We start from the raw sequence: 72,089 nt of genomic DNA, 5'->3' as shown, positions 1-72,089 counted from the left end.
CGTCCGCAAAAAGACAAATCCTATGATGAGACCCATTTATAAGGGGGCCATGAAGGAGAGAGGAGGTACGAATATGTTCTGCTAAAGGTTCTATTGCTAGCACAAAAATTAAGGGTGATAGGGGGCAGCCCTGTCTGGTACCATTAGTTATAGGGAACAAAGGAGACAGGAAACCATTGCCAAATACACGTGCTCCAGGTGAACTATAGAGAGCAAGAATGGCATCTAGGAACCGACCTCTAAAACCAAAAATTTGAGTACGGCTCTCACATAACCCCAGTGTAGCCTGTCGAAGGCCTTTTCAGCATCTAGTGAGAGTGCCAGAAGCTGGTCTCCTATCTGTGTGAAATGCTCAATAATGTTAAGGGCTCTTCGTGTGTTGTCTGGAGCTTGTCGACCCATTACAAAGCCTACCTGATCTGGATTGATTAGACTAGGGAGCAGCGGATTCAATCTATTAGCTACCAATTTTGCATATAATTTGATATCCGTGATATTCTGATTTTTTCAAGTGATCTCCATACCCACCAACAACGTGTCAAATAAGTTTTGCTCCATTTGCGTGTCAATCACCTCTTTGAAAAATTGTCAAAATGTGTTTTTGAGGTTCCCACCATAGCATTTCTTGGATATGTGATCTCAGGTTCAGAGTTGCGCATGGATCCCGAGAAACTCAAGGCTATCCAGGATTGGGTAATGCCCACCTCGTTGAAGGCTATTCAGAGATTCCTGGGTTTTGCAAATTATTACAGGAAGTTCATCAAGTCTTTCTCCACCATTGTGGCGCCTATCACGTCTATGACCCGAAAGGGAGCAAAACCAGCTGATTGGTCTCCGGAAGCCCTCCTAGCTTTTCGGACTCTCAAGCAAGCTTTTTCCTCTGCACCAATTCTTTTACAGCCTGAGAGACCCTTTTTCCTGGAGGTGGATGCATCAATTTACGGAGTGGGAGCAGTCTTGTCTCAGACATCTCCAGATGGGAAGCTCGTGTCCTGTGGGTTCTTTTCCCATAGATTCTCCCCAGCTGAGAAAAACTATTTCATCGGAGACCAGGAACTGTTGGCCATTAAATTAGCTCTAGAAGAATGGAGATATTTGTTAGAAGGCGCAAACATACAATTACCAGTTATAAAGACTGAAAAAATCTCCTGTATCTGAAATCGTCTCATTGCGTGAATCCTCGCCAGGCCTGCTGGGTGCACTTTTTCTCTCATTTTGACTTTGTTTTGAAATACCGCCCAGGATCTTTAAATGTCAAAGCCGATGCCATTTCCAGGTCTATGTTAGAAGAGGATGAGCAAACCTCCATGCAGGAGTATCCTATTGTCAATCCCTTGGCCTTCGCAACCACTGATGTTTCTCCTACTCTTCCTCAAGGAAGAACTTTTGTTACTCCAGAATTACGGAACAAATTGCTATCCTGAGCTCATGACTCTCTCTTTTCCGGACATTCAGCAGTACGTAAAACGTATTCTTTTCTGCAACAAAAGTATTGGTGGCCCTCCATGAAAATCAATGTATAAGAATTTATACGATCTTGTTCTAAATGTGTTTTGCATAAAAGTTCACGACAATCTCCTGCAGGGTTACTCCACCCCCTATCGATTCCAGTCAAACCCTGGTCACATCTGTCGATGGACTTTATTACTGACCTACCAGAGTCCAAGGGATTTACTGTCATCTGGGTGATAGTGGACCGTTTCACTAAAATGGCCCACTTTGTCCCTCTGCCACGTCTTCCTACTGCTGCAACATTGGCATGACTCTTCATTAAAGAAATCTTTCGTTTACATGGACTGCCTCAGGAAATAGTGTCAGATCATAGAATTCAATTCGTGGCCCGTTTCTGGAGAGCTCTGTACTATACAGATTAAGTTACAGTTTTCCTCTGCCTACCACACACAGTCGAATGTTCAAACTGAGAGGGTAAATCAAGACCTGGAAACTTTCCTCAGAATATATTTATCCTTTTTCAAGATGACTGGGCAGACTTGATACCATGGGTGGAGTTCGCCCACAATTTCCATTACCATTCATCTACAGGGGTGAGTCCTTTCTTCACCAACTACAGGTTACATCCATGCATCCCTGAGTTCTAGTCTTCACCCACTGTGGAATTTCCCGCTGCCAGTTCTGCATTATGACATTTTGTGCAGATTTTGAGACAAGTTCAGCTGTCCCTTACGAAAGCATAGTAAGAAATAGTTTCACAGTAACTACTGGAGACTGGTGTCCTGGTGCTAATTGGGTAGAAGCTATAATGTACTTATATACTAGTAAACCTAATATTACTGCTAGTTCATACAGCCAGTTACTCCTCTGGCAAAAAAACTACTTATAGATCGACGCGTTTCGCTCTTATCCAAGAGCTTTTTCAAGAAGAAAAAAAGCTCTTGGAAAAGAGCGAAACATGTCAATCAGGGATATTGCCCACCTACTCCTTGTTGTAGATAGAGATGGATCTCCCAACCACTGTGTTCCTTTACCACACACCGGGAATTGGATTTAGCGTTGGGCACTTGGGCTCCCTTGCTACACACCAGGTTTCTGATCTTACATCCAGACTCAGCAGCCAGAGCAATTACCATGTACCCTAATCAGCACAGCGTGCTGCACACACACAGGAGGCAGGCTAGACGCACGGTCAGCCGGAGGAAGGATCGGAGACATGAGCTGACACAAACCCAGTGTGCCCGCTCCTTTTGTGGTGGACAGAGATAGAAGGGCTATGGGCAGTGTGAGTTCTGGACTTATGGATATATTTGTACAGTGTGCCGCAAACCCCGTCATTGCCAATTGGAAGTATAGAGGTGAGAGGCACTGCAGGCCTCCTACAAAATGGCACGCAAAGAACATAACACAGTTGTTAGCACCCTAAGATAATAGGTTGCTATTGGGAACTCCGTGTACTAACAAAGATCCAACCGGTGAGCAAATAAAAGTCAAGAATTTTTACTATTGAAAGATCAGTACATAAAGAGACATTGTTATTAATTGAATTGCAACAACCAGCTGGTGAGCATATAAGTATCAATTTTGTATCTACTAGATTAACCACATTCACACTATCAGATGTTACTGGTTAGATGTTGAGCTATCCAAGAATATTAGTATTTTAGAGAATTGTATTGTTATATGTATTAATTAGAAAATATGTATTAAATCTATTTTATAAGGAAGCCTTTGTGTCAATCGAACATATTATATAAGGTTACTTAATATCTGACATTTGCGCAGTTCACTAGAAGGTTTTTTCCTTGAGAAAGCATCACAGAACTACAAAGTCTTTGCAGATAGAAAACGTTCCGCTCTAGAAGCTTGATTGCTCATAATTGGAAAAACCCTCTTCCACCAACCTCTCTGCCCTAAAATCACAAATCCGACATATAGCGGAAATGGAAAATATTACCTACTATCTTCATGATAGAGGCTATATATTTTCTCAAATATGGGCTCCATGGCTCTCATACGACAGCGCTTCACTGCTTCTGCTCCCTGCGCTCACTACCCATATGTGATTCATGCGCGGTGGTTGTGTCTGTTCCCCCCAATCCGACTTCTCTATGCAAACCTCCCTAATTAACTAAATATTCTCCTCTCCTGCTCTCCAAATAGCACGTTTATCTTTCTACCTTCTAATACTTGTTGCCCAACATTTGGCATTTCCTATGATATTTTGCTTCTCTTGATAGTCCTGTTCCCAACCCTCCATTACCCTCCGAACCGCTCTGCTGACCCCTCCCCCCTATATGCTTATTATTTACTTTATTGAAACAATGGCTCATGTATACTGGGGCTGATTCAGACCCGCTCGCAAGCGGGTCGATGTTTGCTCCCTGCGCATGCTCCGCCTCCATCACCAGTGATGTCAGTGGTGCGCTTCCTGCTCTGTTTAGAGCAGGAAGCTCACTGGGGCTTGCGGGAATGAGACCCTACCACAAGGGTCTCGTCGTAAGCCCTGATGGTTGCGACCATCGTGACCATCACCTGGCCGCTCGCAAAAGCTGTGGGTGGTCACCCACAGCTTAGCAAGCAGCCAGGAGGCCAGCTCCATAAAAAAAAAAAAAAAACGCCCTGATTCAGAGCGAGCACTGTTCACTATATTTGTGTTTTTCTATGTTACTTCTCTGTGAGCTTTCTAAAAAAAGAATTAAAAAAAAAAAAGAATGAAAACATTCCACTGTGCCCCAGTTTTCCCCTGGTGATCGTGTGTGGCCTTCAGCTAAGAATTGGAGACTCAGGGTGACCACCATGAAATTCGCCCCTTGGTTCATTAGGCCATTCCAGATTGAACGGGTCCTTAACCCTGTGGTGTGTAAATTACACCTTCCTTCTAATCTGCGAATTCCCAACACTTTTCATGTTTCTTTACTCAAGCCATTAATACTGATTTGTTTCCATGCCAAGATTCCCACGACACCACCAGTGCAGACTGTTCGAGGAGTGGAGTTTGAGGTCATGAAGATCTTGGATTCCCATTGGTACCAAGGACGTTTACAATATCTTGTGGATTGGAAAGGGTATGGCCCGGAAAAAAGGTCCTGGATCAAGGCTACAGATGTACATGCTCCTAGGTTGGTGCACAACTTCCATTTGAGATTTCCACAGAAACCTAAGGGGCGTCCGGAGTCCGCCCTTAAAAGGGGGGTACTGTCTGGAACTCCTTTACCGGGTCCCGAAGCAGAGCCCAGCCAGCAGCGTTACTTACCTCCAGTGTCCGGTTTGTGGGGCTGGGCAGCTGCCGGTCATCTTCGCGACAACGCTCCAGCCGCAAGGCGCGGGTCTTCCCCTCCACGCTGACTGGCGTCCCTCGTACAGTATGATGTCATCCTCCATGGTTGCTGGTGGAGTCTTCGGTTCATGGGCACGGCCATTTTGCTATAGCTGTGACGGTCAACCAGTGATTCCTGGTTCTCTAGTCAGCTGGGAGTCAGCCACCAATCAGCAACAGGCACTGCATATACAGGGGTGTAGAGAGCCCTGCCGAGCCCAGGTGAATATGGGGGTGTGGCCTAAACGTGGGAGGCGTGGCCACGCCCCCTAGAGCAAAAATAAACAACCACACTTCTGCAGTGCCACGAAGGGGGGCGCTGTGAGCCCCTCAGCCCGGCGCAAAGTAGTATATGTGCCTGTATTACACCGGGAGAGAACAGTAGTATATGCGCCTGGTTACACCAGGAGAGAACAGTAGTATATGTGCCTGGGTTACACCAGGAGAGAACAGTAGTATATGTGCCTGGCTTACACCAGGAGAGAACAGTAGTATATGTGCCTGGCTTACACCAGGAGAGAACAGTAGTATATGCACCTGGGTTACACCAAGAGAGAACAGTACTGTATGTGCCTGGGTTACACCAAGAGAGAACAGTAGTATATGCGCCTGGGTTACACCAGGAGAGAACAGTAGTATATGAGCCTGGGTTACACCAGGAGAGAACAGTAGTATATGCGCCTGGGTTACACCAGGAGAGATCAGCAGTATATGTGCCTGGGTTACACCGGGAGAGAACAGTAGTATATGTGCCTGGCTTACACCAGGAGAGAACAGTAGTATATGTGCCTGGCTTACACCAGGAGAGAACAGTAGTATATGCACCTGGGTTACACCAAGAGAGAACAGTACTGTATGTGCCTGGGGTACACCAGGAGAGAACAGTAGTATATGTGCCTGGGTTACACCAGGAGAGAACAGTAGTATATGTGCCTGGGTTACACAGGAGAGAACAGTAGTATATGTGCCTGGCTTACACCAGGAGAGAACAGTAGTATATGTGCCTGGCTTACACCAGGAGAGAACAGTAGTATATGCACCTGGGTTACACCAAGAGAGAACAGTACTGTATGTGCCTGGGGTACACCAGGAGAGAACAGTAGTATATGTGCCTGGGTTACACCAGGAGAGAACAGTAGTATATGCGCCTGGGTTACACAGGAGAGAACAGTAGTATATGTGCCTGGGTTACACCAAGAGAGAACAGTAGTATATGTGCCTGGGTTACACCAGGAGAGAACAGTAGTATATGAGCCTGGGTTACACCAGGAGAGAACAGTAGTATATGTGCCTGGGTTACACCAGGAGAGATCAGTAGTATATGTGCCTGGGTTACACCGGGAGAGAACAGTAGTATATGTGCCTGGGTTACACCAGGAGAACAGTAGTATATGTGCCTGGGTTACACCGGGAGAGAACAGTAGTATATGTGCCTGGGTTACACCGGGAGAGAACAGTAGTATATGTGCCTGGGTTACACCAGGAGAGAACAGTAGTATATGTGCCAGGGTTACACCAGAAGAGAACAGTAGTATATGTGCCTGGGTTACATCAGGAGACATCAGTAGTATATGTGCCAGGGTTACACCAGAAGAGAACAGCAGTATATGTGCCTGGGTTACATCGGGAGACATCAGTAGTATATGTGCCTGGGTTACACCGGGAGAGAACAGTAGTATATGTGCCTGGGTTACACGGGGAGAGAACAGTAGTATATGTGCCTGGGTTACACCAGGAGAGAACAGTAGTATATGTGCCTGGGTTACACCAGGAGAGAACAGTAGTATATGTGCCTGGGTTACACCAGGAGAGAACAGTAGTATATGTGCCTGGGTTACACCAGGAGAGAGAACAGTAGTATATGTGCCTGGGTTACACCAGGAGAGAGAACCGTAGTATATGTGCCTGGGTTACACCTTGAGAGAACCGTAGTATATGCGCCTGGGTTGTACATGTCTAGACATTGTTATTAACAACTAAAAAAAGTTGCATTTACCATGTAAAAGGAAATGTATAAACAAGATGCAAAGATAACATTAAAGTGACCCCACGTGTACAGATGCCATTATGGGGGTTATAGTGCACATATAGATAGGCTTACCATACTATCCCTTTAAACCGGGACACTCATGAATTACACAGGTTCTGTGGCTGATTAGTACCAGGTGAAATGCAGGCTTGGAGTCAGCCAGCCACAGAATCTGTGTAATTCATGAGTGTCTCGGTTTAAAGGGAGTGTATGGTAAGCCTACATACTGTATAGTCCACAGGTTCCCAAACTCGGTCCCCAGGACCCCAAACAGTGCATGTTTTTCAGATCTCCTCACAGAATCACAAGATAAATAATTAGCTCTAACCTGTGGATCTTTTAAAATAGGTTAGTAAGTCATGAATGCACCTGTGCACCTGCTAGGTAACCTGGAAATCGTGAACTGTATGGGGTCCTGAGGACCGTGGTTGAGAACCACTGTTCTAGAGGATAATAGCTCTGATTGGTTGCTATGGGCAACAACTCCACTTCTAAAAACCCGCACTTTAGTAAATATGCCCCTTACACTCATTATTTGTAAAGCAATTTTTTTTTTTTTATTGCTGCCCATCGCAGCGATGGGCCCCAATAAAAATAAAAAAATTGCTTTACAAGCAGCGGGCAACAATGTGGACTCATTCTCCACAGTTTTAAGGTATGTGCTGATTTTGAGTCCTGCAGCGAAGGGACTAGATCAGTTCACATACGCGTCATCTTTCACTTTCAAAAGACGAAACGGAAATAAGCAGTTCTGCTACGGACCGATTCCTGCTATCGCCGTAATAATGTGACTATGGAGCAGCAGTCAGTCCTGTGACCACAGGCCGGCCATTGCTGGACTGTGGTGAGCAGGAAGGTTAGGTACCCGGTGACAGAGCTTTGTAGTGCACCTGGCCTCCATTTTACGGCCCAGTGGTCGTGGCTGATGCTAATCACTTCTGCTTAATTTAAAAAAACCAGATCTTAAAATTGCCAATTGTAAAGTGCAACAGAATACGCTGGTCCTATATACATAACTAGTAGCCGGCCCCCTCCCCTTAGCACCTGGCATAAGGGGAGACTGAGGGGGACTCTGTCACTTTAAGCTCCCCCCTCCCTCCTCACTTTGTCTCTGCTCTCACTAGCTGTGTGCAGAACAATGAGGAAATGATGGACTGAACCACTGTGTGAATATAGGGGGATCAGACAGGTGGAGGCGTTCTCCCCCCCTGTCATAGCTTGTGTAAGTGAGAGGACACCGTGCTGCTGCGTCCCTAGTATCCCCATTGCCGGGGGCCCTGAAGAGGTAGTCAGGCCGGGGATGGGGGTACAATGAGGGGTGACCTCTGCTCAGGGCTGCAGGTGCTGCTGTGGTTTGTCCCATGTTCCCAGGGGTGGGATTGCATTTGCTTTCTGACCTGGAGCAGGATAGCAGCAGCTGAACCTGTGAGCTGCAGGGGAGGGGGCATGCTGCTGTCAGCCTAGGACGGGTCTGCACCACCCGGCTCTGCATCTCAGGTTTGTCTGGATTTCATTAGCTGCTATAGGGGCTGATAGCAAGGAGGAAAGGTAGAGACAGGTACAGTGGTAGCCCCCCTCCCATACAGGCTGATAGCAAGGAGGAGAGGTAGAGACAGGTACAGTGGTGGTAGCCCCCTCCTATAGAGGCTGATTGCAAGGAGGAAGGATAAGGTCAGGTACAGTCCTAGCCCCCCACCCCCATACATACTGATTGCATGGAGGACAGGTAGTGACAGGTACAGTGGTAGCCATTCCCCTAAAAAAAGGGCTGATTTGCATGTTGCATAGGCCGGGACAGGTACAGTGGTAGCCCCCCAGCCCACCATAGAGGCTGATTGCATGGAGGAAAGGCAGAGACAGGTACATTGGGAGGCCACCCATAGTAACTGATTGCATGGCGGAAAGGTAGGGACAGGTACAGTCATAGCCCCATAGAGGCCGACTGCATGGGGGGAGAGATGGGGCAGGTACAGTGACAGCCCCATAGAGGCCGACTGCATGGGGGGAGAGATGGGGGCAGGTACAGTGATAGCCCCATAGAGGCCGACTGCATGGGGGGAGAGATGGGGGCAGGTACAGTGATGGCTCCATAGAGGCCGACTGCATGGGGGGAGAGTTGGGGGCAGGTACAGTGATGGCCCCATAGAGGCCGACTGCATGGGGGGAGAGATTGGGGCAGGTACAGTGATAGCCCCATAGAGGCCGACTGCATGAGGTGAGAGAGAGCCCCATAGAGGCCGACTGCATGGGGTGAGAGATTGGGGCAGGTACAGTGATAACCCCATAGAGGCCAACTGCATGGGGGGAGAGATGGGGCAGGTACAGTGATAGCCCCATAGAGGCCGACTGCATGAGGTGAGAGATGGGGGCAGGTACAGCGATAGCCCCATAGAGGCCGACTGCATAGGGGGAGAGATGGGGCAGGTACAGCGATAGCCCCATAGAGGCCGACTGCATAGGGGGAGAGATAGGGCAGGTACAGTGATAGCCCCATAGAGGCCGACTGCATGGGGGTTGAGATGGGGCAGGTACAGTTATAGCCCCATAGAGGCCGACTGCATGGGGGGAGAGATGGGGGCAGGTTAAGTGATAGCCCCATAGAGGCCGACTGCATGGGGGTTGAGATGGGGCAGGTACAGTTATAGCCCCATAGAGGCCGACTGCATGGGGGGAGAGATGGGGGCAGGTACAGTTATAGCCCCATAGAGGCCGACTGCATGGGGGGGGAGATGGGGGCAGGTACAGTGATTGCCTCCATGGCGGCTGACTGCATGGGAGAAATGATGAGGGCAGATATTGTGATAGCCCCCATAGAGACAGACGGCATGGGGGATAGATGAGAACAGTACAGTGATAGCCCCCCCATAGAGGCAGACTGCATGGGGATAGATGAGGACAGGTAGTGATAGCCTCATAGAGGCAGACTGCGGGGGGAGGGGGGGGGAGTGATGAGGGCAGGTACAGTGATAGCCCCCACAGAGGCAGACTGCATGGGGAGAGATGAGGACAAGTAGTGATAGCCTCACAGAGGCTGACTGCGTGGGGGGAGATGGGGATAGGTACAATGTTATCTTCTAGCTCCATTAGCTTTATGATAAGCTGTGATGTCTCTGTCATTGTATTACTGTATGTGCTGTGCTATAGGGTGATTTCTAGAACTGCTCAGTGATCAGGACAAGAGAGATGTAAATCGGTGGAGAGAGATCCCCGGCCAATCTACCACATTCTCCAGGCCCGGAAGCAGCTGAGTGTATATTAAGGGCCCCATACATCTGCGATGGATTGCCGCCATCCTGCGATGCTGCAACCCGGCATCGCAGAAATCCAACATGTTGGATTTTCCCGATTTGACGATCACGATCAAAAAATTATCGTGATTGTCTAATCGGTGACATTTAACATGTAAAATTTCAGCGATCCTGCGACTGATCGCTGAACATCGATGGTGGGCGGTCGGCGTTTCCACCCAGAAGATTGGCATTGCTACATCGCAACAATCCGTCGCAGATGTATGGGCACCTTAATATGTCAGAGAAGAGAGTAAAAGCCCCCATACATCAGCAATCTGAAAACCACAATTGAACAATTTGAAGATTTATTGCCCGATTTTGGGATTTCTCAATCTTTCAATCTGCGCCCATACACTACAGATCTTTTTCATTGATTTGCAGATCGATTGCAGTAAACACAGATCTGCCAAAATCTCGAAAGGCTCCATCATTTTACTAGTAACTGTCTGCAAATCATGTCCATACACCATCAATCTACAGCCCCAAGCCATCTGTGAAGGCCCCCATACATCAGAGATTGATTGTAGCAATCGTGCAATTTGCAATCGATTGTGTATAAAAATCTTTCCCTTTTTCAATCGTTTGTAGCAATTCTGCAATCTGCAATCGATTGAAAAAGGGAAAGATTTTTATACACAATCGATTGCAAATTGCACGATTGCTGCAATCAATCTCTGATGTATGGGGGCCTTGACATCCAACATGTTGGACAATCTGATTTAACAATTCCAATCACTTTTTGGTTGCAATCTGCGATCTGTGAAGCCTCATACATTGCAGATTTTTATACACAATCCATTGCAAATTGCAGAATTGCCACAATCCATTGCTGATATATAGGCCCCCTTAATGTGTGCCCTTATACTAGAGGGAAGGGGGGGGGTGCAGTGTGCCCTTATACTAGAGGGAAGGGGGAAGTGCAGTGTGCCCTTATACTAGAGGGAAGGGGGGAGTGCAGTGTGCCCTTATACTAGAGGGAAGGGGGGGTGCAGTGTGCCCTTATACTAGAGGGAAGGGGGGAGTGCAGTGTGCCCTTATACTAGAGGGAAGGGGGGAGTGCAGTGTGCCCTTATACTAGAGGGAAGGGGGGAGTGCAGTGTGCCCTTATACGAGAGGGAAGGGGGGAGTGCAGTGTGCCCTTATACGAGAGGGAAGGGGGGAGTGCAGTGTGCCCTTATACGAGAGGGAAGGGGGGAGTGCAGTGTGCCCTTATACGAGAGGGAAGGGGGGAGTGCAGTGTGCCCTTATACTAGAGGGAAGGGGGGAGTGCAGTGTGCCCTTATACTAGAGGGAAGGGGGAAGTGCAGTGTGCCCTTATACTAGAGGGAAGGGGGAAGTGCAGTGTGTCCTTATACTAGAGGGAAGGGGGAAGTGCAGTGTGTCCTTATACTAGAGGGAAGGGGGAAGTGCAGTGGGTCCTTATACTAGAGGGAAGGGGGGAGTGCAGTGTATCCTTATACTGAGAGGGGAGGAGTGCAGTGTATCATTATACTGAGAAGGGGGAAGTGCAGTGTGTCCTAATACTAGAGGGAAGGGGGGAGTGCAGTGTATCATTATACTGAGAGGGGAGGAGTGCAGTGTATCATTATACTGAGAGGGGGGGGTGCAGTGTACCATTATACTGAGAGGGGGGGGGTGCAGTGTACCATTATACTGAGAGGGGGGAGTGCAGTGTATCATTATACTGAGAAGGGGGAAGTGCAGTGTGTCCTAATACTAGAGGGAAGGGGGGAGTGCAGTGTATCATTATACTGAGAGGGGAGGAGTGCAGTGTATCATTATACTGAGAGGGGGGGGTGCAGTGTACCATTATACTGAGAGGGGGGAGTGCAGTGTATCATTATACTGAGAGGGGAAAGTGCAGTGTACAGATGTCTACACCATGCTGAGGTTTCTCCTCCGCTCTAGAATGTCTCCATCATGCTGAGTTCTCTCCTCCTTTCTAGTATGGCTTCTTCATGCTGATGTCTCTTCTCCCCTCTAGGTTGGTTCCTTCTCGCTGATGCCTCTTTTCCCCTCTAGTATGGCTCCTTCATGTTGATGCCTCTTTTCCCCTCTAGTATGGCTCCTTCATGTTGATGCCTCTTTTCCCCTCTAGTATGGCTCCTTCATGTTGATGCCTCTTTTCCCTCTAGTATGGCTCCTTCATGTTGATGCCTCTTTTCCCCTTTAGCATGGCTCCTTCATGTTGATGCCTCTTTTCCCCTCTAGCATGGCTCCTTCATGTTGATGCCTTTTTTCCCCTCTAGTATGGCTCCTTCATGTTGATGCCTCTTTTCCCCTCTAGTATGGCTCCTTCATGTTAATGCCTCTTTTCCCCTCAAGTATGGCTCCTTCATGCTGATGCCTCTTTTCCCCGCATGTATGGCTCCTTCATGTTGATGCCTCTTTTCCCCTCTAGTATGGCTTCTTCATGCTGATGCCTCTTTTCCCCTCTAGTATGGCTCCTTCATGTTGATGTCTCTTCTCCCCTCTAGGTTGGCTCCTTCATGCTGATGTCTCTTCTCCCCTCTAGGTTGGCTCCTTCATGCTGATGTCTCTTCTCCCCTCTAGGTTGGCTCCTTCATGCTGATGTCTCTTCTCCCCTCTAGGTTGGCTCCTTCATGCTGATGTCTCTTCTCCCCTCTAGGTTGGCTCCTTCATGCTGATGTCTCTTCTCCCCTCTAGGTTGGCTCCTTCATGCTGATGTCTCTTCTCCCCTCTAGGTTGGCTCCTTCATGCTGATGTCTCTTCTCCCCTCTAGGTTGGCTCCTTCATGCTGATGTCTCTTCTCCCCTCTAGGTTGGCTTCTTCATGCTGATGTCTCTCTTGTTTCCCCCTGTAGAATGGCTCCTTCATGCTGATGTCTCTCTTGTTTCCCTCTGTAGAATGGCTTGCTGTCTGAAAGATGAGCTGCTCTGCTCCATCTGTCTGAGCATTTACCAGGACCCGGTGAGCTTTGGGTGTGAGCACTACTTTTGTCGTAAATGTATCACTGAGCACTGGAATCGCCAAAAGCATGGAGGTCCCTTGGATTGTCCAGAGTGCCGGAGAAGCTTTGCGGAGCCCACTCTGTCCCCCAGCCTCAAGCTCTCTAACATTGTTGAAAGATACTCAGCCTTTCCACTCGATGCCATCCTCAGTGCTCAGAGGAGCTCGTTCCCCTGCAAGGACCATGACAAGGTCAAGCTGTTCTGTCTGACGGACCGCGCCGTGGTGTGTTTCTTCTGTGATGAGCCCTCGTTGCATGAGCAGCATCAGGTGACCAATGTGGATGAAGCTTTCGAGGAGTTACAGGTGAGCATCCGGGACAGGAGGCCAGACCGACCTAGATGTTATTTGTTCTTTATGATACATTCACAAAATCCTAGGGCCAAGATTATCCCCAATGTGCACATTGTCAGACGGAGGAGTTGTATTACACAGAATCCAGGCATGTCGTTAGAGATGTACGAATATAGGTATCGCTGCTAAGGGAGTACAGCAAGTAAGCATTACGTTGATGTAGCTGTAATTGATGAAATTGAGGACATGTACTATTTTTAATACACTTTTAGGGAACGCAGCATTAGTATATAGACGTTCAGTTGTGAGGTGCCGTTCTGTCATTATAAAGGTGGCGTCTGTGTACATCTTCCCCAACTTCCATCCCAGAACCTTCTATGTTGGAAACAATTGCATTTAAACCCTCGGTTTTTTTAATATGATTATTAATTGGCGCTCACCAGTGTTCAGACATTGATACACTGCACCCCTGCTCAGTATAATAATGATACACTGCACTCCCCTTCTCAGTATAATAATGATACACTGCACTCCGCTTCTCAGTATAATAATGATACACTGCACTCCCCTTCTCAGTATAATAATGATACACTGCACTCCCCTTCTCAGTATAATAATGATACACTGCACTCCCCTTCTCAGTATAATAATGATACACTGCCTCCCCTTCTCAGTATAATAATGATACACTGCACTCCTGCTCAGTATAATAATGATACACTGCACTCCCCTTCTCAGTATAATAATGATACATTGCACCCCTGCTCAGTATAATAATGATACACTGCACTCCTCAGTATAATAATGATACACTGCACTCCTCAGTATAATAATGATACACTGTACTCCCCTGCTCAGTATAATAATTATACACTACACCCCTTCTCAGTATAATAATGATACATTGCACCCCTGCTCAGTATAATAATGATACACTGCACTCCCCTTCTCAGTATAATAATGATACACTGCACTCCCCTTCTCAGTATAATAATGATACACTGCACTCCCCTTCTCAGTATAATAATGATACACTACACCCCATCTCAGTATAATAATGATACACTACACTGCACTCCCCTTCTCAGTATAATAATGATACACTGCACCCATTCTCAGTATAATAATGATACACTGCACTACTCAGTATAATGATGCACTGGGAACGCCTACCATCTGGGGCCGGCCCCACTGACATCACAAGTGATGTCAGTGGGAGTGCTCTCGGCTCTGATAGAGCCAAAATCACTCCAGGGCTTGCGGCAACGAGACCCTACCACAAGGGTCTCGTCGCAAGCCCGATGGTCGCGATGGTCTTGACCATCGCGACCATCTTTTTGGCCGCTCGCTATAGCTGTGGGTGGTCACCCACAGCTATGCGAGCGGCCAGGAGGCCGCTCTAAAATTAGGAAGGACGGCCCTGATTCAGAGCAAGCGCTCTGTCAGAGCGTCCGGCTCTGAATCAGGGCCCAAGTACGGACGAAGGGGCTGAGTGTGGAGGAAGGGGCTGAGTGTGGAGGAAGGGTCTGGGGGCAGAGGAAGGGGCTGAGTGCAGATGAAGGGGGTGGGGGTTGAGGAACGTGAAGGGAGATGAAGGCTGGGGAAGGTGATCTACTAAGGGCTGAGGATGGTGGTGAGGGTCTGAGGCTGACAGTGTGGTAAGCCATAGTGTATTTTACTTTATTAAAAGGCCGGCATAGCTTTCAGTTAACATTATCAATCTTCACATATCATACATGCAGGGGATTTGTGTGTAGGTGCGAGGTCGGGGCTGGTGGTGAGAAGGTGGGGCCCCCAGAGACATCAGTGTACCGGGCCCCGAGATTTCTGTTGCCGGCCCTGTAGGCTGTGTTTGAAAAATGACAGTTAGGAGCTGGTTGGCTGGTACCTTATCTCCGTTCACTTTATCTGCACCCAAAGCTTAGTAAATAGACCCTCAGTATCAGGAGACTGCGTACGTCATACATCACAGAACCTCTGCTGTTGGAAGCGATGGCGCTTAGACCATTGTTTCTATGATTACTAATTGGTGCTCAGACGTTCTTGTGCCAGTTCCATGACAACGCCAGCTCTCATACATGTGTGTGTTACACATCCTTCCATTTCCCCTCTCTACTTACAGATACACGTCAGTAATCTGCTGCTCCCATAGGGGCCCGTTTATCATTTCAGATTTCCCCCGAAAGCACCCTCAAATATTCAGTATCCCCCCAGATGTGTTATGGAGAGATCACAGCAGATTTCACCGATATCTGCTCCTGTCCCTTCATGTCCACCAGCACCACAACCCCCATAGGTTTCTGCCTACCTTCTCCATCACTCTATGCAGGGGCCAGTACTTGTGCACTTCCGGTGGTATCGCGGATCCGAGGTCTGTGCCCGCAGACGCGGTATATCGGCTCAACGATGGCTTCAGACAGTGCGACGGAGCTCCTCTGCCAGAGCCAGGAAATCGCAGGTCCTGGCCCCGGCACGCCTCGGTTTTGGAGAATGGTTCCCGCCCGTCATCGCCCATTTCCCGTCCTCGAGGCCTCAGTCTGAGAATCAGGCTGCGGCGTCCAAGGCACTGCGACTGGGGTCACAGTGGCTTCCCATCACTTGCGCACTGGGGACCCCGGTGCCTGCGCAGCCCACCCTCCATCGGACTTATACGCAAACTATTAAGTTTGCAACACTTGGGGGGGTTATCGCACCCTGCCCTGACGGCACCTATCGGCCTAACACTCCCGCCTCTCCACAGTATCACCCATCTCTCTGATGTCCTGCTGGGACAGAGTTGGTCTTTGCTTTCAGCCGATTGACTTGTCTTGCATCTGTGGGTTTTATGTCTGCGACACCTCCCCTTAATCAGTGACATCACCTTGGTAGAGCCGCCATTGGCGCATTCACCAGACACAGGCGCCATAGGATAGAGCCCACCGTCTGCTCTGCTCTTTACTCCCCAAACTCAGGGATTCTGTCCCATCTCTTATTCAGAGGTCAGGCAGCCCTGGACGTCTACATCTACATCAACCCGGGGCATTGTACAGGAGACCAACATACAAACTCCACACAGATGGGGAACCAGGGCATGCACAGGAAACCAACATACAAACTCCACACAGATGGGGCCCAGGTCACATTACATGTGCCACTATATTAGAATTTCCTCATCACCCCCCAGGGCTGCCCATAAGGAATGTCAGCTGAGTAGGGACAGGATAGAGAGACCCCTGGGAAGGTATGTCCTGCCTCCCCTGGTGTCTGATACCTAGTGCAGCTTCCTCTCAACGCGCCCCAGGAATTCCTTTCTCCCACAACTATACTGGGAGCGGATCATGTAGGCCAGGGCCTGCCCGTCTGGGAATGAGTTTGGTGCCCTCTGCTGGTCACAGATGTAATAGTAGTGATGTAACCCCTTGTAGAGAAGATTCTCCTTACATTGGAACTTATTTTCTGTGCTGGGGCTGATGTGTAACGTTATACTGTGCTGTAGTGTTTGGGCCTCGCCCCATCTCTAATGTCTGAGTAACTTTATTCTTGGGGAAAAGCCAGTGAAACAAAAGCCTGTCAGAGGCTGCTGCAACAATGATGGATGGGGCGGCCCTCACACCGCCTGGAAGCCCTCACACCGCCTGGAACTATAGCTTAGTGTGGGAAGGGACCTGCACACTTCAGCTGGGTACACACTGTGCCGATTAGACCCGCGGACGCAGCGGCCGATCAGGTGAGCTATACAGACTTACTGATTGGCTGCTAAATATGTATTCTCTGACGTCACAACTGGGCAGGCATTTGGATTTGCCGGCCCAGCTGAGATGTCAATCACCGGCGTTCCCTGCAGCGAGTGTACGGGCGCTCGGCTAACAGCCCATACATACAGCCTGATATATATCTCGCTGTATGTATGGGCCGCAGAGCAAATGCACTATGTCTGTGAATAACGTCGTTCATAGACATACCGGGGGTACACACCCGCCGACGCGCTCGCGATATATATCGCCCAGTGTGTACCCAGCTTTATATATGGAACACTTTTTTTTTGCCACGCGCTGGGATTATTTATTTACCATTATCCGCATCTCTGCCGTGTCACATAGCTTACAACACGCCCTCCGGGCACGGATATGGCATAGCCAGGAGAAACGTGCCAGTAACGTGAGGTATGCAGTATTGATGCCTGCATATAATGTCATCATTCACATGGTTAAAATGTCTACATCATTAATATCTACACCTGCAGAATGCCGACATCTCCAGGAGGGTTAGGGTCAGAATCAGAAGTAATCTACGGTGTCGACATACTGACTGTTGTCATACAGGCAATGTGCGACCATATTGATTTTCACATGGCAACCTGATGAATGTAGGAAATACATATTTTTATTTTTTTTTAAATATCTTTGAGTTTTTCGCGGAAATACATTTTTTTTATATATATATATATATATATATATATATATATATATATACAGTGTAATAAATAAGAGCTGGGAGCAGTGTGCAGGCGGGTGTGCACATGCTGCAGTGTCTCCATAGGTCACGGCCAGGGCGCGCCTGAGCCTCCCTGTAGAGCCAAGCACTGCCCGGGCCAGCAGTACAGGTAAAGTCAGCTCTGACTGCATTGACATCGCGGCACACTTGACAACCTCTCGCGGCACACTAGTGTGCCACGGCACAGTGGTTGAAAAATGGGCCTAGCAGTGTGCCCCGCCGCGATTACTCCCTCTAGCTGTCGTCCCTGTAGATTCTACACTGTAAAGCCCCTCCCCTCTCTCCAGACCACGTAGCTGTAACCAAACCATTCATGTGCGAGCTATCGCCTACATAGGCATTTAATGGGTGCAGGGTGTGCGGTACACACGGGCACCTGGGTCCAGGGGGCCTCACACCGCACACTCTGCACCCATACATTATACTTGCCTCTCTGGAGTCTGATGCCAGCGCTGCATAAATCACTGGGAACGTGGCGAGGGCTCCATGTTCCCGGAGACCTGTGCATGCTCAGTATAGCTATCACCAGGAATGTGGGGTGTGGGCTCCATGTTCCTGGAGACCTGTGCATGCGCAGTATAGCTATCACCAGGAACGTGGCGTGGGCTCCATGTTCCCGGAGACCTGTGCTTGCTCAGTATAGCTATAACCAGGAATGTGGCGTGGGTTCCATGTTCCCGGAGACCTGTGTATGCTCAGTATAGCTATAACCAGGAATGTGGTGTGGGCTCCATGTTCCCGGAGACCTGTGCATGCTCAGTATAGCTATAACCAGGAATGTGGCGTGGGCTCCATGTTCCCGGAGACCTGTGCATGCGCAGTATAGCTATAACCAGGAATGTGGCGTGGACTCCATGTTCCCGTAGACCTGTGCATGCTCAGTATAGCTATAACCAGGAATGTGGCGTGGGCTCCATGTTCCCGGAGACCTGTGCATGCGCAGTATAGCTATCACCAGGAATGAGGGGTGGGGTGGAGCCACTATGAGGTAATTGCGGTGACTCACACACACACACACACACACACGTCGGACATGGCTGCACCCTCCAGGGCTCTCCCGGAGGGGGGCTTTTGAGAAGTTTGCAAGTATGTCCCTACTCTGGGCCTCTGTGTTCTCGCCCATCTTCCACTGGGAGTTACTGCTCCCTATTTCTATTGTTGCACTAGCTTTGCCCGTGGTAGCAGCAGCGCCTTCACCCACCACTCACACCAATATCACTGTGTGCCCTGGGCACAGACTGCTATGTAGCCTATCCTATGCAAGTGACCGCGGGCCCAAAGCACCTCACCCCCCCAAGAGAATAATTTGCCTTTCCCATACAGCACAATACGCTTACTGGCCTGTAGATGTCGCCAGAACTCCTGCATGGATAGTAAAGACTTATCTAATGAGTAAAAGTGCCCTTGTAATGTAGGGGTAATTTTACTCATTAGATAAGTGCTTACTATCCATGCAGGAGTCCTGGCGACATCTACAGGCCAGTAAGCGTATTGTGCTGTATGGGAAAGGCAAATTATTCTCTCTCTTTTTCTTTCCGCCTAGTGGGTCACAGTGTAATATGTGTTCTTGAAGAATCTTCTGGGTGGCACTGCAATGTGTGATCTGACATTATAGTGAGTGGCAATGTAATATGTCTTCTCTAAGGATCTAGTGGGTGGCAGTGTAATGTGTGATCTCTAAGGATCTAGTGGGTGGCAGTGTAATAGGTCTTCTCTAAGGATCTAGTGGGTGGCAGTGTAATAGGTATTTTCCAAGAATCTAGTGGGTGGCAGTGTAATAGGTCTTCTCTAAGGATCTAGTGGGTGGCAGCGTAATGTGTGATCTCTAAGGATCTAGTGGGTGGCAGTGTAATAGGTCTTTTCCAAGAATCTAGTGGGTGGCAGTGTAATAGGTCTTCTCTAAGGATCTAGTGGGTGGCAGTGTAATGTGTGATCTCTAAGGATCTAGTGGGTGGCAGTGTAATAGGTCTTCTCTAAGGATCTAGTGGGTGGCAGTGTAATAGGTATTTTCCAAGAATCTAGTGGGTGGCAGTGTAATAGGTCTTCTCTAAGGATCTAGTGGGTGGCAGCGTAATGTGTGATCTCTAAGGATCTAGTGGGTGGCAGTGTAATAGGTCTTTTCCAAGAATCTAGTGGGTGGCAGTGTAATAGGTCTTCTCTAAGGATCTAGTGGGTGGCAGTGTAATGTGTGATCTCTAAGGATCTAGTGGGTGGCAGTGTAATAGGTCTTTTCTAAGGATCTAGTGGGTGGCAGTATAATATGTCTTCTCTAAGGATCTAGTGGGTGGCAGTATAATATGTCTTCTCTAAGGATCTAGTGGGTGGCAGTGTAATTTGTGATCACTAAGGATCTAGTGGATGGCACTATAGAACCAGTTGATTACCTGACAGATCTCTTTTCACCTTAGAGGGAACTGAAGGATCAGCTGCAGGCGTTGCAGGAGAGCGCGCAGGGGCATACAGAAGCTCTGCAGTTGCTGAAGCGCCAGTTGGCAGAGACCAAGGTGAGAAAACTCTGCTCATTTAAAGCCATGAATAAAGTCCAGGTGTTAGAGTTTGTTTGTACAGATCGTGACCATAGTTAGAGGGTGGAAGGGGTAGTATGGGGTGCTGGCATTCATCCATCGGCTGTGTAATGCAGGGCAGATAAGTGAAAGAGGGAGACGGCTTTTGGTCACCAGGATTAGGGTAGGAAGGCGAAATGGGTCACCATTCTAGTTCCATACGCCCCAATGTAATCCATGGCACTTTATCAATAAACATTACAGTAAGGGCAGTTTCCATTTCTGTACCGTACTCTGTCCCTTTAAATAGTTTGACTATTTATTCGGTATAGTGATAGCATGAAGGGGCGCTTGCTCTTCTGTATAGTGATAGCATGAAGGGGCGCTTGCTCTTCTGTATAGTGACAGCATGAAGGGGTGCTTGCTCTTCTGTATAGTGACAGCATGAAGGGGCGCTTGCTCTTCTGTATAGTGACAGCATGAAGGGGCGCTTGCTCTTCTGTATAGTGACAGCATGAAGGGGCGCTTGCTCTTCCGTATAGTGACAGCATGAAGGGGCGCTTGCTCTTCCGTATAGTGACAGCATGAAGGGGCGCTTGCTCTTCTGTATAGTGATAGCATGAAGGGGCGCTTGCTCTTCTGTATAGTGACAGCATGAAGGGGCGCTTGCTCTTCTGTATAGTGACAGCATGAAGGGGCGCTTGCTCTTCCGTATAGTGACAGCATGAAGGGGCGCTTGCTCTTCTGTATAGTGATAGCATGAAGGGGCGCTTGCTCTTCTGTATAGTGACAGCATGAAGGGGCGCTTGCTCTTCTGTATAGTGACAGCATGAAGGGGCGCTTGCTCTTCTGTATAGTGACAGCATGAAGGGGCGCTTGCTCTTCTGTATAGTGACAGCATGAAGGGGCGCTTGCTCTTCTGTATAGTGACAGCATGAAGGGGCGCTTGCTCTTCTGTATAGTGACAGCATGAAGGGGCGCTTGCTCTTCTGTATAGTGACAGCATGAAGGGGCGCTTGCTCTTCTGTATAGTGACAGCATGAAGGGGCGCTTGCTCTTCTGTATAGTGACAGCATGAAGGGGCGCTTGCTCTTCTGTATAGTGACAGCATGAAGGGGCGCTTGCTCTTCTGTATAGTGACAGCATGAAGGGGCGCTTGCTCTTCTGTATAGTGACAGCATGAAGGGGCGCTTGCTCTTCTGTATAGTGACAGCATGAAGGGGCGCTTGCTCTTCTGTATAGTGACAGCATGAAGGGGCGCTTGCTCTTCTGTATAGTGACAGCATGAAGGGGCGCTTGCCACTACTTCTGCAAATGTCGCCCATGAAGAAAACGCTCACACATTACTCTTTTGGGGCTGTTGAAATGAGTCCAATAAGTCAGAGAGAATGTATGAAGTGGTCTCCGGGACCGTGTGTGATCGATCGTCTTGTTCAGTCCTCAGCAAAGAGCCTGCGCGCTACCATCAGTGAGGCCTTCGAGCGGCTCCACCGGTTGCTGCGCGAGCGCCAGAAGTCCATGTTGGAGGAGTTGGAGTCCGATACGGCCCGGACCTTCACGGACATCGAGCACAAAGTACAGCGATACAGCCAGCAGCTGCGGAAGGTGCAGGAAGGCGTGCAGATCCTGCAGGAACGTCTGGCCGAAAGCGACAAACACGTGTTCCTGGCTGGGGTCTCCTCGCTGTCCGAGAGGTAGCTGGGGGGGGCGGGGGTAGTGTGTATGGGACTCCGGCTTTTATATTAGAGCACAAATCCTTTATATACTGGTATGGAAGTGTCTGTGTAGCCAACCACATGGGAAGAAATGACCCTTGTGCCTCGGCTCCAGCTGGGGCACAGGGACCAAACGCCTGCATGGTGGGGATCGATTATTAATGTCTGACGCTTATCGATTGGTCCAGAGCAGTCTTTGGTCTATCAGTCAGATGAAGTGGAAAAGTCTTTATTGGATTATTATTGGTAGAGACCTATAGGGTTCCTGACTGCACTGCAACAGGGCATCACAGAATATTGTAACCTTTCAGTGTCCGATGATCTAGCTCCCCCAACTCTCTGTCACCAGGTTAAAGGGAAAGATTCATGAGACCAACCTGACGTATGAAGATTTCCCCACCTCCAAGTACATGGGTCCCTTACAATACACCATATGGAAAACCCTCTTCCAAGACATCCACCCCGGTAAGTCGCTCTTCGCTGTCTATCGATTGCCTGAAATGTACTTCGGTGAATTACGCACCTGTCGGGGGCTGTTCGGGGAGCGCTGGTTATTTATGTTTTTGTTGAACTTTGCTGTGTACTGGGAAATCAAGTACTTGCAATGTACATTTACTAATTCACTAACATGTTCAATATTTAGCTCAACAACACTTCTGATTATAGTCCTAGGTAGAAACCGTCAGATGTTAACTCTTAAAAGGGGTCTGTGCACTAAGCCTTGGAGAGAGGTAAAGTGGTCGGAGATAAAGTACCAACCAATCGGCTCCTACCTGTCACTTTACAGGCTGTATTTAAAAAATGACAGGAGCTGATTGGTTGGTACTTTATTTCCGTCCACTTTGTCTCTAAAGGTGCCCATCCACTAGCCCAGGCCTGGCCAACCTGTGGCTCTCCAGCTGTTGTCAAACTACAAGTCCCAGCATGCCTCGCCACAGTTTTGCTATTATGGAATGGTTAAACTCTGGCAAGGCATGCTGGGACTTGTAGTTTCACAACAGCTGGAGAGCCACAGGTTGGCCAGGCCTGCACTAGCCGATTACACTGTACGATTGCACGATTACGACATCGTAATCGTGCAATCGGCCACAAATCGTGCACCAAATGTCGGAAACGACCAGCGATGCGCGCTCCCGCTGGTCGTTTCCGACATCAATCATCGGCCGAACATGCAGTCCAATCTGACGATAACGATTGATGATTGATGTGCCTACACTGAACGATTAATCGTTCAGTGTAGGCACTGCACCCCCTAGGGGAACGACGTTACGATTACGATGTCTTAATCGTACCGTCTTCCCCTGGTCTGCTAGTGGATGGGCACCTTTAGGCTTGTACATAGACCCCAAAATCACTTTCGTACCTCAGTTGGAGAACTTTGGTGCTTGAGTCACACTTAGTTACTTATCTAGTGTCTGTTCCTTTTTCAGTGCCTGCAGCCTTGACCCTTGACCCGGTCACCGCCCACCAGCGCCTCATCCTCTCAGATGACTGCACTATTGTGGCCTATGGCAATCTGCATCCTCAGCCCCTGCAGGACTCCCCAAAGCGGTTTGATGTGGAGGTGTCGGTGTTGGGGTCGCAGGTCTTTGACGGAGGGGTGCATTACTGGGAGGTGGTGGTCTCCGATAAAACGCAGTGGATGATAGGACTGGCCCATGAAGCCGTTAGCCGGAAAGGAAGCATCCAAATCCAGCCGGGCCGAGGCTTTTACTGCATAGTGATGCACGACGGGAACCAGTACAGTGCCTGCACGGAGCCCTGGACACGACTGAACGTCAAGAGCAAATTAGAGAAAGTCGGGGTCTATCTGGACTATGATAAGGGGCTCCTCATCTTCTACAATGCAGAAGATATGTCGTGGCTTTATACCTTCCGCGAAAAGTTCCCGGGGAAACTGTGCTCTTATTTCAGTCCGGGACAGAGCCACGCGAATGGCAAGAATGTACAGCCGCTGCGTATCAACACCGTGCGTATATAGCGGCCCATCTAACTGACCCATTATACACCGGATGGCACCAGTGCGGAGGGAACTCTACCCTGGCGCTGGGCGATCAGAATGTACCGCACCGTCACCACCGGAATGGGAAATGAAAATATTCCGGACACGAATTAAATGAATGTCTCCCACTTCAGTTCTATTTCTCCTCCCATAACTATTACCTTAATGAACAACATTCCCCCAATTCCAGAGCGGGTTGGGAACAAATACAATTATAATTCCATCTGGGGTCGGACAGCCGATCACTGGTATAAGCCTCCGTTAATAATTATTAGTCACAATGATAGATCTTGGGGACAGAATGGAAGTTGAATCTGTCTGTTATCTTTTTTTCGGGAGGTTCCGTCCTTCCATATATGACTGCAGTGTCTATATGAGAGTTGTGGGGAAAATAAGGGCTCCGCTCCCATTTGTCTCACTTATTGGAGACGCTCTTCGTCAGGTTACATACACTATTGGTGGTTGTGCCTGTGCTCTTGTACCTCATTGCCACCCATTACACTGTAGACTGTGGAGGGCCGACTGTCTCGTCTCGTACATCTCAGGATCTGAATCCTCACACACTGGGACCAGCACTTCTCACTGCTCCGAGACTCCAGGTCATCTCTCCTCGCCTGGCCAGGCAAATGTCATTGTCCAGTGACAGCAGCCTCCCCGGGCCTCCCCGGGCTCAGAGCGAGCCTGCGGCCTCCTTGTCGATGCCTCGATGACCTGGCCTTAGTGTGTACGCAGCAGACTGACATCTCTGCTGGTTGTGGTCTCCTTTCCTCTACGTTTAGTAGGTAAACCAGCTGCCTTACCGCTGATCAATGTAAAATAATGCTTTAGAGGTTTATGTTGGAGATATTAATAATTTCGTATGTGAAATTATACCGATTGTAAGAGGAAGATTCATATGCTTTTATCTATCTATGTTGCAAATCTACAAATGATTTACATGTTGACCATTTCGTCCAGGTATTCTATTTCACAACCATGTAAACTGCTGATAAGGACTCTGGGCTTATTTTCTAACCTGCCCCATCAGAATGTATTATTTTTTTGTACATTATGCAATAGACTGAGAATGGCTGCCTATATTGACATAACATCACACTGCATACACACGGACAATAGCCGGAGGCTGACATTATGGAGATAAATATTATCTGTATGCTGACTGTGATATATCGGCTGGGTGGTACAATACCTGCAATACAAATCCCAGATACCTGAGGATGGAGAAATCGGCTTTGGATTAAAGCAAGTTTATGGGATTTTACTACTACTAACTATGTTGTGTCGGTTTTAATTCCCGCTTTAATAATGTGGCCTCTCGCTGTGTGGTGCCCTTTTCCAGCTTGTGTACAGGCAGATGTAGATAGTGCCCCCTATGGGTAATATTGAACAAGTTTGTGTGTACGTGCGTGGGCAGGCACCCGTCCTGAGATCGGCCTGAAGGGACATATATAGATAGGGAAAGGCCTTCGGGACTTGCTGAGAAGCTTATAGTCCTCGCAAAATAATTGGAGGCTGTTTATTACCGTGCCAGATGCTAGGGGTTATGTAGTGCTGGATGGGGGCTGTGACCACATAGAGGGAGTAGAGACTGAGGAACCTCAAGCTTGGAGTGTCAGAGGAGGGGAGTAATATGGGAAACTAAAATAATCATCTGCTAAGCCATTCTGTTTGTCTGGAACCCCCAAGTTTGCTGCCAGTTACCGGAACACGTGGCAATAGAACGGCCTATATTAATCAGCCAGGCTGGGCGTTAGAGAGCGGCCTTCGTGTTCTTGTAGGAAGGCTTCCCTACTCACAGAATGGAGGAGGCTCGGACACCTGTCATCAGCGTACAGACATTGTGCTAGGAGGAAGGGTTGGGATGTGTCAGCCAAGTTCACGGAATTAGGAAGACCTATTACATCTTTGTACCGAGGGGTACAGTTTAGGGGATGGGTACAACAATGACGCATCCCACTGCCCTTCCCCTAATAATGATAGGTGTGTCAGTCCCTGAACTGATTTCTTATCATACAGATCACAGGTAACACCTCACCCTGAGTACTGTGTATAGGAAGAGGTATTAGTAGCAGGAAGAGGGGTATTATATTACCGCTATATATGACACTGGTGACATCTCACCCCGAGTACTGTGTATAGGAAGAGATATTACCAGCAGGAAGAGGGAAGTTATATTACCACTATATATGACACTGGTAACAACTCCTCCCGAGTACTGTGTATAGGAAGAGGGGTATTATATTACCACTATATAGGACACTGGTAACACCTGACCCGAGTACTGTGTATAGGAAGAGGGGTATTATAGTACCACTATATAGGGCACTGGTAACACCTCACCCCGAGTACTGTGTATAGGAAGAGGGGTATTATAGTACCACTATATAGGGCACTGGTAACACCTCACCCCGAGTACTGTGTATAGTAAGAGGTATTAGCAGCAGGAAGAGGGAGGTTATATTACCACTATATAGGACACTGGTAACACCTCACCCCGAGTACTGTGTATAGGAAGCGGTATTAGTAGCAGGTAGAGGGAGGTTATATTACTACTATATAGGACACTGGTAACACCTCACCCCGAGTACTGTGTATAGGAAGAGGTATTAGTAGCAGGAAGAGGGAGGTTATATTACTACTATATAGGACACTGGTAACATCTCACCCCGAGTACTGTGTATAGGAAGAGGGAGGTTATATTACCACTATATAGGACACTGGTAACACCTCACCCCGTGTACTGTGTATAGGAAGAGGTATTATTAGCAGGAAGAGGGGTATTATAGTACCACTATATAGGGCACTGGTAATACCTCACCCCGAGTACTGTGTATAGGAAGAGATATTAATAGCAGGAAGAGGGAGGTTATATTACCACTATATAGGGCACTGGTAACACCTCACCCCGAGTACTGTGTATAGGAAGAGGTATTAGCAGCAGGAAGAGGGAGGTTATATTACCACTATATAGGACAGTGGTAACGCCTCACCCCGAGTACTGTGTATAGGAAGCGGTATTCGTAGCAGGTAGAGGGAGGTTATATTACTACTATATAGGACACTGGTAACACCTCACCCCGAGTACTGTGTATAGGAAGAGGGAGGTTATATTACTACTATATAGGACACTGGTAACATCTCACCCCGAGTACTGTGTATAGGAAGAGGGAGGTTATATTACCACTATATAGGACACTGGTAACATCTCACCCCGAGTACTGTGTATAGGAAGAGGTATTAGTAGCAGGAAGAGGGAGGTTATATTACTACTATATAGGACACTGGTAACATCTCACCCCGAGTACTGTGTATAGGAAGAGGGAGGTTATATTACCACTATATAGGACATTGGTAACACCTCACCCCGTGTACTGTGTACAGGAAGAGAGAGGTTATATTACCACTATATAGGACACTGGTAACACCTCACCCCGAGTACTGTGTATAGGAAGAGGGAGGTTATATTACCACTATATAGGACACTGGTAACTTCTCACCCTGAGTACTGTGTCTAGGAAGAGGTATTAGTAGCAGGAAGAGGGAGGTTATATTACCACTATATAGGGCACTGGTAACCCCTCACCCCGAGTACTGTGTATAGGAAGAGGTATTAGTAGCAGGAAGAGGGAGGTTATATTACCACTATATAGGACACTGGTAACATCTCACCCTGAGTACTGTGTATAGGAAGAGGTATTAGAAGCAGGAAGAAGGAGGTTATATTACCCATATATAGGACACTGAGTACTGTGTATAGGAAGAGGGAGGTTATATTACCCCTATATAGGACACTGGTAACACCTCACCCCGAGTACTGTGTACAGGTAAAGGTATTAGTAGCAGGAAGAGAGAGGTTATATTACCACTATATAGGACACTGGTAACACCTCACCCCGAGTACTGTGTATAGGAAGAGATATTAGTAGCAGGAAGAGGGAGGTTATATTACCACTATATGGGACACTGGTAACACCTCACCCCGAGTACTCTGTATAGGAAGAGGTATTAGTAGCAGGAAGAGGGAGGTTATATTACTACTATATAGGACACTGGTAACATCTCACCCCGAGTACTGTGTATAGGAAGAGGGAGGTTATATTACCACTATATAGGACACTGGTAACACCTCACCCCGTGTACTGTGTATAGGTAGAGGGAGGTTATATTACCACTATATAGGACACTGGTAACACCTCACCCCGAGTACTGTGTATAGGAAGAGATATCAGTAGCAGGAAGAGGGAGGTTATATTACCACTATATAGGACACTGGTAACACCTCACCCCGAGTACTGTGTATAGGAAGAGGTATTAGTAGCAGGAAGAGGGAGGTTATATTACTACTATATAGGACACTGGTAACATCTCACCCCGAGTACTGTGTATAGGAAGAGGGAGGTTATATTACCACTATATAGGACACTGGTAACACCTCACCCCGTGTACTGTGTATAGGAAGAGGGAGGTTATATTACCACTATATAGGGCACTGGTAACCCCTCACCCCGAGTACTGTGTATAGGAAGAGGTATTAGTAGCAGGAAGAGGGAGGTTATATTACCACTATATAGGACACTGGTAACATCTCACCCTGAGTACTGTGTATAGGATAAGGTATTAGCAGCAGGAAGAGGGAGGTTATATTACCCATATATAGGACACTGAGTACTGTGTATAGGAAGAGGGAGGTTATATTACCACTATATAGGGCACTGTTAACACCTCACCCCGGGTACTGTGTATAGGAAGAGGTATTAGCAGCAGGAAGAGGGAGATTATATTACCCCTATATAGGACACTGGTAACACCTCACCCAGAGTACTGTGTACAGGAAAAGGTATTAGTAGCAGAAAGAGAGAGGTTATATTACCACTATATAAGACACTGGTAACACCTCACCCCGAGTACTGTGTATAGGAAGAGGTATTAGTAGCAGAAAGAGGGAGGTTATATTACCACTATATAGGACACTGGTAACACCTCACCCCGAGTACTGTGTATAGGAAGAGGTATTAGTAGCAGGAAGAGGGAGGTTATATTACTACTATATAGGACACTGGTAACACCTCACACCGAGTATTGTGTATAGGAAGAGGTATTAGTAGCAGGAAGAGGGAGGTTATATTACTACTATATAGGACACTGGTAACATCTCACCCCTAGTACTGTGTATAGGAAGAGGGAGGTTATATTACCACTATATAGGACACTGGTAACACCTCACCCCGTGTACTGTGTATAGGAAGAGGGGTATTATAGTACCATTATATAGGGCACTGGTAACACCTCACCCCGAGTACTGTGTATAGGAAGAGATATTAGTAGCAGGAAGAGGGAGGTTATATTACCACTATATAGGGCACTGGTAACACCTCACCCCGGGTACTGTGTATAGGAAGAGGTATTAGCAGCAGGAAGAGGGAGGTTATATTACCCCTATATAGGACACTGGTAACATCTCACCCTGAGTTCTGTGTATAGGAAGAGGTATTAGTAGCAGGAAGAGGGAGGTTATATTACCACTATATAGGGCACTGGTAACACCTCACCCTGAGTACTGTGTATAGGAAGAGGGAGGTTATATTGCCACTATATAGGACACTGGTAACACCTCACCCCGTGTACTGTGTATAGGAAGAGGGAGGTTATATTACCACTATATAGGACACTGGTAACACCTCACCCCGAGTACTGTGTATAAGAAGAGGTATTAGCAGCAGGAAGAGGGAGGTTATATTACCAATATATAGGACACTGGTAACACCTCACCCCGAGTACTGTGTATAGGAAGAGGTATTAGTAGCAGGAAGAGGGAGGTTATATTACCACTATATAGGACACTGGTAACACCTCACTCGAGTACTGTGTATAGGAAGAGGTATTAGTAGCAGGAAGAGGGAGGTTATATTACCACTATATAGGACACTGGTAACACCTCACCCCGAGTACTGTGTCTAGGAAGAGGTATTAGTAGCAGGAAGAGGGAGGTTATATTACCACTATATAGGGCACTGGTAACATCTCACCCTGAGTACTGTGTATAGGAAGAGGGAGGTTATATTACCACTATTTAGGACACTGGTAACACCTCACCCCGAGTACTGTGTATAGAAAGAGGTATTAGTAGCAGGAAGAGGGAGGTTATATTACCACTATATAGGGCACTGGTAACTTCTCACCCTGAGTACTGTGTATAGGAAGAGGTATTAGTAGCAGGAAGAGGGAGGTTATATTACCACTATATAGGACACTGGTAACACCTCACCCCGAGTACTGTGTATAAGAAGAGGTATTAGCAGCAGGAAGAGGGAGGTTATATTACCACTATATAGGACACTGGTAACACCTCACCCCGAGTATTGTGTATAGGAAGAGGTATTAGTAGCAGGAAGAGGGAGGTTATATTACCACTATATAGGACACTGGTAACACCTCACCCGAGTACTGTGTATAGGAAGCGGTATTAGTAGCAGGAAGAGGGAGGTTATATTACCACTATATAGGACACTGGTAACACCTCACCCCGAGTACTGTGTATAGGAAGAGGGAGATTATATTACCACTATACAGGGCACTGGTGACACCTCACCCTGAGTACTGTGTATAGGAAGAGGTATTAGGAGCAGGAAGAGGGAGGTTATATTACCACTATATAGGGCACTGGTAACTTCTCACCCTGAGTACTGTGTCTAGGAAGAGGTATTAGTAGCAGGAAGAGGTGGGTTATATTACCACTATATAGGACACTGGTAACTTCTCACCCTGAGTACTGTTTCTAGGAAGAGGTATTAGTAGCAGGAAGAGGGAGGTTATATTACCACTATATAGGACACTGGTAACATCTCACCCTGAGTACTGTGTATAGGCAGAGGTGGGTTATATTACCACTATATAGGTCACTGGTAACACCTCACCCTGAGTACTGTGTATAGGAAGAGGTATTAGTAGCAGGAAGAGGGAGGTTATATTACCACTATATAGGGCACTGGTAACTTCTCACCCTGAGTACTGTGTCTAGGAAGAGGTATTAGTAGCAGGAAGAGGGAGGTTATATTACCACTATATAGGACACTGGTAACACCTCACCCTGAGTACTGTGTCTAGGAAGAGGTATTAGTAGCAGGAAGAGGTGGGTTATATTACCACTATATAGGACACTGGTAACTTCTCACCCTGAGTACTGTGTCTAGGAAGAGGTATTAGTAGCAGGAAGAGGGAGGTTATATTACCACTATATAGGGCACTGGTAACATCTCACCCTGAGTACTGTGTATAGGAAGAGGGAGGTTATATTACCACTATTTAGGACACTGGTAACACCTCACCCCGAGTACTGTCTATAGGAAGAGGTATTAGTAGCAGGAAGAGGGAGGTTATATTACCACTATATAGGACACTGGTAACATCTCACCCTGAGTACTGTGTATAGGAAGAGTTGGGTTATATTACCACTATATAGGGCACTGGTAACTTCTCACCCTGAGTACTGTGTATAGGAAGAGGTATTAGTAGCAGGAAGAGGGAGGTTATATTACCACTATATAGGACACTGGTAACACCTCACCCCGAGTACTGTGTATAAGAAGAGGTATTAGCAGCAGGAAGAGGGAGGTTATATTACCACTATATAGGACACTGGTAACACCTCACCCCGAGTATTGTGTATAGGAAGAGGTATTAGTAGCAGGAAGAGGGAGGTTATATTACCACTATATAGGACACTGGTAACACCTCACCCGAGTACTGTGTATAGGAAGCGGTATTAGTAGCAGGAAGAGGGAGGTTATATTACCACTATATAGGACACTGGTAACACCTCACCCCGAGTACTGTGTATAGGAAGAGGGAGATTATATTACCACTATATAGGGCACTGGTGACACCTCACCCTGAGTACTGTGTATAGGAAGAGGTAATAGGAGCAGGAAGAGGGAGGTTATATTACCACTATATAGGGCACTGGTAACCCCTCACCCCGAGTACTGTGTATAGGAAGAGGTATTAGTAGCAGGAAGAGGGAGGTTATATTACCACTATATAGGACACTGGTAACATCTCACCCTGAGTACTGTGTATAGGAAGAGGGAGATTATATTACCACTATATAGGGCACTGGTGACACCTCACCCTGAGTACTGTGTATAGGAAGAGGTATTAGTAGCAGGAAGATGGAGGTTATATTACCACTATATAGGACACTGGTAACATCTCACCCTGAGTACTGTGTATAGGAAGAGGGAGATTATATTACCACTATATAGGGCACTGGTGACACCTCACCCTGAGTACTGTGTATAGGAAGAGGTATTAGTAGCAGGAAGAGGGAGGTTATATTACCACTATATAGGGCACTGGTAACCCCTCACCCCGAGTACTGTGTATAGGAAGAGGTATTAGTAGCAGGAAGAGGGAGGTTATATTACCACTATATAGGACACTGGTAACACCTCACCCGAGTACTGTGTATAGGAAGCGGTATTAGTAGCAGGAAGAGGGAGGTTATATTACCACTATATAGGACACTGGTAACACCTCACCGTGAGTACTGTGTATAGGAAGAGGTGGGTTATATTACCACTATATAGGACACTGGTAACACCTCACCCGAGTACTGTGTATAGGAAGAGGTATTAGTAGCAGGAAGAGGGAGGTTATATTACCACTATATAGGGCACTGGTAACTTCTCACCCTGAGTACTGTGTCTAGGAAGAGGTATTAGTAGCAGGAAGAGGTGGGTTATATTACCACTATATAGGACACTGGTAACTTCTCACCCTGAGTACTGTGTATAGGAAGAGGTATTAGTAGCAGGAAGAGGGAGGTTATATTACCACTATATAGGGCACTGGTAACCCCTCACCCCGAGTACTGTGTATAGGAAGCGGTATTAGTAGCAGGAAGAGGGAGATTATATTACCACTATATAGGACACTGGTAACACCTCACCCCGAGTACTGTGTATAGGAAGAGGGAGATTATATTACCACTATATAGGGCACTGGTGACACCTTACCCTGAGTACTGTGTATAGGAAGAGGTATTAGTAGCAGGAAGAGGGAGGTTATATTACCACTATATAGGGCACTGGTAACCCCTCACCCCGAGTACTGTGTATAGGAAGCGGTATTAGTAGCAGGAAGAGGGAGGTTATATTACCACTATATAGGACACTGGTAACACCTCACCCCGAGTACTGTGTATAGGAAGAGGGAGATTATATTACCACTATATAGGGCACTGGTGACACCTCACCCTGAGTACTGTGTATAGGAAGAGGTATTTAGTAGCAGGAAGAGGGAGGTTATATTACCACTATATAGGGCACTGGTAACCCCTCACCCCGAGTACTGTGTATAGGAAGAGGTAATAGTAGCAGGAAGAGGGAGGTTATATTACCACTATACAGGGCACTGGTAACCCCTCACCCCGAGTACTGTGTATAGGAAGAGGTATTAGTAGCAGGAAGAGGGAGGTTATATTACCACTATATAGGACACTGGTAACACCTCACCCGAGTACTGTGTATAGGAAGCGGTATTAGTAGCAGGAAGAGGGAGGTTATATTACCACTATATAGGACACTGGTAACACCTCACCCCGAGTACTGTGTATAGGAAGAGGGAGATTATATTACCACTATATAGGGCACTGGTGACACCTCACCCCGAGTACTGTGTATAGGAAGAGGTATTAGTAGCAGGAAGAGGGAGGTTATATTACCACTATATAGGACACTGGTAACACCTCACTCGAGTACTGTGTATAGGAAGCGGTATTAGTAGCAGGAAGAGGGAGGTTATATTACCACTATACAGGGCACTGGTAACCCCTCACCCCGAGTACTGTGTATAGGAAGAGGTATTAGTAGCAGGAAGAGGGAGGTTATATTACCACTATATAGGACACTGGTAACACCTCACCCGAGTACTGTGTATAGGAAGCGGTATTAGTAGCAGGAAGAGGGAGGTTATATTACCACTATATAGGACACTGGTAACACCTCACCCCGAGTACTGTGTATAGGAAGAGGGAAATTATATTAGCACTATATAGGGCACTGGTGACACCTCACCCCGAGTACTGTGTATAGGAAGAGGTATTAGTAGCAGGAAGAGGGAGGTTATATTACCACTATATAGGACACTGGTAACACCTCACCCTGAGTACTGTGTATAGGAAGAGGTATTGGGAGGTTATATTACCATTATGGGCCGTATTCAATTAGTGGTGAAAACGACTGTTTTTTTAGCCATAGGCGAAAGCAGACGTTTTTCGGCAAAAATGGAATTGTTTTGGCCAAAAAACAGGCGAAAACGCAATTGGCGAAAAAAAACTGGAGATAAGTTTTCTCCATCCCAGACCAGGCAATAAAAAAATGCAAAATCCTTATTTTTGGCTAAAAATGTGGGGATTTCTTTCAGAACTGTTTGGACACCCCCCTCCCCCCCCCAATGATAAATTACCCCAAAAAATTTTAGTAAGTTGCGCACTTTGGCGAATAACGACCGCAAAAATTTGGGGTAAAAAAAAATGTCACAGTTGTATAATTTTTTAGATGGCTGTCCCGTTAGGGAATCCGCCTGTAAAGTGACAGTTAGGAGCTGATTGGTTGTTTCTCCGTCCACTTTATCTCTCTCCAAGGTTTAGTACATAGACCCCTTAGTCTTGTATGAGATTCACAAAATAAGTGACAGCTCCGACATTAAATGAAAAGAACAAAAACATTAGGTAGTTGAGCTTCTCTGAAGCCGTTTTGTAGCTTAACCAGCACTGACTGAAATGTGAGAACACATTGTGGATAAAAACAGGGCTGTTAATGGCGCTAAAGCCCGAGGGCCACTTGGAAAACTTAGGCATTGTCTAGATTTTATTTCAGCGTTTTTAACATATTTTACTGTTCATGAATGTTTTCAGCGATGCCAGGCAGAACAGAACATGCCGCAGGACGGGACGAGCGAGTCGCTGGGCTGCTGGTAGTAGGCAGTCTGGAAGGACCGTAACTAAATTGAGTGTGTTCTCGATGTGCGAGTTGTGCGAAAACCGTCAGAGCTTGGAACACATACTGCGGCTGGTCAGTGTATAAACCGTATGTTCACATGTTTTAAACAGAATTGAAGTTTTAATTTTTAACTATGTGGCCAGCTTATAATGATGCTCACCACTATTATGGAACAATGTGCACTTACACTATTAAATGTTGGTCCAAACAACATAAATTGTATAATTGCTGTAATATTGGAAAACGCTGCTTTACAGAACTGTTATCACAGAAAACCACAATTCCGATGGGATCCAGAAACTGTCAGGTAGGACCCCAATTTTTTTTAGAGAGAGAGAGAGAATGAATGAAAAATAGGTTCAGGAACTGGTGGTGGAGCTATAGAGAAACATGCTGTGTGTGTATGTATATATGTATATATATATATATATATATATATAAAAACATATTTAGTATATAGAAAAGAAAGCACTCAAAAGGGACGTTTTGTATGTAGGGATGGTGTTTGTATTCCCTGGGAGTGTATAAGTTACAAACACTACACCCCGCTCCTGACTGGTTGCTTTTCCCACTGTACCGGTTATATCACATGGCAGCTGTGATCAGAGCATGCCCCAAGCTCAGGATTACCCCAGTGTTTTGTATTAGACAACAAGCAGAATGTGTCCTGTTCTATAGGTGTGAGACTGCAAAGGAAGCAATAAACAATGTAACTGGCTCCATTCATGGCACAATATCCAGCTCTGTAACAATCTAATGCTGCTGTGATTGTTCTGTAACACCACAATTTCCTCTGTGTGCCGCCCCTGGTGTCACCCGTTTCCTGCCTCTGCTGCATCCTAATCTGCAGTCTCTCTCTCTCTCTGTAATGTAGCCAGAATAAAACACCTTAGTTTTCTGATGATGAGCAAAATGTATGTACTCATCATCTCCAGCCTGAATTACTGTAGCCTCTGCTATCTGGCCGCCCTCTCCCTTATCTGTCACTATAATCTGTCCTAAATGCATCCCTACAGAACTCAAGTGCCTGCAAAGCCCCCAACATCCCTTCATATTTCTCACCTCTCACCATCTGCCCCTCGCCTCTAGTAATCACTACTCACTTTTGCCTACAAGATGTCTCTTGTGCCGCTACTCACCTATGGATTTTACCTACCATGCCTGATTAGGCTCTCCCACTGCCCGCAGATCTCGTCTCAGCTCTGCCCTTCTCGCCAGCTGGGCCCTCCCTTCCCCCTGGCTCCTCACTTGGGTCCATTCTGTCTACTTTGATGCTCTGTTTTTTTCCCCTGCTGCGTGGTGCCATACAAACAATGGTGGCACAATAGTTAGCATTGCTGTTTCACAGTACTGGGACCAGGGCACTATCTGTGTGGAGTTTGTATGTTCTCCTGCAATCTAGACTGGGGCAGGAACTGTGAGTGGTAAACACTGTGTACTGCATAATATGTGTGCATTATATAACAGATAATTAGTAATTGCCTGTAATCGCTACACTACCTGCAAGACTGTGCGCTCTTTCATTTGCAGGAGGCTATCACTGATAAAACGGGGCCTGATTCACTATGGATTGCAATACCGATTACACACGCAGTTCAACTGCGTCAGTATGCTAATCCATTGCAATCGCTATGCCGTCGCACTACACAGGGACGTCCACCTCACTGTACACACATCCATAATGTTTAGAAAGACTGCGAAACCATCTGTAACATCGAGAACCATCGCAGCCTCACGCACACTTGCACAAGCTCTGACCTTACTCAGGAATTGCTAACTTCATCGCACGCTATGAGTACTCAGGCTGCTAATGGCATCGCAGTGTATAATTTATGCACGTCCCTGCAACGGCGTTGAACCGCACTGGCACACCTTCGTTTTGCCAACCACCCCCCAGTCACCACCCACAAACGGCACTTCCTGTCCAATCACTCTGCAATAGGTCTGCACAGTCAATGCGATGCATGCGCGGAATGCAACAATCGGCCGACTGCGTGCATAATCGCAGTTGCGACCAGTAGTGAATCAGGCCCATAGCGCTGTGTCTCCCAGGTGATTATGTGCCACCTGGAGTCCTAGCAGCAGTGGCTGGGCACGGTCAGTGGAGCAGATGCCAGGCACAGTGAAAGCTAGGTGAAGCGGTTGGAGAAGCTACCGGGCACAGTCGGTGGAGCAGGTGCTGGGTATAGTAGCTGCCGGGCACGGTCGGTGGAGCAGGTGCTAGGTGTAGCTGGTGGAGAAGCTGCCGGGCACAGTCAGTGGAGCAGGTGCTAGGTATAGCTGGGGAGCTGTGGCCATGGTCAGTGGAGCAGGTGCTAGGTGTAGCTGGTGGAGAAGCTGCCGGGCACAGTCAGTGGAGCAGGTGCTAGATATAGCTGGGGAGAAGCTGCTGCCATGGTCAGTGGAGCAGGTGCTAGGTATAGCTGGGGAGAAGCTGCTGCCATGGTCAGTGGAGCAGGTGCTAGGTATAGCTGGGGAGAAGCTGTGGCCATGGTCAGTGGAGCAGGTGCTAGGTATAGCTTGGGAGAAGCTGTGGCCATGGTCAGTGGAGCTGGTGCTAGGTATAGCTGGGGGAGAAGCTGTGGCCATAGTCAGTGTAGTAGGTGCTAGGTATAGCTGGGGAGAAGCTGCTGCCATGGTCAGTGGAGCAGGTGCTAGGTATAGCTGGGGAGAAGCTGTGGCCATGGTCAGTGGAGCAGTGCTAGGATTAGCTTGGGAGAAGCTGTGGCCATGGTCAGTGGAGCTGGTGCTAGGTATAGCTGGGGGAGAAGCTGTGGCCATGGTCAGTGGAGCAGGTGCTAGGTATAGCTTGGGAGAAGCTGTGGCCATGGTCAGTGGAGCAGGTGCTAGGTATAGCTGGGGGAGAAGCTGTGGCCATGGTCGGTGGAGCAGGTGCTAGGTATAGCTGGGGGAGAAGCTGTGGCCATTGTCAGTGTAGCAGGTGCTAGGTATAGCTGGGGGAGAAGCTGCTGGCCATGGTCAGTGGAGCAGGTGCTAGGTATAGCTGGGGGAGAAGCTGCTGCCATGGTCAGTGGAGCAGGTGCTAGGTATAGCTGGGGGAGAAGCTGCTGGCCATAGTCGGTGGAGCAGGTGCTAGGTATAGCTGGGGGAGAAGCTGTGGCCATGGTCGGTGGAGCAGGCTTTAGGTATAGCTGGGGGAGAAGTTGTGGCCATGGTCAGTGGAGCAGGTGCTAGGTATAGCTGGGGGAGAAGCTGCTGGCCATGGTCAGTGGAGCAGGTGCTAGGTATAGCTGGGGGAGAAGTTGTGGCCATGGTCGGTGGAGCAGGTGCTAGGTATAGCTGGGGGAGAAGCTGCTGGCCATAGTCAGTGTAGTAGGTGCTAGATATAGCTGGGGGAGAAGCTGTGGCCATGGTCAGTGGAGCAGGTGCTAGGTATAGCTGGGGAGAAGCTGTGGCCATGGTCAGTGGAGCAGGTGCTAGGTATAGCTTGGGAGAAGCTGTGGCCATGGTCAGTGGAGCTGGTGCTAGGTATAGCTGGGGGAGAAGCTGTGGCCATGGTCGGTGGAGCAGGTGCTAGGTATAGCTGGGGGAGAAGCTGTGGCCATTGTCAGTGTAGCAGGTGCTAGGTATAGCTGGGGGAGAAGCTGCTGGCCATGGTCAGTGGAGCAGGTGCTAGGTATAGCTGGGGGAGAAGCTGCTGCCATGGTCAGTGGAGCAGGTGCTAGGTATAGCTGGGGGAGAAGCTGCTGGCCATGGTCAGTGGAGCAGGTGCTAGGTATAGCTGGGGGAGAAGCTGCTGCCATGGTCAGTGGAGCAGGTGCTAGGTATAGCTGGGGGAGAAGCTGCTGGCCATGGTCAGTGGAGCAGGTGCTAGGTATAGCTGGGGGAGAAGCTGCTGGCCATGGTCAGAGGAGCAGGTGCTAGGTATAGCTGGGGGAGAAGCTGCTGGCCATGGTCAGTGGAGCAGGTGCTAGGTATAGCTGGGGGAGAAGCTGCTGGCCATAGTTGGTGGAGCAGGTGCTAGGTATAGCTGGGGAGAAGCTGTGGCCATGGTCAGTGGAGCAGGTGCTAGGTATAGCTTGGGAGAAGCTGTGGCCATGGTCAGTGGAGCTGGTGCTAGGTATAGCTGGGGGAGAAGCTGTGGCCATGGTCGGTGGAGCAGGTGCTAGGTATAGCTGGGGGAGAAGCTGTGGCCATTGTCAGTGTAGCAGGTGCTAGGTATAGCTGGGGGAGAAGCTGCTGGCCATGGTCAGTGGAGCAGGTGCTAGGTATAGCTGGGGGAGAAGCTGCTGGCCATGGTCAGTGGAGCAGGTGCTAGGTATAGCTGGGGGAGAAGCTGCTGCCATGGTCAGTGGAGCAGGTGCTAGGTATAGCTGGGGGAGAAGCTGCTGGCCATGGTCAGTGGAGCAGGTGCTAGGTATAGCTGGGGGAGAAGCTGCTGCCATGGTCAGTGGAGCAGGTGCTAGGTATAGCTGGGGGAGAAGCTGCTGGCCATGGTCAGTGGAGCAGGTGCTAGGTATAGCTGGGGGAGAAGCTGCTGGCCATGGTCAGAGGAGCAGGTGCTAGGTATAGCTGGGGGAGAAGCTGCTGGCCATGGTCAGTGGAGCAGGTGCTAGGTATAGCTGGGGGAGAAGCTGCTGGCCATAGTTGGTGGAGCAGGTGCTAGGTATAGCTGGGGAGAAGCTGTGGCCATGGTCAGTGGAGCAGGTGCTAGGTATAGCTTGGGAGAAGCTGTGGCCATGGTCAGTGGAGCTGGTGCTAGGTATAGCTGGGGGAGAAGCTGTGGCCATGGTCGGTGGAGCAGGTGCTAGGTATAGCTGGGGGAGAAGCTGTGGCCATTGTCAGTGTAGCAGGTGCTAGGTATAGCTGGGGGAGAAGCTGCTGGCCATGGTCAGTGGAGCAGGTGCTAGGTATAGCTGGGGGAGAAGCTGCTGGCCATGGTCAGTGGAGCAGGTGCTAGGTATAGCTGGGGGAGAAGCTGCTGGCCATGGTCAGAGGAGCAGGTGCTAGGTATTGCTGGGGGAGAAGCTGCTGGCCATGGTCAGTGGAGCAGGTGCTAGGTATAGCTGGGGGAGAAGCTGCTGGCCATAGTCGGTGGAGCAGGTGCTAGGTATAGCTGGGGGAGAAGCTGCTGGCCATGGTCAGAGGAGCAGGTGCTAGGTATTGCTGGGGGAGAAGCTGCTGGCCATGGTCAGTGGAGCAGGTGCTAGGTATAGCTGGGGGAGAAGCTGCTGGCCATGGTCAGTGGAGCAGGTGCTACGTATAGCTGGGGGAGAAGCTGCTGGCCATGGTCAGAGGAGCAGGTGCTAGGTATTGCTGGGGGAGAAGCTGCTGGCCATGGTCAGTGGAGCAGGTGCTAGGTATAGCTTGGGAGAAGCTGTGGCCATGGTCAGTGGAGCTGGTGCTAGGTATAGCTGGGGGAGAAGCTGTGGCCATGGTCGGTGGAGCAGGTGCTAGGTATAGCTGGGGGAGAAGCTGTGGCCATTGTCAGTGTAGCAGGTGCTAGGTATAGCTGGGGGAGAAGCTGCTGGCCATGGTCAGTGGAGCAGGTGCTAGGTATAGCTGGGGGAGAAGCTGCTGGCCATGGTCAGTGGAGCAGGTGCTAGGTATAGCTGGGGGAGAAGCTGCTGGCCATGGTCAGAGGAGCAGGTGCTAGGTATTGCTGGGGGAGAAGCTGCTGGCCATGGTCAGTGGAGCAGGTGCTAGGTATAGCTGGGGGAGAAGCTGCTGGCCATAGTCGGTGGAGCAGGTGCTAGGTATAGCTGGGGGAGAAGCTGCTGGCCATGGTCAGAGGAGCAGGTGCTAGGTATTGCTGGGGGAGAAGCTGCTGGCCATGGTCAGTGGAGCAGGTGCTAGGTATAGCTGGGGGAGAAGCTGCTGGCCATGGTCAGTGGAGCAGGTGCTACGTATAGCTGGGGGAGAAGCTGCTGGCCATGGTCAGAGGAGCAGGTGCTAGGTATTGCTGGGGGAGAAGCTGCTGGCCATGGTCAGTGGAGCAGGTGCTAGGTATAGCTGGGGGAGAAGCTGCTGGCCATGGTCAGTGGAGCAGGTGCTAGGTATAGCTGGGGGAGAAGCTGCTGGCCATGGTCAGTGGAGCAGGTGCTAGGTATAGCTGGGGGAGAAGCTGCTGGCCATGGTCAGAGGAGCAGGTGCTAGGTATTGCTGGGGGAGAAGCTGCTGGCCATGGTCAGTGGAGCAGGTGCTAGGTATAGCTGGGGGAGAAGCTGCTGGCCATAGTCGGTGGAGCAGGTGCTAGGTATAGCTGGGGGAGAAGCTGCTGGCCATGGTCAGAGGAGCAGGTGCTAGGTATTGCTGGGGGAGAAGCTGCTGGCCATGGTCAGTGGAGCAGGTGCTAGGTATAGCTGGGGGAGAAGCTGCTGGCCATGGTCAGTGGAGCAGGTGCTACGTATAGCTGGGGGAGAAGCTGCTGGCCATGGTCAGAGGAGCAGGTGCTAGGTATTGCTGGGGGAGAAGCTGCTGGCCATGGTCAGTGGAGCAGGTGCTAGGTATAGCTTGGGAGAAGCTGTGGCCATGGTCAGTGGAGCTGGTGCTAGGTATAGCTGGGGGAGAAGCTGTGGCCATGGTCGGTGGAGCAGGTGCTAGGTATAGCTGGGGGAGAAGCTGTGGCCATTGTCAGTGTAGCAGGTGCTAGGTATAGCTGGGGGAGAAGCTGCTGGCCATGGTCAGTGGAGCAGGTGCTAGGTATAGCTGGGGGAGAAGCTGCTGGCCATGGTCAGTGGAGCAGGTGCTAGGTATAGCTGGGGGAGAAGCTGCTGGCCATGGTCAGAGGAGCAGGTGCTAGGTATTGCTGGGGGAGAAGCTGCTGGCCATGGTCAGTGGAGCAGGTGCTAGGTATAGCTGGGGGAGAAGCTGCTGGCCATAGTCGGTGGAGCAGGTGCTAGGTATAGCTGGGGGAGAAGCTGCTGGCCATGGTCAGAGGAGCAGGTGCTAGGTATTGCTGGGGGAGAAGCTGCTGGCCATGGTCAGTGGAGCAGGTGCTAGGTATAGCTGGGGGAGAAGCTGCTGGCCATGGTCAGTGGAGCAGGTGCTACGTATAGCTGGGGGAGAAGCTGCTGGCCATGGTCAGAGGAGCAGGTGCTAGGTATTGCTGGGGGAGAAGCTGCTGGCCATGGTCAGTGGAGCAGGTGCTAGGTATAGCTGGGGGAGAAGCTGCTGGCCATGGTCAGTGGAGCAGGTGCTAGGTATAGCTGGGGGAGAAGCTGCTGGCCATGGTCAGTGGAGCAGGTGCTAGGTATAGCTGGGGGAGAAGCTGCTGGCCATGGTCAGAGGAGCAGGTGCTAGGTATTGCTGGGGGAGAAGCTGCTGGCCATGGTCAGTGGAGCAGGTGCTAGGTATAGCTGGGGGAGAAGCTGCTGGCCATAGTCGGTGGAGCAGGTGCTAGGTATAGCTGGGGGAGAAGCTGCTGGCCATGGTCAGAGGAGCAGGTGCTAGGTATTGCTGGGGGAGAAGCTGCTGGCCATGGTCAGTGGAGCAGGTGCTAGGTATAGCTGGGGGAGCAGCTGCTGCCATGGTCAGTGGAGCAGGTGCTAGGTATAGCTGGGGGAGAAGCTGCTGGCCATGGTCAGTGGAGCAGGTGCTAGGTATAGCTGGGGGAGAAGCTGCTGGCCATGGTCAGTGGAGCAGGTGCTACGTATAGCTGGGGGAGAAGCTGCTGGCCATGGTCAGAGGAGCAGGTGCTAGGTATTGCTGGGGGAGAAGCTGCTGGCCATGGTCAGTGGAGCAGGTGCTAGGTATAGCTGGGGGAGAAGCTGCTGGCCATGGTCAGTGGAGCAGGTGCTAGGTATAGCTGGGGGAGAAGCTGCTGGCCATGGTCAGTGGAGCAGGTGCTAGGTATAGCTGGGGGAGAAGCTGCTGGCCATGGTCAGAGGAGCAGGTGCTAGGTATTGCTGGGGGAGAAGCTGCTGGCCATGGTCAGTGGAGCAGGTGCTAGGTATAGCTGGGGGAGAAGCTGCTGGCCATAGTCGGTGGAGCAGGTGCTAGGTATAGCTGGGGGAGAAGCTGCTGGCCATGGTCAGAGGAGCAGGTGCTACGTATAGCTGGGGGAGAAGCTGCTGGCCATGGTCAGAGGAGCAGGTGCTAGGTATTGCTGGGGGAGAAGCTGCTGGCCATGGTCAGTGGAGCAGGTGCTAGGTATAGCTGGGGGAGAAGCTGCTGGCCATAGTCAGTGTAGTAGGTGCTAGATATAGCTGGGGGAGAAGCTGTGGCCATGGTCAGTGGAGCAGGTGCTAGGTATAGCTGGGGAGAAGCTGTGGCCATGGTCAGTGGAGCAGGTGCTAGGTATAGCTTGGGAGAAGCTGTGGCCATGGTCAGTGGAGCTGGTGCTAGGTATTGCTGGGGGAGAAGCTGCTGGCCATGGTCAGAGGAGCAGGTGCTAGGTATTGCTGGGGGAGAAGCTGCTGGCCATGGTCAGAGGAGCAGGTGCTAGGTATTGCTGGGGGAGAAGCTGCTGGCCATGGTCAGAGGAGCAGGTGCTAGGTATTGCTGGGGGAGAAGCTGCTAGGTGCGGTCAGTGAAGCAGGTGCTGAATGTCAGAAAGCTCCTCTCAGTTCCACACCCTGTTTTGTAGCTACAGAAACTAGAGATCTTGGTAGCGATGGGTCAGGGAGGATATTAGAACAATGGATGTGGAACGTCATCCTGGCTGATCCTAGAGTCCTGGCAGGACTGTTGTTTTTATAGGGATACTGGGCCTGATTCAGAGACAGACGCAATGGCGATTATTACGCAGAACGAGCGATTGTTTGCCCTGGCGCATGTGTATAAGCTGCACTGCGCACACTCTGCGATTGTTCTGCCATTCCGCACGCACAGAGGATCCATTCGCAAAGTGAATGACAGGTAGTCAGCATTTGGGCGAGGCAACGCAGGCATGTCTTAGCGTTTAAACGCTGTTACATGGGCGTGCATAAATTAACGCTTACGATCTACTAAGCAACAATGCCGCCGGGTCTGCGGCTGGTCAGAGCTGCCACAAGGGCAAGACGGCAGCTCGATGTGCATTGGTGTTACCAATATATACACTGGTAAGCTACGTCGTACGCAGATGAGAAGGCAGCGGTGGGCGTCCCTATGCTCGGGTAATCTTTGGAACCAAGTGATTCAGAGCCGTTCGCTATTTGCGGTCGTTCGTTCAAAAACAAGGGGTGGCTATTCAAATGATCCGTTCGCAAATTGCAGTCTGTTCACACCTCTAAGTCTGAACGAGCGAGCAAAACATACGCTCGTTTATTTGATTAAAACGCCCCCTGGCCGCTCGCACCATACGTCATGTCCGCTATTTATTAGATTAATCTAGTACATCGTACAGCGTATGAACTGCTCGCTATTCTTGTGGTTGGTTTTTTCAACCGCTATTTTGCGAGCAGTTCTGAGTTAAAGAAAAAACCAAGTGACGTGGTCAATGACGCTGCTGTATTAATTATGCACTCCCTTAAAACGCCCGTTTTGACCTTTAAGCACGCCTGCGTTCGAATTCCACTCCCCCGTTTTCAAGCACCTTCCCCTGTTACCACCCACATACGCCTCATTCTGTCACTCAAAATAGCAGGCACTCGCTATATAGCGTACAAACGATTGTCGGCCGCACTGACTGGTTCGCGCATGCGTACTAAAAACCGTACGCATGCGCAGATGTGCGAACATCGCTCGGAACGAGCGTACGGCCACTAGCGAGTGGCTCTGAATGAGGGCCCATGTTTTCGCAGTTACGATCGCATTTCCGTCCATCTCTGGATCAGGCCGTTTGTAGGGCACAATGCTATTACACTGGAGCATAAGACTGGTATGGAACGGTTACTTGGATAAACAATATGGAGGCCAACTGGTGTAGATCAATAAGATTCCCTATAGAATAACATATTGGGAAAGTCACGCTAATGACAGACACTGGGCTGTGTAACTGCAATGACATCACTGAACGCTGTGTTATAACTCTGTCTAATCTCATCCTAATGAGCATCACAGTCATTTTACTAACAATACCATTCAGGAAAGATCTAATAACAACATTCAGGGAATATTTCTGCCAAAGTTTCCAGAGCGTCTCGGGGCTCAGGCTTCAGGGATCATCAGTGTAGGAGCATGAGGGCGATTTAGGGAAATTACTGGGAATCCCCCTGATCCTATTACCTGACCCCGTGCAGACCAACATCAGGAAACGCTGCAGGTCTGTGCTAAATGCCGGGTCGTCGCGCCCGCTGTGTATACCAGGTATGCTCTGTCTGTGGAAGCAGGTGAGGTAATTACTGACCCAGCAACATAGAGTAAAGCTGGGTACACACTTAACAGATATAGGGCCTGATTCAGAGGCGCTCGCAAAAAGCGAGCGCTTGCTCTGAATCAGGGCGGGCGCTGTTTTTATTAGTTGCGGCCTCCTGGCTGCTCGCATAGCTGTGGGTGACCACCCACAGCTATTGCGAGCGGCCAGGATGATAGTCGCGATGGTCAAGACCATCGCGACCATCGGGCTTGCGACGAGACCCTTGTGGTAAGGTCTCATGGCTGCAAGCCCCAGAGTGCTAATGGCTCTAATAGAGCCGGAAGCTCTCTCACTGACATCACTGGTGATGTCAGTGGGGCCGCCCACAAACGGCAGGCGTTCGCTTGGGAACGCCTCCGTTTGTGAAGCCACCCCCCGGCCACGCCTACAAAACGGGGTGCGCTGTCGATCAACATCGACAGCCGCCCCTTTTGTAGTGAGTCCCGGAGCAAGTGCTTTTTGTGCTCGCTCCTGGGCTCGCATGTGCCCACTGGGCCACCATCGACCCGCTTGCGAGCGGGTCTGAATCAGGCCCATATATCTGTAGATGGTGGTTTGTTCATACACACTGAACGACTATCATCTGTCTCTAGTCGCGGTTCCCGGGGGGGCGTGTAGCGCCCCCCACTCCCCGCAGCCTCTGCTTCCAGTGTACGGACGGTCGGCTGGCCGATCAAATGATTGGCCAATATATCTGCTAGTGTGTGCCAGGCATAACTCCCTTGTGCATTAATAAAGAAATCCAGAAAACATGACCTGTCGGGGGCACTTGAGTACTGGAAATGAGAACTCCTGGTTTATACTATATATAATTTACTTTATATACACATGTTAAGTAATTTATATCACAAACTCTTATACAGTCTCCATGTTTGGCAGAAGCTTTATGTTGCTGACAAGGGCCCTCATTCAGAGCCGCTCGTTAGCGGCAGTACGCTCGTTCCGAGCGATGTTTGCACATCTGCGCATGCGTACGCTTTTTAGTACGCATGCGCGAACCAGTCAGTGCGGCCGAAAATCGTTTGTACGCTATATAGCGAGTGCCTGCTATTTTGAGTGACAGAATGAGGCGTATGTGGGTGGTAACAGGGGAAGGTGCTTGAAAATGGGGAGTGGAGATCCGAACGCAGGCGTGCTTAAAGGTCAAAACGGGCGTTTTATGGGTGTGTATATTTAAAACAGCAGCGTCAATGACCACGTCACTGGGTTATTTTAGAGCCAGAACTGCTCGCAAATTTGTGGTAGCAAACACCAACCACAAGAATAGCGAGCAGTTCATACGCTGGTCGATGTACTCGATTAATCTAATAAATAGCGGACATGACGTATGGTGCGAGCGGCCAGGGGGCGTTTTTAACAAATAAACGAGCGTATGTTTTGCTCGTTCGTTCAGGCTTAGAGGTGTGAACAGACTGCAATGTGCGTACGGATCATTTGAATAGCCACCCCTTGTTTTTAAACGAACGACCGCAAATAGCGAACGGCTCTGAATGAGGGCCCAGGTGAGTAAGAGCACCTGGAAATAGTATTAGCATATTCTGTTCCTGGCAAGGTGAGTATGACCAACACTAACCCCGTGGAAATGGGATTAGCGGATTCTTCTAGGCCTGATTCAGAGACGGACGCTAATGCGGTTTTCACGCAGATCAAGCGATTGTTTGCCATAGTGTATGCGTACAAGCCGCACTGCGATTACGGACGCACAGAGGAATCCATCGCAAAGTGAGTGACAGGCTGTCAGCGTGTGGGGGTGGTTCTAGGGGAGAATTAGCCACTGCCATTGCAAACCCAGCACGAGAACCCTCTGCGCGTCAGGAGAGCTGCAGAGTCTGCGGCTGGTCAGACCTGCCGCAAAGGCAAGATGGCCGCTCGATGTGCGTTGATGGTAAGAAGGCAGCAATGGGCGTCTTTATGCTCGGGTGATCTTTGCAGACTCTATCTTTGCGTCCATCTCTGAATCATGCTCTCTGGGCCTGATTCAGAGCCGGACGCTCTGACAAGAGCGCTCGCTCTGAATCAGGGCCGTCCTAGTTGAAATTGGAGCGGCCTCCTGGCCGCTCGCATAGCTGTGGGTGACCACCCACAGCTTATGCGAGCGTCCAAAAAGATGGTCGCGCTGGTCAAGACCATCGCGACCATTGGGCTTGCGACGAGACCCTTGTGGTAGGGTCTCGCTGCCGCAAGCCCTGGAGTGATTTTGGCTCTATCAGAGCCGATATCTCTCCCACTGACATCACTAGTGATGTCAGTGGGGCTGGACCCAGACGGTAGGCGTTCCCATGGGAACGCCTCCGTCTGGACAGCCACGCCCCCGGCACGCTCACCATCGACAGCACGCCCCCTTTGGTGCGAGACCCATAACGACGGCTTGGCCGTCGTTATTCGGGTCTCGCGCATGCGCACGACGGAGCTCCCTCCGTCGTGCGCATGCGCACTTGGGCACCATCTACATGCTTGCAAGCGGGTCTGAATTAGGCCCTCTGTCCCTCTGACAAGGTGAATAGGAGCCCCTGGAAATGGATTTGGTATATTGAGTTACGGGTGAGGTAAGAGCACCTAGAAACAACAGATAGCAAAGAGTGATTTAATTGCAGACGGGTGCGAGATCCATAGTGGTTACATTGCAATAAAAACACAAACTAAAACCCATGGGCAGCGCTCAGACTGAGCCCCGCGGACAGAGACATGGCTGAGAAGGGACGGACTGCGGCTATCCACGGACAGAGACATGGCGGACGAGCGGCGGACTGCGGCTATTTGCTGGACGCCTGCATCTGTTTACAAAACGCTTCAAATTGTTGCTGCTCCAGCTCAGTCATCACTTTGTTCAGTGCGTAAATCTGTATGAAAGAAACACAATAGATCAGAGACGTGTTATTGACGTGTAAGAGACATGTTATACAACGTGTCTACATAGATCCAGCACTCTGCTGGCTGATCGCCTGCCCTATAACAATCATCTCACCAGAAACCCGTCACGGTCCATTCGCTGTTTCTGCGCTCAGACAAGCCGCCATAGCGGTTTAATATGATGGCTTCAACTACAGTCATAAAGTGGTCTGAGGAGCACATTCAGACCCGCTCGCTAGATGTGTACGCTCGCACCCAGCGTAAGCAAATCCAGCGCATGCCCAGCAAGGCAGGCGATCGCACGGCAAAGCATTAGCGCGCCCACTATGCCTTAGCGTGCGATCACTATGTGTATGCAGACTCCAGCCAGCCATTTATAAGACGCCCAATTGTGCACGTCATCTACCGGAAGTGCTTGAAATCATTGGTACATCGAGCACCATCAGATGTGATCGCAGCGCTTGAGGTTGACTATACCCTGCCGCAAGCACAGCGATCACCTCAGTGTGTATTGCAACCAGGTGACGTGTACAATGACGCTGCCTGATAATTATGCACGCCTCTGAAACGGCGTTGAGACACTCAGGCACGCTTGCGTTTGCACCTCCACTCACCCGTTTCTAGTGGCGAGCCCCTATCACCACCCACAAATGGCTTCTCCTGTCACTCACTCTTTTGGGCTGTCTATGTTGGGCGAGCGTACGCTTCCCGATCTCTCGCAGTGGTTCACGCACGCGCATTGCGATGCGTACGCATGCGCTGAAAGCGAAAATCGTCCGGCTACGAGCGATCGCATCACAGCGAGAGGGTCTGAATCAGCTCCAGAGTTCTCCCACAACAGTATGAGGCCTGGCAGCCATTTCTGCTGCCTCATCCTGCAACACTGCCACACGTGTGCCGGGATCTGAGAGAGACACACACAATGTGACTGCTGAGGAACCTCACCCACATCTGACTGCCTGAGAACATGTCCGGAGACAACTGATCCTTACAAGAGAGAGAGACTTCCTCGGACTGAGGCTTTCTCTGAGGTGGGAGTGCAGCAACAACAAAAAAAAAACAGCCAGAAACTTTTCCCCTGGGTAACACCAAGCTGCACTGCAGGGGGGGGGGCAGATGTAAGGGGTGCAGAGACATTAGATGTGGGAAGGGCGTGTCCTAGCTCGCCTCTAAATCTCAGCTGTCCAGCATTTGTGAGCTACAGCTGTGTCCTCACTCATCTAGCCTCACTACGCCGTGCAGCTCGATATGCCAGGCGTTAGTGAACCCCCAGGCCCCGTGCTACTCGGCTAGCGTTGGGGGTCTTTTTTACGGAGAACATGCATCTAAGGGCGGTATTCAATTAGTTTCGCGTCCGCGATAAAGTTTCGCCTGCCCGACTTTCCACCTACATAGCGTGTTTTGGACGCGGAAACTTATCATGCTCGCACCCCGCTATTCATCCTATTCAATTCCAAACCAGTTTTTATGCTTGTCCCCCCACTTTTTATTTTTTCGCCCCCCAAAAATGAAAGTACTTTTTTTGAAGCCGAGATCGGCAATACGTTTCCGCGGTTCTCGACTTTTCGCTTCTAATTGAATACGGCCCTAAGTCGCATTGTGTGACTGTGCTGATGAATGTGATATGTGAAACTTGTACGTCTGCGGGAAGGCGGGTATCCACTACACCAGTGGTTCTCAAACTCTGTCCTCAGGTCACGTTTCCAGGTCACCCAGCAGGTGCACAGGTGTAGTCATTACTCACTGACACATTTTAAAAGATCCATAGGTGAAGCTAATTATTTAACTTGCGATTCTGTGAGGAGACCTGGAAAACATGCACTGTTTGGGGTCCTGAGGGCCGAGTTTGAGAACCTGTGCATTACACGATATGCTCCATGAGCGATATTGTCTAGCGTTTCCCCGGCAGGGATGTGCTCTATGTTGTTAACGACTTTGCGCACCCAACACTGAACGATATCATTCAGTGACGTCACCCAACTTCATCACCGGACTTGCAGAACCTGCCGATAGCGTCCGGTTGTCCAGCAAGTACGGGCGATGAAAGATGTCGCCAACGACCAGTGTGAGCGCGCATCGCTGGTCGTTGATGGCATATCCGCTGCACAATATTTTGCAGACGATGAACGTTAACGTCGTTATCGTTATGGTTCAAATTGTCCAATTTATCATCTAGTGGATACGCGGCTTAAGACTGAAGCTGGCCATACACCAGACCAACTTTCCTACTACCATCCAACTAGTTGGTTGGTATGAAAATCTGGTAACATATGGGAGCAAATGACAATTAGCTATTTGCTCCCAAACACCGGAGAACGGATGAAAGGTTTTTTTTTTAAATCAAACAGATGTACCAACTTGCCTGAACGACCATCTTTGTGTTTTCAACTCATAATGACTCAGAATCAGGTCATTATGCCTACAATCTATTCTGATAGTACATAGGACCTCATTCAGACCCGCTCGTATGCGGCCGATGTTAAGCAACCGCGCATGCGCACGCTTCACTCTGCGCGTGCGCGAACTACTCTGAGCGATCGGAATCTGGCCAAGCAACGACAACCCAGTGTAATGAGTGACAGGAGAGGCCGTTTGTGGGTGGTAACAGGGGCAGGACTCTAATAACGGGGGTGTGGTGGTGCGAACGCAGGCGTGCCTGGGTGTTTCAACGCCATTTCAGAGGCGTGCATGATTAACAGGCAGCGTCATAGTACATGTCACATGCCTGTTTTTTTTACACTGAAGTCCTCACAGTGCTTGTGGTAAGGTAAGGCAACCACAAGTGCTGCGTTCGCTTCCGATTGTTCTCGACGTACCAATGTTTTATTAAACTTCCCGGAGATGACGTGCGCTAGTGGGCGTCTCTACATAAGATAAAGGGCGTCTATAGACACAAAGTGATCGATCACAAAAACAAAGTGGGCGTGCTTATGCCTTTCCGAGCGAGCGCCTGTCATGCCGTCACTTAGCCAAATTTGCATACGCTGGGGACGAGAGATCACATCTAGCGAGCGGGTCTGAATCAGGTCCATAGAGTGTCTGAGGTGCACAATGGGCGCTGGAGTATAGAGTAGGAGAGGGGAGGCTGGTGCACAATGTGTGCTGGAGTATAGAGTAGGAGAGGGGAGGCTGGTGCACAATGTGTGCTGGAGTATAGTGTAGGAGAGGGGAGGCTGGTGCACAGTGGGTGCTGGAGTATAGTGTAGGAGAGGGAGACTGGTGCACAATGGGAGCTGGAGTATAGTGTAGGAGAGGGGAGGCTGGTGCACAATGGGCGCTGGAGTATAGTGTAGGAGAGGGGAGGCTGGTGCACAATGGGCGCTGGAGTATAGTGTAGGAGAGGGGAGGCTGGTGCACAGTGGGCGCTGGAGTATAGTGTAGGAGAGGGGAGGCTGGTGCACAATGTGTGCTGGAGTATAGTGTAGGAGAGGGGAGGCTGGTGCACAGTGGGTGCTGGAGTATAGTGTAGGAGAGGGAGACTGGTGCACAATGGGAGCTGGAGTATAGTGTAGGAGAGGGGAGGCTGGTGCACAGTGGGTGCTGGAGTATAGTGTAGGAGAGGGAGACTGGTGCACAATGGGAGCTGGAGTATAGTGTAGGAGAGGGGAGGCTGGTGCACAATGGGAGCTGGAGTATAGTGTAGGAGAGGGGAGGCTGGTGCACAATGGGCGCTGGAGTATAGTGTAGGAGAGGGGAGGCTGGTGCACAATGGGCGCTGGAGTATAGTGTAGGAGAGGGGAGGCTGGTGCACAATGGGTGCTGGAGTATAGCGTAGGAGAGGGGAGGCTGGTGCACAATGGGCGCTGGAGTATAGCGTAGGAGAGGGGAGGCTGGTGCACAATGGGCGCTGGAGTATAGTGTAGGAGAGGGGAGGCTGGTGCACAATGGGCGCTGGAGTATAGTGTAGGAGAGGGGAGGCTGGTGCACAATGGGTGCTGGAGTATAGCGTAGGAGAGGGGAGGCTGGTGCACAATGGGCGCTGGAGTATAGCGTAGGAGAGGGGAGGCTGGTGCACAATGGGCGCTGGAGTATAGTGTAGGAGAGGGGAGGCTGGTGCACAATGGGCGCTGGAGTATAGTGTAGGAGAGGGGAGGCTGGTGCACAGTGGGCGCTGGAGTATAGCGTAGGAGAGGGAAGGCTGGTGCACAATGGGCACTGGAGTATAGCGTAGGAGGGGAGGCTGGTGCACAATGGGCGCTGGAGTATAGCGTAGGAGGGGAGGCTGGTGCACAATGGGTGCTGGAGTATAGTGTAGGAGAGTCAGTAAATGCAGATACAGGGGGTGTAACTCTCACTATGAATACGAGGCAGCCAGAAAAACAGGCTGAGCAGTCAGGGAGTTGTTTGACAGACCCTTGGGAACTGCCTGCACGGGGTAACCTTGAGCCCTGGGGCAGAAATAGTTGTGATAATTGGCCACACCCTTCCCTGGTTACTAGGGTGTTCCTACAAGTACACTCATCGGGCTGGTATGTCATCTGCGGCACATCAGGAGGGAGAGACCACTACGTATACCACAGGGGACACATGCACACACAATACAGAAACAGGGTATAAGACAGATCCTGGTGTTGTCAGTACAGCGCCGAGGACACTGAAGACCCCGGATAAATAACATCGCCAGGGACTAAGCAGTAACGTGTTCAGTATACACAGCGCCAGGTCTATTTATACCATCCCCGGGGGTCAGATCGCAGCTTGGTACAAGGGCACCGAGTTAAAGTAGAGCCAGTCACTTTGCACCTCGGCAGAACCATGTTGCACTGCGGGGGGGGGGGTCAGATGTAGGATGAGCAGAGATATAGAACGAGGGGTACATGCAGCCATTATTTACTCTGCATGGAAAAGCAATAAATGTAATTGCCCCCTTTGCAGTGCAGCAGGTTTGCCCACGTTACTTGCATCGCTCCCAGCTCAGCATCAGCCCTAATGTAGTCTCCTACATAAAGACTCTGCCGAATCCAGTGTTAAATTCTAGTGGTTCCACCAAAGACATTGTTAGATCCCTCTCACTAATCCCCTGCGCCCCTCCCATCAGTTTCCTGACAATATCCGCCCTTGTCTCTATTCTCCTTCTTCAGTATATGCCCCCTCCTGTCACTGCCCTCGCTGTATGCCCACCTACCCTCATCTTCTTCACCCTATGCCGCCCCCCTCACATCCTGACACTAGCATATTGGATGGTGGTTACAGATGTCTCCTCAGAGGTCCCAGAGCCGCAGGGGATACAGAGCTGGGTGGGGGTGGGGGTGTGAGGAGGGGGGACGGGGGGGGGGGGGGGGGGGGGACTCTCCCTGGCTGAGGGCTGGGACGGCTCACATAAAATTTAGAAGGAATGTTTGGGAGAGGCGGCCGCTATTGGCTGCTGCAGTTTAGTGTCTCTGGGTGGAGCTCAGCTCTGACTCAACAATTCTATTTTCCTTCTGCTGTGACTGAACAAGGAGAGGACTTGCTGCTCTGCACAGAATCCCCCCCCCCCCAGCCTGCAGCCGCTGCCCAGGACAACCAAAGACCGCTCCACCTGCACAGAATCCCCCCCCCAGCCTGCAGCCGCTGCCCAGGACAACCAAAGACCGCTCCACCTGCACAGAATCCCCCCTCCACGTCTGCTCCATCTGCCGTGTCTGCACAGCAATCTGCCTCCATCTGCTCAGGGTTATCGGGTCTGTTCCAGCCTGTACAGAATCCAGCGATCTGCTCCGTCCGCACAAACCTCCCCGTCTGCTCCATCTGCACAGGAATATCGGGTCTGCTCCCTTCGCACATACACCAAAATGTTTATGCTCAACAATTTAATGAAAGAAGTGACAGGTGGAGGTTCTGGCCAGGGAGGTGGCGCAGGGCTTGGCAATGTCCTGAAAGGGGTGGTCGGCGGCGTGGCAGGTTCTGGTAGAGGTGGGTCAGTCGGCAACATAGTGCAAGGAGCCCTGGGCAGCTTGGCTGGATCCGGGCAAGGTGGAGGAGGAGCCGGCAAGTTCATACAAGGAGCTCTGAGCAGCCTGAGTGGATCTGGAGGACAGGCCGGCGGTGCAGGGAAACTTTTTGCGGGACCCGCTGGTGGTGGGAAATCAGGCGGGCAAGGAATGAACATTCTGGGAGGAATTCTGGGTGTCATTGGCGATGTCATTGCAAATTACAAGCCGGAGCCTCCTCCAGCACCGACTGCCAACACTTACCTGCAAGAGGCGAGCGAAAATGACGAGCAGCGCCAGTTCCGGCGCCTCTTTAAGCAGCTGGCGGGAGACGACATGGCAGTCTGCCCAGTAGAGCTGCAAAACGTCTTGAACAAGGTGGTGGCCAAGCACCAGGACCTGAAGACCGATGGCTTCAGCATTGACACGTGCCGCAGTATGGTCGCAGTAATGGACAGCGATGGCACGGGCAAACTGGGCTTCGAGGAGTTCAAGTATCTCTGGAATAACATTAAGAAGTGGCAGTGTATCTACAAGCAGTTCGACACCGAGAAGACGGGCTACATCCCAGGCTCCGCCATGCCGGCGGCTGTTCAGGCTGCCGGCTTCCAGCTCAATGAACAACTTCACCAGCTTCTCATCCGACGCTACGCCGACAACAAGGGCAACGTGAACTTTGACAGTTTCATCAGCAGCCTGGTCCGGATGGATTGCATGTTCCGGGCCTTTAAAGCCTTGGACAGGGATGGAGATGGGCAGGTCCAGGTGCGGCTCCCAGAATGGCTGAAGATGACCATCTACTCCTAGGGACATCCTATAAACCTGCCCAGTTATGGACGCTGGGCGTATCTCGGCTTTCTCTCGTTGGTGTAAGCAGCCCCTGCTTCTTCCCTTCTTATTAATGCTGATATTAGCAATAAATGCAGAATGTACAGAAGGACATTTATGGTGCATACACACGATCAGATTTTTTCTTCAGATATGGACGATAACGATTTAAAAATCGTTCAGTCGTTCATATCTGAAGGAAAATCGTTCATATCTGACATGCCTGAACGATGGACGATCAACGATGCGCGTTCCCGTTTGTCAGATAACGATATCTGACATCTGATGGGTTTGCAGTCAGACTTGGACGATTCCATTCATTTTAATGCAGTCAAAAATCGTTCAAATCGTTCAAATCGTTCAAAACTTTGGTCAAATCGTTCAAATCGTTTAGTCGTTCAGTCGTTCATCTGACAAGTCTGACCGTGTGTACGCTCCATTACTCTATAAACACGGGTGTCGGAGGGCTGGGATTAGGGTAATGCGGTTGCTGTACACCACACTTTAACCCCTTCAGTGCCCATGCTGGCTGGAGGCACGGCAGCGATTCTCCCGAGCTGTGCACGTTGGCGGTGCAGGGGTTAACGGAGGACTCTCGCTGTCTGTCTGAATTGGGAACCGCTTTAGATAGTCCCCGGTATAACAGACACCTCTCGTGACTCGTTCATCTCCAGAACCTGCTGCACTCAATGGGTTAAACTCTTACCAGACCTGAATACTTTTCCCAGCTCAGTCACAAACAGACGTACTCCCAGCTCTGAGGGATAGCTATTACATGTAGTACTGTACAATTGAATGCTAATTTGCATACTAGGGGTCATTGGGCCTGATTCAGAGCCGGACGCAAGTGGCTGCTCGTTCGCTCCGAGCGATGTTTGCCCCGCTGCGCATGCGTACGGATCGTAATACGCATGCGCGAACCAATCAGTGCGGCCGAAAATCGTGTGCTCGCAAAATAGCGAATGCCTGCTATTCTGAGTGACAGAATGAGGCGTATGTGGGTGGTAACAGGGGAAGGTGCTTGAAAACGGGGAGTGGAGATCCGAACGCAGGCATGCTTAAAGGTCAAAACGGGCGTTTTATGGGTGTACATAATTAAAACAGCAGCGTCATTGACCACGTCACTGGGTTATTTTATAGTCAGAACTACTCGCAAGATTGTGGTAGCAAAAACCAACCACAAGAATAGCGAGCAGTTCATATGCTGGTTGATGTACTCGATTAATCTAATAAATAGCGGACATGACGTAGGATGCGAGCGGCCAGGGGGCGTATTTTTGCAAAAAACGACCGCAAGTTTTGTTCGCTCGTTCAGACCTAGAGGCGGGAACAGACCGCAAACAGCGAACGGTTCATTTGAATAGCCAGCCCTATTTTCTGGACAAGCTAGCGCTAATTGCGTCCGGCTCTGAATCAGGCCCATTGTTCTGTAAGGACTATACTCCATCATACTGCTTAGTAACAACATAAGGTCAATGTGCAAAGTTATATTAGTTACTATTACTAGCAAAGTACATAGCGGAGGCAGCCATCTTGTGCACTGAGCTGGTAACAATGGGGATACAGCCTATCTGCTCCCTGGGGACCAGTGACATCACTGAGGGGTGACGTGGGAATATAAAATGGCTGCCTCCACAGTATCCCCTTAACCACAGGATGATGTGGATCTGATCTGGTCTGATTAATTAGGGGACATTTATTAATAACACGGAGTAACATGTAGATGCCAATTATTATAAAATGCTCGTTATTGAATCTGCTGTAAATATTAAAAATTAAATACACTGCGCTACAGCACCACGCCCCCGATTACATCATTGTACATGTCATAGAGAGTGGGCGTTCCTCCCAATAATTATTATACTATTATATAGTAATTGCCACCCAACTCTCCTCCTGTGTCTCACATGCAGGAATATGTCAGATGAAGGTGGGGGGGGGGGTCACACGTAGTGGGCGCTCACATGCAGTGGGGTGTCAATCTATGGTTGGTACTACATTACGGGGGGCATCACATTACGGGAGAGGTGTCACATGAAGGAGGTGTTAGAGGGAGATGTTCTTACACTGTGCTGACAGACCCTTCCAGTGGTGTTACATGGGAAGGAGCTGCAGAAACAACGTGAGTACTCCTAGTTGCCTTCTGTCACATGAAGGGGGTCACATGACAGGGGTGTCAGCAGGAAATGTGCTTATGCTGTGCTAAGGGCCTGCTGATCGCAGATTCCCGATTATCGAGAATCTGCGCAGACGCAGGCCCCATTCTGTGAATGTGTAGAATGGGTCCTGCCTAGTCACACTTAAACCCTTGAATGCCTCTGCCTGATTGGCAGGCAGAGGCATTTAATGGGCAGTGCGGGGGGCGGCCACTTTTCCCAGAAACGGGGGCATGTATACGCCTCGTTTTCCGGGAGTTGCTAGCCCAGGATCTGCGTTGATGAACGCAGTGTCCTGGGCTCGCAAGCCGACCAGCCTGAGTACGCTGGAGGTTAGGGCGATTTCACACACGCTGGTTGTCACCGGCCGGCAAAAAACTGACCAAAGCCGGCCGTTTTTTGACAGTAATTAGTTCCTTTCACGTGCAGCGGCTTTGAGACGTTTTTAATGTTGTGGTTAGTTATCTTAATGCAGTAGGCATGCGCAGCAGCAGCAGCAGATGGAGTTGTGGGCGGGTACAAGGTAAGAAAAACCGGTGTGTGCGAAAGGAAACATTACAAATTGTGCTTCACTGACGGCACGGGCACGGCACGGCAGCCATCCTTGTCAGTGGATATTCTCGGCTGTAACACGGGCGACCATGCCGTCTGAAAGGACCCATCCGTTTACATACCTAATTAAATTTACTACGCGGTAAAAACCGCTGTGTGTGAAATAGCCCTTACTCAGCTAGCCGAAGGCCCAGCGCCATCCACCATCGCGACCATCTACCAGCGATGGTGATCCCTGTCTGCATCCTCCGTCGCAGTGCTGGGATTGCAAATGCAGCAGGGGGTGTCATACAGGGGGTGTCATACACCTCCTGCTGCATTAGCATTATTGCAAGGATCGCAATTGAAAAACTGCCTGTGTGTAAACATCATATACCGTATCTATAGCCTGCGTGTATACATCATATATCTATAGCCTGTGTGCTTACATCATATAGCTATAGCCTGCGTGCATACATCATATATCTATAGCCTGCGTGCATACATCATATATCTATAGCCTGCCTGCATACACCATATATCTATAGCTTGCATATATCTATAGCCTGCGTGCATACATCATATATCTATAGCCTGCGTGCATACATCATATATCTATAGCCTGCGTGCATACACCATATATCTATAGCTTGCATATATCTATAGCCTGCGTGCGTACATTATATATCTATAGCCTGCCTGCATATATATCTATAGCCTGCGTGCATACATCATATATCTATAGCCTGCGTGCATACATCATATATCTATAGCCTGCGTGCATACATCATATATCTATAGCTTGCATATATCTATAGCCTGCGTGCATACATCATATATCTATAGCCTGCGTGCATACATCATATATCTATAGCTTGCATATATCTATAGCCTGCGTGTATACATCATATATCTATAGCCTGCGTGTATACATCATATATCTATAGCCTGCGTGTATATATCATATATCTATAGCCTGCGTGTATACATCATATATCTATAGCCTGCGTGTATATATCATAAATCTATAGCCTGCGTGCATACATCATATATCTATAGCCTGCCTGCATACACCATATATCTATAGCTTGCATATATCTATAGCCTGCGTGCATACATTATATATCTATAGCCTGCCTGCATACATCATATATCTATAGCCTGCGTGCATATATATCTATAGCCTGCGTGCATACATCATATATCTATAGCCTGCGTGCATACATCATATATCTATAGCCTGCGTGCATACATCATATATCTATAGCTTGCATATATCTATAGCCTGCATGCATACATCATATATCTATAGCCTGCGTGCATACATCATATATCTATAGCTTGCATATATCTATAGCCTGCGTGTATACATCATATATCTATAGCCTGCGTGTATATATCATATATCTATAGCCTGCGTGTATATATCATATATCTATAGCCTGCGTGTATACATCATATATCTATAGCCTGCGTGTATATATCATATATCTATAGCCTGCGTGTATACATCATATATCTATAGCCTGCGTGTATACATCATATATCTATAGCCTGCGTGTATACATCATATATCTATAGAGTGCGTGCAGATTTGCAATTGCTATCCTTGCTGAATCAGGCCCTAAAACCTTTCCAGTGGTGTTAGAGGGAAGGAGCAGCAGAAATGTGTGTACTAGTTTCTCTCTAGGTCCGGCAGCAGGCAGAGCACCGGACCTAGAGATAGGGCACTTCTGCGTGCGCGCCCAAAAAGGGGGCGTGTCTTTATGACGTGCCCCCTTTTCATCACTCCTGGGGGCGTGCCCGGCACCTACGGACATGCCGGGCAGCCCAAAAGCGCTGCAGTCACTGTGAATGGATGCCGGGCGCATGCCCCCAGCATCCATTCACCGGTGGTGACCACCACGCTGCCGTTTTGACCACCCGCGGCTCACTGCGACCCACGGGTGGAGACAGAACACGTAGGATGTCTCAGCGGGGCGCCGCACTGGAGCGCAGGGTGCTTTCTGCCCTTCAGTTATAGGGCAGGCGCTCCGCCCCGCTGAAACAGCCTAGTGGGAACGCTATGTACTCTAGTTACCTTCTGTCACACGGACCGGGTTTCTCATGTTTAAAGACAATAATAACGTTGAGGTTCTGCAACCAATTAAATCTCAGTGAAGAGTGTCTTCTCTATGGAACGCTCTGTTATATAAGAGTGAGCTGTACAGTGGGACTCATGGTGTTGGGAGTTGCACTGTACAGCAGATTACAGCCGCGCATCACTCATGCAGTAATCGGGAAGAGAGAAGATACTCGCTGCACTAATAATGGTAGAGGTCCTGACTCGGAGTCGTACGGAGATGCGGCTGCGTCTTATGTTAAAGACATGGGCGATTGCGCTAAAACGGAGACGCCCACTTGCAGCGCCTTACGTCTGCGGAAACCCGTCTAGGTGAGTCTTCTTTAGATGCACCATCGAAACTTGCACCAACTATATAGCGAGCAGTACCAGCACTTTCTGTGACTGACAATCACATTACTACACTTATACATCCTCCATACTCACCAGGACAATGCGCCTGATCACATAGCACTTTCTGTGACCGACAATCACATTACTACACTTCGACAATCACAGTATCAATGTATAAGTGTAGTAATGTGATTGTCGGTCACAGAAAGTGCCATGTGATCAGGCGCATTGTCCTGGTGAGTATGGAGGATGTATAAGTGTAGTAATGTGATTGTCGGTCACAGAAAGTGCTATGTGATCAGGCGCGTTGTCCTGGTGAGTATGGAGGATGTATAAGTGTAGTAATGTGACTGTCAGTCACAGAAAATGCTATGTGATCAGGCGCATTGTCCTGGTGAGTATGGAGGATGTATAAGTGTAGTAATGTGACTGTCAGTCACAGAAAGTGCTGTGTGATCAGGCGCATTGTCCTGGTGAGTATGGAGGATGTATAAGTGTAGTAATGTGATTGTCGGTCACAGAAAGTGCTGTGTGATCAGGCGCGTTGTCCTGGTGAGTATGGAGGATGTATAAGTGTAGTAATGTGACTGTCGGTCACAGAAAGTGCTATGTGATCAGGCGCGTTCTCCTGGTGAGTATGGAGGATGTATAAGTGTAGTAATGTGATTGTCGGTCACAGAAAGTGCTGTGTGATCAGGCGCGTTGTCCTGGTGAATATGGAGGATGTATAAGTGTAGTAATGTGACTGTCGGTCACAGAAAGTGCTATGTGATCAGGCGCGTTGTCCTGGTGAGTATGGAGGATGTATAAGTGTAGTAATGTGATTGTCGGTCACAGAAAGTGCTGTGTGATCATGCGCATTGTCCTGGTGAGTATGGAGGATGTATAAGTGTAGTAATGTGACTGTCGGTCACAGAAAGTGCTATGTGATCAGGCGCGTTGTCCTGGTGAGTATGGAGGATGTATAAGTGTAGTAATGTGACTGTCGGTCACAGAAAGTGCTGTGTGATCAGGCGCGTTGTCCTGGTGAGTATGGAGGATGTATAAGTGTAGTAATGTGATTGTCGGTCACAGAAAGTGCTGTGTGATCAGGCGCGTTGTCCTGGTGAGTATGGAGGATGTATAAGTGTAGTAATGTGACTGTCGGTCACAGAAAGTGCTGTGTGATCAGGCGCGTTGTCCTGGTGAGTATGGAGGATGTATAAGTGTAGTAATGTGACTGTCGGTCACAGAAAGTGCTGTGTGAGCAGGCGCGTTCTCCTGGTGAGTATGGAGGATGTATAAGTGTAGTAATGTGACTGTCGGTCACAGAAAGTGCTGTGTGATCAGGCGCATTGTCCTGGTGAGTATGGAGGATGTATAAGTGTAGTAATGTGACTGTCGGTCACAGAAAGTGCTGTGTGATCAGGCGCATTGTCCTGGTGAGTATGGAGGATGTATAAGTGTAGTAATGTGATTGTCGGTCACAGAAAGTGCTGTGTGAGCAGGCGCGTTCTCCTGGTGAGTATGGAGGATGTATAAGTGTAGTAATGTGACTGTCAGTCACAGAAAATGCTATGTGAGCAGGCGCGTTCTCCTGGTGAGTATGGAGGATGTATAAGTGTAGTAATGTGACTGTCAGTCACAGAAAATGCTATGTGATCAGACAATGCGTCCTGGTGAGTATGGAGGATGTATAAGTGTAGTAATGTGATTGTCGGTCACAGAAAGTGCTGTGTGATCAGGCGCGTTGTCCTGGTGAGTATGGAGGATGTATAAGTGTAGTAATGTGACTGTCGGTCACAGAAAGTGCTGTGTGATCAGGCGCGTTGTCCTGGTGAGTATGGAGGATGTATAAGTGTAGTAATGTGACTGTCGGTCACAGAAAGTGCTGTGTGAGCAGGCGCGTTCTCCTGGTGAGTATGGAGGATGTATAAGTGTAGTAATGTGACTGTCGGTCACAGAAAGTGCTGTGTGATCAGGCGCATTGTCCTGGTGAGTATGGAGGATGTATAAGTGTAGTAATGTGACTGTCGGTCACAGAAAGTGCTGTGTGATCAGGCGCATTGTCCTGGTGAGTATGGAGGATGTATAAGTGTAGTAATGTGATTGTCGGTCACAGAAAGTGCTGTGTGAGCAGGCGCGTTCTCCTGGTGAGTATGGAGGATGTATAAGTGTAGTAATGTGACTGTCAGTCACAGAAAATGCTATGTGAGCAGGCGCGTTCTCCTGGTGAGTATGGAGGATGTATAAGTGTAGTAATGTGACTGTCAGTCACAGAAAATGCTATGTGATCAGACAATGCGTCCTGGTGAGTATGGAGGATGTATAAGTGTAGTAATGTGATTGTCGGTCACAGAAAGTGCTGTGTGAGCGGGCGCGTTGTCCTGGTGAAGAATGAAACCATTTTTCCACAGTTGCGGCCGTTTTTTTCTGACTCTTTATCTCAGCTTTTTCCAAACTTCCTTATAATAATGCTGGTTACTGTTGTGCCTTCTGGGACCCATTCTTGCAAAATTACTCCCTTGATATAAAAAAAATGTTACTAACATTTTCAAATGGACACATTGTTCGCTTTTACACTTAGCATTTTTTCGGCACTATACAGAGAACACAACCAAATTACATGGCGACTCGCAATCAACTGAACGTCATAGAGTGTCGCTGCTGGTCATGCAGGTACAGAGTAGTTCAAGGTTACTACATATGCAGCTAGAACCGGTTCTGACTGCTTTGTTTACTAGGTGGAATCAGTCTCGTTATTTTATAGACATACCTCGTATATCACAGCACAGCGTATAGTCATAACAATATATCACACAGCAGCGTACAGTATATCAAAGAGCAGTATACATCACAGCGTATAGTGATCACAATATATCACACAGCAGCGTACAGTATATCACAGAGCAGTATACAGCACAGCGTATAGTGATAACAATAGATCACAGAGCAGTATATGGGGTCTATTTACTAAGCGGTGTTAGGAGGCAGAGGCCCCGATTCAGAGCCGGACGCTCTGACAGAGCGCTCGCTCTGAATCAGGGCCGTCCTGCTTGTTTTTCAGAGCGGTCTCCAGGCCGCTCGCATAGCTGTGGGTGACCACCCCACAGCTATAGCGAGCAGCCAGGAAGATGGTCGCGATGGTCTTGACCATCGCGACCATCGGGCTTGTGACGAGACCCTTGTGGTAAGGTCTTGTTGCCACAAGCCCTAGAGTGCTTTCGGCTCTACCAGAGCCGAAATCACTCCCACTGACATCACTAGTGATGTCAGTGGGGCCAGCCCCAGACGGTAGGCGTTCCCATGGGAATGCCTCCGTCTGGGCAGCCACTCCCCCGGCACGCCCACCAAAGGGGGCGTGCTGTCACTCAACATCGACAGCACGCCCCCTTTGGTACGAGACCCGGAGCGACGGTTTGCCCTTCGCTATCCGGGTCTCGCGCAAGCGCACGACGGAGCCGGCTCCATCGTGCGCATGCGCACTGGGCCACCAACGACCCGCTTGCGAGCAGGTCTGAATCAGGCCCAGAGTGAAAAGTGATATGAAAGTGATAAGGTACCAGCCAATCAGCTCCCAACTGTCATTTTTCAAACACAGCCTGTGAGATGACAGTTGGGAGCTGATTGGCTGGCACCTTATCACTTTTCACTCTGTCTCCTAACACTGCTTAGTAACTAGACCCCTATATCACAGAACAGCGTACAGTGGTACCAGGGCCGTAGCTAGGGTAGTGCGGCCGGTGCCAGGCACAGGGCACCACAGGTCAGGGGGCGCTGTTTGGGCCTGTCAAATGTATTTTTCTTATCATTCTCACTTGTAGATTCCTCCTATTTCATCCCCAGCATCTCCTGGCCTCTGCTATCTCTTCCCTGGCCCTTCCCCGTGAAGCCATTCCCCTTTTTTGGGTGTATTATGTCCCTTTGAAAAATGAGGGGGGCGCCAATGCTCTTTCTGGCACAGGGCACCAAAAAGTCTAGTTACGGCTGAGTGGTACAGTATATCACACAGCAGCGTACATGGTACAGTATATCACACAGCAGCGTACATGGTACAGTATATCACAGAGCAGTATATATTACATCACAGCGTATAGTAATACAATATATTACACAGCAGCGTACATGGTACAGTATATCACACATCAGTGTACAGTATATCACAGAGCAGTATACATCACATCAGTGTACAGTGGTACAGTATATCACACAGCAGCGTGCAGTGGTACAGTATATCACAGAGCAGTATATATCACATCAGTGTACAGTGGTACAGTATATCCCTGGGCATTATACAGTGGTGCAATAAATCTCAATACAGTGTGTAGGAATACAATATATTGCAGCACAGCATATAATGGTACAATGTATCACGGAACGGTGTATAGAAGGGCCATGCATTACAGGGCAGTGTATGGTATCACAGTGCAGCACAGCATATAATGGTACAATGTATCACGGCACAGTGTATAGAAGGGCCATGCATTACAGGGCAGTGTATGGTATCACAGTGCAGCACAGCATATAATGGTACAATGTATCACAGAACGGTGTATAGAAGGGCCATGCATTACAGGGCAGTGTATGGTATCACAGTGCAGCACAGCGTATAATGGTACAATGTATCACAGAACGGTGTATAGAAGGGCCATGCATTACAGGGCAGTGTATGGTATCACAGTGCAGCACAGCATATAATGGTACAATGTATCACAGAACAGTGTATAGAAGGGCCATGCATTACAGGGCAGTGTATGGTATCACAGTGCAGCACAGCGTATAATGGTACAATGTATCACAGAACAGTGTATAGAAGGGCCATGCATTACAGGGCAGTGTATGGTATCACAGTACAGCACAGCATATAATGGTACAATGTATCACGGCACAGTGTATAGAAGGGCCATGCATTACAGGGCAGTGTATGGTATCACAGTGCAGCACAGCGTATAATGGTACAATGTATCACGGCACAGTGTATAGAAGGGCCATGCATTACAGGGCAGTGTATGGTATCACAGTACAGCAAAGCATATAATGGTACAATGTATCACGGCACAGTGTATAGAAGGGCCATGCATTACAGGGCAGTGTATGGTATCACAGTGCAGCACAGCATATAATGGTACAATGTATCACAGAACAGTGTATAGAAGGGCCATGCATTACAGGGCAGTGTATGGTATCACAGTGCAGCACAGCGTATAATGGTACAATGTATCACAGAACAGTGTATAGAAGGGCCATGCATTACAGGGCAGTGTATGGTATCACAGTACAGCACAGCATATAATGGTACAATGTATCACGGCACAGTGTATAGAAGGGCCATGCATTACAGGGCAGTGTATGGTATCACAGTGCAGCACAGCGTATAATGGTACAATGTATCACGGCACAGTGTATAGAAGGGCCATGCATTACAGGGCAGTGTATGGTATCACAGTGCAGCACAGCATATAATGGTACAATGTATCACGGCACAGTGTATAGAAGGGCCATGCATTACAGGGCAGTGTATGGTATCACAGTGCAGCACAGCATATAATGGTACAATGTATCACAGAACGGTGTATAGAAGGGCCATGCATTACAGGGCAGTGTATGGTATCACAGTGCAGCACAGCATATAATGGTACAATGTATCACGGAACGGTGTATAGAAGGGCCATGCATTACAGGGCAGTGTATGGTATCACAGTGCAGCACAGCATATAATGGTACAATGTATCACGGCACAGTGTATAGAAGGGCCATGCATTACAGGGCAGTGTATGGTATCACAGTGCAGCACAGCATATAATGGTACAATGTATCACAGAACGGTGTATAGAAGGGCCATGCATTACAGGGCAGTGTATGGTATCACAGTGCAGCACAGCGTATAATGGTACAATGTATCACAGAACGGTGTATAGAAGGGCCATGCATTACAGGGCAGTGTATGGTATCACAGTGCAGCACAGCATATAATGGTACAATGTATCACAGAACAGTGTATAGAAGGGCCATGCATTACAGGGCAGTGTATGGTATCACAGTGCAGCACAGCGTATAATGGTACAATGTATCACAGAACAGTGTATAGAAGGGCCATGCATTACAGGGCAGTGTATGGTATCACAGTACAGCACAGCATATAATGGTACAATGTATCACGGCACAGTGTATAGAAGGGCCATGCATTACAGGGCAGTGTATGGTATCACAGTGCAGCACAGCGTATAATGGTACAATGTATCACGGCACAGTGTATAGAAGGGCCATGCATTACAGGGCAGTGTATGGTATCACAGTACAGCAAAGCATATAATGGTACAATGTATCACGGCACAGTGTATAGAAGGGCCATGCATTACAGGGCAGTGTATGGTATCACAGTGCAGCACAGCATATAATGGTACAATGTATCACAGAACAGTGTATAGAAGGGCCATGCATTACAGGGCAGTGTATGGTATCACAGTGCAGCACAGCGTATAATGGTACAATGTATCACAGAACAGTGTATAGAAGGGCCATGCATTACAGGGCAGTGTATGGTATCACAGTACAGCACAGCATATAATGGTACAATGTATCACGGCACAGTGTATAGAAGGGCCATGCATTACAGGGCAGTGTATGGTATCACAGTGCAGCACAGCGTATAATGGTACAATGTATCACGGCACAGTGTATAGAAGGGCCATGCATTACAGGGCAGTGTATGGTATCACAGTGCAGCACAGCATATAATGGTACAATGTATCACGGCACAGTGTATAGAAGGGCCATGCATTACAGGGCAGTGTATGGTATCACAGTGCAGCACAGCATATAATGGTACAATGTATCACAGAACGGTGTATAGAAGGGCCATGCATTACAGGGCAGTGTATGGTATCACAGTGCAGCACAGCGTATAATGGTACAATGTATCACAGAACGGTGTATAGAAGGGCCATGCATTACAGGGCAGTGTATGGTATCACAGTGCAGCACAGCATATAATGGTACAATGTATCACAGAACAGTGTATAGAAGGGCCATGCATTACAGGGCAGTGTATGGTATCACAGTGCAGCACAGCGTATAATGGTACAATGTATCACAGAACAGTGTATAGAAGGGCCATGCATTACAGGGCAGTGTATGGTATCACAGTACAGCACAGCATATAATGGTACAATGTATCACGGCACAGTGTATAGAAGGGCCATGCATTACAGGGCAGTGTATGGTATCACAGTGCAGCACAGCGTATAATGGTACAATGTATCACGGCACAGTGTATAGAAGGGCCATGCATTACAGGGCAGTGTATGGTATCACAGTACAGCAAAGCATATAATGGTACAATGTATCACGGCACAGTGTATAGAAGGGCCATGCATTACAGGGCAGTGTATGGTATCACAGTGCAGCACAGCATATAATGGTACAATGTATCACAGAACAGTGTATAGAAGGGCCATGCATTACAGGGCAGTGTATGGTATCACAGTGCAGCACAGCATATAATGGTACAATGTATCACGGCACGGTGTGTAGAAGGGCCATGCACTACAGGGCAGTGTATGGTATCACAGTGCAGCACACTGCTTATGGAATAACAAATAGGGAATGGAGTCCAATACAGTTTTCTGACCTCAAAGGTTAAAATCTGGTATACATTATCTGTGTCGCCCTCCACAAACACTCAGTACTGGGAGCAGCAGCAGTCGCCGTCCTCCCCATGGATGGACCAACTCATGATATCACAGGTAGGTCTGTCAGGATAATTTAGCCATAGACCAAGGTTGGCAATGCTGCAGAGGAGACAATTCTCCACAGGGTGGCGCCACACACGTTCACAACAGCGTAGTGTGCCTATTCATCCAGCCTGATCACCCCTCCCCATAGGTGGGCACGGCGGCAGGATGCTCTCATCCAGATCCCAGAGACACTTCTAACGCTGCATACACACGGTCAGATTTTGTTAAAGATCTGAACGATAACGATTGTAAAAATCGTTCATATCTTTGACATGTGGGGCATGCATCGACCAACGATGCGCGTTCCCGCATGTCAGATAACGATATCGGACATCGTCTGTGTTTGCAGTAAGATTTGGACGATTTCATTAATCTTAATACTGTCAGAAATCGTTCACAAAATCATTCAAATCGTTGATGAAACCGTTCAATCGTTATCGTTCATCTAGCAAATCTGACCGTGTGTATGCACCATAAGAAAGTTGCTATAGGAAATTTGTGAACGCTATACCATGATTACGGGTTGCCCCCACTGGTACACAAGGTGTGAATCCCTGCCACAGGAACGGGTGTGGTATAAGAGATAGACAGTAATTAGTTAGACAATGTCTAGATAGATACCAGATGTTAGACAGTTAATAGTAAAGCTGCATACACACAAAACGATTATTTTAACGATTATCGTTAAACGATATCGTTTAACGATAATCGTTTGAAAAAATCATTCACTTTTCTGAGTCAAACGATGAACAATTATCGTACATGTGCGTTCATGTTTGTAGTTCAGTCAGACTTGTCATTAAGGGAATATGCAAAAAGTTTGTAGTTAAAAAAAATCGTTCATTACACTTTAAAAAATCTGACAGATTCAAAAAATCGTTCATAAAATCGTTGGTAACAAAATTGTTGTGTGTGTATGCAGCTTTAGACAAGGATAAAAGTTTGACACAAACAAAAGTCAGACACATTAAAGTTAGACGTGTAAAAAGTTTGACAGGTACAAAAGGTCGACAAGGTCAAAAGTTCGACATGAAAATGGTCAATTATTATTTTTGGTTTTTTAGCCCTAATCTTCACCCTAACCCTCCCCTTGGTGCCTAACCGTCTGGGTAAGTGCCTAAACCTAACCCTAAATTTTTTTTAAAAAATATATGTGGACCATTTTTGTGTCGATCTTTTTCATGTCAAACTTTTGACCCTGTTGATCTTTTGTATCTGTTGAATTTTTTACATGTCTAACTTTAGTGTGTCTGACTTTTGTTTGTGTCGAACTGTTATCCTTGTCTAACTATTAACTGTCTAACATCTGGTGTCTATCTAGACATTGTCTAACTAATTACTGTCTGTCTATAGTCCGGAACCCCACAGGAACACCCCCGGGTTACAACACCCCCATAACCTCTCAAGCGTGGTAAAATGAAGAAAGACATTTCCATCAAATAGTAACTTGCAGCTTATATGAGCTATAATGGGAAGGGGGCTAGTCAGGCTGTAAGGGTGCTATACATACACTCCCTGGCTGAGGCTCCATATTCTATATAATGCAACAATTCATTTTCTACAGGAAGGATAGAAACTGGTCTGGGCGAGCCCTCCACCACGGACACGGTGCCCAGGAACCCAGTGGCCCCCAGGACCCCCTGCAGACACCATTTTCCACTACTTATACCTGCAGTGATAACTCTACAGTCAGCACTATGCAGACACTGACACAGCTGACTGGACGGCAGAGGTGGGATCAGACCCCGGTTCTAGTATTAGGGGGATGAGAGCTATAAAATCAGAGGATCCTGATATAACATGTTTTCCTTCAATTCCTCATCAAACACAGAGAAAACCACCACCAGCTGATGTCTGCAGGATAGTTTCCATTACATATCCCAGTTATCCACAGGGTTCAAGTCACACAGGGGTATTCAATATGGAGCAAAAACTCAGTTTCTGCAAGGTTTTCGCTCGGATGACGTCATTTTCGCCGGTTTTACTTTTACACCGTATTCAATTTGAAAACTTTTCGCCGGTGCAAAAAGTATATTGCATTCGACCCTGCGAAAAAGTATCACCAAGGAATGGGTGTCGAAAAAAAATGCAGAATTGGGGTTTTAGGGTGCAACATTAAGGAAACCACCCTGCACCCTTAAGACAGTCCCCCAAAGGTAAACTGTGTCAAAAATGTTTTAAAAAAGACCTTAGAACACCCCCAAAAAAGCACTTTCAATTTGGGGGCGATAAAAAAAAAAATGGGTGTACTAAGGTAAAACTAGCGAACTACAATCTAGGGGGGTCCCCAAGTATGCCCCAAGTGTTTTTTTCATTGCAGGTGCTTGCGGCAGGTGGATTTTTCACGTTTTTTAAAACTTCACTTTAGCAACTTTTAAATATGCTCACCCCCATTTTCAAGCACCCCAAATTTGCTGGGACTAGTTATTTTTAGCTAAAAAACCCTCTAAATACTATTCTTCACCACCTTCCCAAATCCCCAAAATAGCAGCTATCGAGCCCGTTTAAAGACCACTAAAAACTTCAGAAGGGCTAATCGGGGGTATCCAGAGTGATCCCCCATGTCAAAACAACTTTTTGGGGGTGTTAGGGTCTATTTCCCGAAAATCAGCGTAGTTATCGCTGATTTCAGTTTCGCCGGGTGCCGTTTTCGACGATTTCATATTGAATACGGGGATATCGGGAGCGCACGCAAAACTTTTTCGCCGTAAAAAAACCTCAGATGTGCGGCGAAAACCTCGCTGGCGTGGTTAACGTTTCATATTGAATACCCCTCACAGAGTTCTAGATACGAGCTTAAATGATCCGTTTCAGGTCCCCTAGATAGAATATTATCGAACACTGGGCCCTAGAGATGCAGCTCCGTATGTGATATATTCCGTTATTACAGATAACGCAGCTCTGCGCACAGCAGACATTAAGGTAGGATGGACATGCGCCACTGTCACCTCCATATGGGCCTTAATTCATACAGAGAGCAACAAGGAAATAATCTAGGTTTTATATGCTCTAAATTCTGCTTTCTGGAACCAAAAACCATGTATTATACCTCTACAGCAGTTTCTCCCATCCCAATGGCATAATGGTCGCTGGTTGTATTTAGATACACTAATGCAGAGGTTCCCAAACTCAGTCCTCATGGCATCCTAACAGTCCAGGTTTTAAGGATATCCATGTTTGACCACAGGTGACTTAATTAGTACCTCAGTCAATTTGATTTAACCACCTGTGCTCAACCATGGATATCTCTAAAACCTGGACTGTTAGGATGCCATGAGGACGGTGTTTGGGAACATCTGCCCTAATACTATACTTACCACACTATTCCTTTGAACCGGGACACTCATGAATTACACAGGTTCTGCGCCTGGCTGACTTCAAGCCGGCATTTCATAGGAATAGTATGGTAAGCCTACCTAATGATGTAGGAGCTTGGTATATAAATTATTATGGAGGACACAGTTATGAATTCTGGGGCAGGTGGTGGAAAAATGAAGCACATTGCAGTGTAATCTGAGGTAGATGAAGTAATAGGGTGGATACAGTACTAGTTATGGATACAGCTGTGATATCAGGGCCAAGTATAGTTAGATGACAGATACACAGTGGATAGCTCAGGGTGTAGTAAGATGGCGTATATCCTGGCTCTATCAAGGTGTAGTAAGATGGCGGATATCCTGGCGCTATCAAAGTGTAGTAAGATGGCGGATATCCTGGCGCTATCAAGGTGTGGTAAGATGGCGGATATACTGACGCTCGCTGAGGGTGCAGTAAGATGGCGGATACAACGGCAATTAGCAGGGTGTAGTAAGATGGCGGATACAACGGCAATTAGCAGGGTGTAGTAAGATGGCGGATACAACGGCAATTAACAGGGTGTAGTAAGATGGCGAGTAACAATACCCCGCTACATACCTCAGCTCTCTGCCGCTGCTTCAGCTCCTGCTGGGCGCTCTTCTGTTTGGCTTTCTCCAGGCGGGACAGCGCGTCCCTGGCTTTGGATTTGTCCCTCCTGCCCGGGGTCTCCATCGCGGCCTCTGTCACCGGGAATACTCCGAGGCTGTCGGTGCTCACGCCCGTGCGCGTCCCCGCCTGACGCAGCAGCGCATGCGCAGTCTCTTTTTCCTGTCCTAGGGGATCCCCCTGCGCCTAATTAAAGTATCAATCTATCAGAAACACGTCCGACCTTACCGGGACACCAGGCGTGGGACCCCCATACCAGTAACACCAGACGTGGGTCCCTCATACCAGTAACACCAGACGTGGGACCCCATATCAGTAACACCAGGCCTAGGACCCCCATACCAGTAACACCAGACAGAGCCCATATCAGTAACACCGGTCGTAGGACCCT

At 48.9% G+C, this 72,089-nt stretch overlaps 3 protein-coding genes across 4 annotated transcripts; 2 read left to right on the top strand and 1 right to left on the bottom strand.

Moving 5' to 3' along the window:
• The first annotated feature begins 7,940 nt into the window (after positions 1 to 7,940).
• Positions 7,941 to 24,702, top strand: ERMAP (erythroblast membrane associated protein (Scianna blood group)). 2 transcript variants are annotated; one of them, XM_088451479.1, is made up of 6 exons: positions 7,941 to 8,022; positions 12,958 to 13,366; positions 20,236 to 20,331; positions 21,769 to 22,025; positions 22,396 to 22,511; positions 23,477 to 24,702. In XM_088451479.1, exons 2-6 carry the CDS (start codon positions 12,959 to 12,961, stop codon positions 24,025 to 24,027), a joined length of 1,428 nt encoding a protein of 475 aa, XP_088307605.1. In that variant the 5' UTR covers positions 7,941 to 8,022; position 12,958; the 3' UTR covers positions 24,028 to 24,702. The 2 variants fall into 2 exon arrangements, with proteins under 2 accessions (XP_088307605.1, XP_088307604.1); XM_088451478.1 differs by lacking the exon at positions 7,941 to 8,022 and adding an exon at positions 8,110 to 8,297.
• A 23,156-nt stretch (positions 24,703 to 47,858) lies between these two features.
• SVBP (small vasohibin binding protein) lies at positions 47,859 to 71,857 on the bottom strand. Its single transcript, XM_088451477.1, has 2 exons — positions 71,651 to 71,857; positions 47,859 to 48,128 (listed from the first exon to the last, which is right to left on the bottom strand). Exons 1-2 carry the CDS (start codon positions 71,762 to 71,764, stop codon positions 48,042 to 48,044), a joined length of 201 nt encoding a protein of 66 aa, XP_088307603.1. The 5' UTR covers positions 71,765 to 71,857; the 3' UTR covers positions 47,859 to 48,041.
• Positions 53,534 to 56,058, top strand: LOC148500700 (calpain small subunit 1-like). The gene has a single exon (XM_088451471.1). The coding sequence runs from the start codon at positions 53,913 to 53,915 to the stop codon at positions 54,855 to 54,857; it is 945 nt and encodes a 314-aa protein (XP_088307597.1). The 5' UTR covers positions 53,534 to 53,912; the 3' UTR covers positions 54,858 to 56,058.
• Positions 71,858 to 72,089: the final 232 nt, after the last annotated feature.

The sequence above is a fragment of the Taudactylus pleione genome, unplaced genomic scaffold, assembly GCF_031769625.1.
Source record: "Taudactylus pleione unplaced genomic scaffold, aTauple2 ptg000549l, whole genome shotgun sequence".
NCBI lineage: Eukaryota > Metazoa > Chordata > Amphibia > Anura > Myobatrachidae > Taudactylus > Taudactylus pleione.
The sequence above is the reverse complement of the archived record's forward strand: the minus strand, read 5'-3'. Positions and strand labels throughout refer to the sequence as shown.

Bases quoted from the DNA above. Each gene is read 5' to 3' on its own strand.
- LOC148500700 (XM_088451471.1), top strand. From the start codon at position 53,913: ATGTTTATGCTCAACAATTTAATGAAAGAAGTGACAGGTGGAGGTTCT.
- SVBP (XM_088451477.1), bottom strand. From the start codon at position 71,764: ATGGAGACCCCGGGCAGGAGGGACAAATCCAAAGCCAGGGACGCGCTG. The intron at 48,129-71,650 runs GTATGTAGCGGG...TCTTTCATACAG, and splicing joins AGCAGCGGCAGAGAGCTGAG to ATTTACGCACTGAACAAAGT.
- ERMAP (XM_088451479.1), top strand. From the start codon at position 12,959: ATGGCTTGCTGTCTGAAAGATGAGCTGCTCTGCTCCATCTGTCTGAGC. The intron at 20,332-21,768 runs GTGAGAAAACTC...CGTCTTGTTCAG, and splicing joins GCCAGTTGGCAGAGACCAAG to TCCTCAGCAAAGAGCCTGCG. The intron at 22,512-23,476 runs GTAAGTCGCTCT...TTCCTTTTTCAG, and splicing joins CTTCCAAGACATCCACCCCG to TGCCTGCAGCCTTGACCCTT.